Raw genomic sequence first — 68,270 nt, 5'->3', positions numbered from 1 at the left:
ACGAGTTTAATTGTACTTCACCTTCGCGACACCCTTCACCATCAACCTAACAGTGGAGCCTTACTCGATACATGAGAGCCATGTTCATCGCCCTATCACCGAAAGCCTCGCTTGATACATATAAACGAATGATTTACATATATCCATGGGATTAATTGAGTCCCTAGAATATCTCGGGCGATACAATAATTGCTATTTATCCAAGGAAATGATGGTTTTGGTTCTTGTATTAATATTCGAAGTGTCCCACAGGGAGAAAATTTTTTCTTGCAAATGAAACTATAATGGTTGGTAAAATCTAGGCGTGCCTCCTCCAACTAGCCAAGGTCTTTTGATACTAGTGACGGATGATTCGATGATACTACTATCTAAAAGCTACTCAATTTCCTCGTTGAAACAAAGAGATCTTGACATGGGGTCGACCCTCTAAAAAAAATAAATCAAGATTTGAATAGGCACAGCATGACCGTGTTGTCGGGAAAAGTGTCAAAAAAAGTCCTAAACCTTTTGCATTTGTGCCAATTTAGCTCTAAACATTTTTTTATGCCAATTTAGTCCTAAACCTTTTGTATTGATGCCAATTTAGTTCTAAATCTTTTTTTGGTGCCAATTCAGTCTTAAACCTTTTGCATTTGTGCCAATTCAGTCCTGAACCTTTTGCATCAGTCCCAATTTAGTCCTAAACATTTTTTTGGTGTCAATTTAGTCTTAAACCTTTTTTTTGTGCCAATTCAGTCCTAAACTGTTTGCATTGGTGCCAATTCAGTCCTTCGACGCGTGAATAGCTATTAGTCAAAAGGACTGAATTGGCATCAATGCAAATGGTTTAGGATTGAATTGGCACCAAAAAAAGGTTTAGGATTGAATTGGCACCAATGCAAAAGGTTTAGGACTGAATTGGCACAAATACAAAATGTTTAGGACTGAAATGGCACCAAAAAAGGGTTTAGGACTGAATTGGCACCAATGCAAAAGGTTTAGGACTGAATTGGCACAAAAAAAAAGGTTTAGGACTAAATTGGCACCACTGCAAAAGGTTTATGACTTTTTTGACACTTTTCTCCCGTGTTGTCCCGTCCCACCCAAAGATTATTGTAACGTCGTCGCGATCAAAGAGGTCCGTCGTAATTTCTCGGTTATCCAAAATTGAGAGGCAAGAAAAGCGACGCGCGAAACCGCGATTAAAAACTAACCCGTCGTTTGTTGTCCTTCTTTAGCTCTCTTTTTTCCACTTGTGCGTGCGAACGGGCTCTTTAAACCTATTTTCGTGCATCGCGCTGGAGCATGCATAGCGATGTTTAACTTAGGAGATTTGCGAAGGAGACCCTAATCTAGATCGAAATTCCACACTTTCTTAATCGAATCCCAATTAACACCAAATGTGGCCTTAATTTCAAACCCGCCTCCTCCTAAACACAGGACGGTCTTTAGCGTCGATTCTTAGGCAACGTTGCAGCCGGAAATGAAAGGGATGGGCCACAAATCATCGAGAGAGAGAGAGAGGGGAAAATTTTGGTCCAACGAAAAACATTCATAATGGTGGGCCGGAGATCATTATCAATATTTAGTGTAAATAAAATAATTTTCCTTTGACCAGAAAATATATAATTTTTTTTTAATTTCTCTTCTTGCTCCTGTTTTATTAGGATGCTAACAAGGGCATCTTGTTTGGCCGAGGGAGAAAGCAGTCCTTCACGTATGGACCCAACGGCTATATAATATGACCAAGATAGATCCTCACATTCTAGTCCAAATTTCACATAGAATCGAAGTAGGACCTTATTTAATCAATCGGAGTAATAGCTCGACTTGTTCACGCCGCCTAAAGTAGAGTTTATATGATTGACTAACTTGCGATCACAAAATGTTAATGCGAGCTCGTTATTACGTATTTACGTGGCTCACGTGATAGAATGATCGGGCCAGTGATACGGTATGTATTTTTCGAGTACATTCTAGCCTTCAGTTGTTCTCTTACATTGAGTGGTGGAATGAGTAGTCCCATGACATTCATCTCTAATCAAAAATTGATGATCGTACAATAACTGTGAAAAGGTATATTCGCATACTCGATTATATCCAACGACTTGCCGAAACGAGGCAGCACGCGTGATTGTAGCGCTAATCGAAAAGCATTACCGAAACGTAGAATAATAACTAAAATTTTCCTTTGACCGCAATCCTGAACGCAAGTGAAACATAGCACCAAATTCGCATTAGAAAAAGGGTTAGAAAGATCCCAGAAACTTTTCATTTTTGTGTTATAGATGTATCTGCGGCGATTGGGATGGAGTTGACAATCGCTGCAAGGTTGCTGACGAGAGGGGGCTCGAGCACTTTCTCTTTGAATCGTGTTTAGGTGGAGCCCCTGATCTTACCTTCCCAATAATTAAATCACAAGCATGAAGTATAATTCCATGGAATCTGATTGGCGATTCCAGACTTTTGTTTTCTTCTGCTTTTCGCATTGTTGAGGGAGAGAGACGGCATCTCTCTCGCGTTTCTCCTCTCTCTCCCCTTTCTTTAATGGCCCATTCGAGGGATTGTTGCTTGAAACACATGATTGACCTGTTCTTCATGCATTCCTAAGAGTCTTTAGTCCTCTACTTCACTGGCATTGAACATGTACCGAACCAGAAGATGAATGGAAATGTAATTAGCTTGTCCCTTGCTACTGTATCTGACCTTCGATAACTAAGTTGAAATGGAAGTGTTGATGACCATTCATGCCGGGTATAGGCAAATTCGGACGATGTTACGTCAATGCAAGAGAAACCAACGATTGACGCCGGGTATGCATGAGTAAAGATAGGCTATCCGTGGGCTAACTTGTTTTGTGTCCCTCACCCAACACTGTCGCCGCCACCACAACCACTGGCTCACCACCGTGCTGCCACCCACACCACTTCCTCGCTCCACAGTGCTTGCCAATGCCGATAATTGTCACCACCTCTCCTCTTCAATGTCTTCTCCATTTACGTGGGATCTGTGTCTTCTATTGACAAAAGGAAAAATGGAAGTACAACCACAGATTCTGCCAGCATAGTTGGTCCTCTACTCCTGTTGTCCGAAGAACAGAACCGACGACGACATTCGTGACAAAGCTAATGTTACTGACACTGACAAAGAAAATCATAATTCATGACATTGCTCATCTTTGCTTAGTCAGACCAACAACTGAGAAGCTGTAAAATTCAGACACTGAGCCAAACATGGTGCGTTAGATAGATGGAATGTCTTCAACTTTCGGAGAAAGATGAGATACACATCAACTCGATGATGCCACGCCACACCCTGCACTGAACTCGTCGGTTGCTGCATTTAAGCCTTAAACCATTGTATGAAGCTATCACAACCAGCACCCACATAACAAATGAAACAAGGATCAAAATTTGAAAAGAGTCAAACTTAATGAACCTCTATTTCTTTAATCAGTGAAACATTACATTAACATTAACATCCAAGAACGAGCCCTCCTAAGTTAGTGCAATTTTGTCAGTTACCAAATATACAAAGCCAACTGATCAAAACTCTGCACAATGGCCTCAAAAGTTCTCTTCATCATCTTGCGCATCATCTGCACTTGTAAGATGTTGAAGTGTGACCTTGGCCTTTTTAGGTTGAGAGGCTTCCCTGATTTCCTCGTCATCACACTTTCTCTTCGCATTTTCATCCTCCTCTTCAGAATTCCCAGAAATTTCAGGACTATTTTCTGGTTTCTCATGAGATGATAACTTTGTACTAGAGGCTTCGGCTTGTTTCCCAGGATTAGGATGTTCGCCTTTTTTAGATGATTCTTCAGATTCTACCAAAAAGGAGCGAATTTCTTCGCTGCTTGCAAGATCAAGAGGGGTTTTCCCAGCTTTAGTCTTGGTACTCAGGCTAGCACCTTTCTTTACCAAGTACTTCACGAGCTCCAAATGGGACCCTTGAACTGCATAGTGTAGTGGCGTGAAGCCCTTGCGATTAGAAGCTTTAAGGGAGACCCCAGATGAAAGAAGCGTGCGTACGACTTCCAAATGCCCCTTTTGGGCAGCAAAGTGAATTGCCCCCATATCATCCATGGCAGCAGCCCCGGCATCAGCCTTGTTCTGGCAGAGATAAGTGACCACTTGTGCCTGACCAGACCATGCTGCTAAATGGAGTCTAATAGAGTATGTCAGGTCAAGGAAAAAAATGGCAGTATAAACAACCCCCGAATTAGAAAGTAATCACAGTTTGAAAAAAGAAAGGGAACGCAATAGCAGGCAATATAAATAATATTACTATGCCAGAAAAAGTTGGCATTCAGATAACATTGTAGATTAGGTAAATATAGTATAATCTCCATTGAATGACCAAGTAAAGACACTGATATCTAAACTCAGTCATAGATGAAGCTTGTGAAAAAGTATTAACAAGGAAACTGTTAGCATGATTCAACATGGAAGAGGGAATGGATAGGATTTGCAAAAGATCGCCCTTCTCAAACAAGCAATTGTTAAACAATGATCGTTTACAGTAATCCATCGGACGCAGATGCTTATCAGTATAGTGGGAAAAGATTTACCGATGCCAAAAAATACCCTGGTTCAACACACTCCCTCATTACTAGTGGATAAGATTAACTTGCAAGCCTTAGTTTCAAAGGAACCACATCAGGGAAAAATTGTAATTAGGAACAAGACTGAAGTAACAAGAAAAGCGACAGCTGGAGATGACCTTGGGACCATTTAATCCTTATCATGGCTTGTTTTAGAGACACGATTCTACAGAAATTCTCCAAGTTGTTCAGAATCCATGAAGACCTTCTTCAACGTCGAGTGATTTGGAATCAGCGATCGTGTATTTCACAAGCACAGCAGCACCGACCTAACCAAGAACCGTCCAGACAGCAGCCGGTACCTAGTCTCACGCAGTTCATGTCTCTATCCTCACCACAAGTTCATCTTTTCAGTTCATTGACTGGATTTTATCACCTTAAATGAAAAAGATCGTGTCACCACTATATACCGAATAAGGACAAGGAGTTGTTTTTCTAAAGCAAGTCGCAGAGCACGCCAGTGGACACAAATGCACCAACTTCGTCTAACGACAGTCATATAAACTCCCACACACACACAGGCATACACCGCGGAGTACTGTTTAACTCTATCAACACTCCTCCTCATCATCAAGTACTTACTTTCACACAAACTCCAGCATCAGTGGCCTCTTTCCCAAACTATTGCATAACAGTCAAGAACTGGAAGATGCCGATTTACCAAGTCAATCGCGGGTTCGATCCCCACACATATCACGCCAATGCGGCGATGCCAATTCGAATCATCAATGGGTATCAAGCAATCGTGCAAAGTTTCACTAGTTTAACAAGAAAATGAACAGACATGAAAGAATTGATAACCAATCGCCAGTTTACTAGAATCAGAAGAGGGCGCGATTAATTAGGGGAGGATACGGAGTTCTGGAGTGCTTATCTCTGGAATTGACGGCCAAAGGGCTCGCCGCAAGCATCGACTGAACGGCTCTCAGGTCGCCGGACCTCGCCGCCGCGTGGAGCGCCTCGCCGGAACGCGAAGAAGCCGAGCTCTGATGATGCTTTCCCATTTTCCTCTTCTTCTTCAACTGCTCGTTAGGTTGTCTCGAATTCGACCAAGGCCTCGGATCTCCGTCTCCCTCCCCCTCTCCGAGGTTTTACAGCAGAAGAAGAAGAAGTGGAAGATGATGAAAATGCCTTCAGCATCGAGGCCCATTGAAAGTTTCCTTCAAAGCCCATGCTTGTTGGGCCTGTACCCTTTTAGATCCGACCCGAATTTTTCGGGTCGGGTTCCGCTTTCGCCTTCCTCGACGATTCACTTTCAGTTTCAGTCGAAGCAGAGCAGCTTTGGGGGTGAAAACAAGACCCTAGAGAGAAGAGCTAGAAATGAGTTCGCTCTCTTCCATGAATCGCCATGCTCGCTCCTTGATCTCCAAGATCTTCGATTCGAACCAGAGGCTCGCATCTCGTTCGTCTTCTCTTCTTCAACGTCGTCATGGTCTCACCACAAGATCGCATTCCTCAGGCAAGTGGCTTTTCTTTTTCCTTTTTCTTATTTTTGGGTTCGTCCCGGGTGCTTGATTTGCGAGAATCACTAAGGAAGCACCTCGAACTAGTGCTGGTTGATAAGGTGCCTCGGTTTGCCTTGTTCAAAATCGTTTCTTGACACTTCGAATTTGGATTTTTCGATTGCCATTTATTTAGCTGCTGCAATTCGAAACTGTAGTGGGACTTCGAGAATAATTGGATTCTTGGTTTATGTTGGATTTCATCGTGCTTCTTCATGCTTTCCGCGCATCTTTTGCTGAATTTGCCGTCAACTAGTCGTTACATATTCGAATGTTTAGGTGGGTATCTCCATTTCGTCGTTTTGCTCCGATCATATGGAGAAAAATTGCTGGATGTTGTTTGTGACTAGAGATATCGACAAATTTATGTTTGGAGGCCAGGGTTATTAGGCAAAGAATGATGGACCCTTTTCGTTTTTGCAGGATCTGCCCAGACAGGTGAAGTCATTTCTCCACGTATGAATGACGTTTCGATGATAAAGATGTATGGAAGTGCATGTCAACCTTCCAAAGTATATAAGGTCAATAATTTAAGGACCCGTATGGTTAATCCTTCCCATTTGAGCTTGACGAGATTCGTCCACACTTCAACTCAAAAGGATGTTGAGAACAGCGGTGGCCCCAGGTTCATGGATTATGTTAGGGGGATCATAGAGGAAGAAGGGAAAGCCCTTGGTGGTTTTCAATTTTCTCGCTACAACATGGAGCAAGATGTCGATTTCGTCCACATAAAGCTTATGCGCAACAATACGTTTGTTACCGTGACCGATTCCAAAGGGAACAGGAAGATTGGTGCATCGGCTGGGTGTTTGCCGGAAATGAAGGGAGGCCCGAAGCTATCTAGATATGCTGCTGAGGCGACTGCTGAACACGTGGGGCGACTGTCCAGGAGTTTGGGGTTGAAGTCTGTTGTGATGAAAGTGAAAGGGTTTACCTATTTCAAGAAGAAACGGCAAGCAATCATGAGCTGGAGAGAGGGCTTTACAAACGCTCGTGGGAACCAGAACCCGATCGTGTACATTGAGGACTCAACTCGTCGTCCCCATAATGGTTGCCGACTTCCGAAGAGGCGTCGCGTATAAGCGATACTCATAATGTTGTTAGAATGTTAGATCGTCTAATTGTCAAAGTGGAGCCATACACTTCTTGGTCTTGGGACGGGCAAAGTGATGTCCATTTTGGAAAATAATCTTGAGCTGTTCCTTTACGGATTTCAAAGTAATGGTTAATTACAGTGACATTAATTTTCTGTGCAATGTTATGATAATCATGAGGGTTTTATGGCTTAGTTCGCCAACGATTTGCATCTTGTGGACATACTGCATTCCTTTGTATTATCAGGTTATATTAGAATTATAAGTTGCTTTTGTCATCTGTCTGAATGAATATATTCTTTAGCTGTCGGCTGAGTCCTTCTGTTTCCAAATAGTATTGCAGAATGTACTCTTTAATGAAAAGTCATGGCGATTTGCTGGGGGTTCTCTGCTTGCTTGGTGTCTTTTCTCTTTTTTTGTGGGTGGTTGGTTTCCATGATCTTACTATATTTTCCTAATTGGCTGGAAGGAACTTATTTAGAGTTACTGAATGAGAGGGCCAGTCCTATGTCCTCACTGCCTGTACTTTTTTGCATCTTCTGAAGCTATATGATTTACTGCAATGTATAAGTTATGCTTTTGTGATTTCAATCTCTCCAACAACTTTTTTGGGCGATTTTTATTTTGATTCTGCATAACATTTCGAGAGAAATCTCATGAAAGTTGAGGTTTGCTTTTTCTTGGTCAGTAAAAAATCATAGTAAAGAGCTTTCCACTTTTTTCTTTTATTGTTTTGGAACTTTTTAGAGGCTGTGATCTAATATTACTTGCTGAGCAAATTCAACATGATGTCTTCGTCTATGTTGTTTCTACCGGTTTCGTAGGCCTCTGTGATTCTGTTGTTGCGGCCTGAGCTAGGTGCATTAAGAAAACAGTGTTGAGCTAGCAAGATGTCTACGAGATGGATCCACAGGTGAATATCGAAATGTTATTCGCGGACGATGTCATGATATTGGCACAATGTCAAAGTCCCATTGCCACGATGTCATGATATTGAAAACTATAAATAATGTGAGGAGGGGCATGAGCATTTGATCTTAGTTCTAATTCCGCGCTTATTCCCCCTTAATGGTGACAGTCATGGGATGGCAGGACAATTAAATTAAGTTAGAAAGCGCTCTATTTTCGTTCCTTAAATGTGTTCGTAGATGGCACTGCATGCATGTGAATGCTTTTGATGAATGGTATCTGGTAGCAACCCGCAGTAGAGAGAGAGAGAGAGAGAGAGAGAGAGAGAGAGAGAGAGAGAGTCGGAGAAGGAGAGGAGAATTGGGAGAGAGAGAGAGAGAGAAGAAGAGTCGGACAAGGAGAGGAGAATTGGGATTGAAAGGGAACAATAGATCATAATATTTTTTCTATTCACAACTGTGCATAACCGAAGCATTTAAATAAAGATGAACAAAACAACAACTTGTTAAATTCTAGGAAAGACTAACCCACTACTAAAACCTACGAAGCATTTGGGAAAGTGGGGCTGATTTCCCAAGATTTTCTCTAACTTCTCCCATACGTGGCTTGACTTGTTCAGCCACTATCCCCATTAACGCCACTTCATCTTTCTTCTTTCCATTTTCCGAAAATATGTCTTGAGAGGAAGAGGAGGTAGCATAGGTGGTAGCATCTTATCAGTACTCCCCCCCTGAAAACTCGCCTTGTCCTCAAGGCGAAAGTCTGGAAATTGACCTGCTAGAAGGTCATAATCTTCCCAAGAAGCTTCTTCGAAAGGGCGATTTTCCCATTGGACCAGAACTTCAAGAACTGGAGGATTGGATTGTGACACCCAACGATGGTCCAATACCTTTGCTGGTGTTAAGATGAGCTCCCAGTCATTTGAAAGAGGCAAAGGTGGTGGTGGATTGGATGGATCGTGACCACGGGGCGAACGCAACAAAGACACATGAAAGATGGGATGGATTTTGGAATCGAAGGCGGCTCCAGCTCATATGCTACCGGTCCAACTCGGCGAAGGACTGTGTAAGGGCCGAAATATCGTGGAGAAAGTTTTCATATTTTCTTTTTGATAAGGAACGTTGGCGGAATGGTGGATGCGGAGAAAACCGCTTCACCTTCTTGAAAAACCAGCTCTCGACGGTGGGAATGCACTGCGCCTTCATCCTAGATTGAGCTTTGAGAAGGTTGTCCCGTAGAAGTTCGAGCATTTCATCACGGTCCCGCAACTGCGATTCAAGTTCAGCAATGTGTGTTTCTCCGGAATAAAGGGTGAAGCTGTGGAGGATCTCTTCCGTAGAGCGCCTTGAAAGGAGTGGTTCCGGTTGAAGTATGGAACCCCGTGTTGAAGGAAAATTCTGCCCAGGAGATGTATTTGCTCCAAGTTGCTGGTCTTTCATGTGCGAAACATCGCAAGTAGCCTTCTAAACAACGATTTACCACTTCCGTTTGCCCGTCCGATTGGGGATGGTAAGAAGTGCCCATTCGAAGCCTAGTTTGACTGAGTCGGAATAGCTCTTGCCAAAAAGCACTCAGGAAAAGCGGGTCATGATCGGATAATATAGAACGGGGTATGCCATGCAATCTCACGATCTCTCGCAAAAAAGAGCAGCCACAGTTTTGGCGTAAAAGGAAGGGTCAGTGAAACAAAATGACTATATTTGGTGAGTCTGTCCACGACTACCAAGATGGTGTCGTATCCACCAGACTTTGGAAGCCCTGTGATAAAATCAAGTGAAATGTCTTCCCAAACTCTTTCTGGAATAGGTAGTGGCTGCAAAAGGCCTGCTGGTGCCAACGTTTGGTACTTTGTTTGTTGACAAACCATGCAATTCTGAACATAACGCTTCACATCTTGCTTCATTTGAGGCCGAAAAAACACGAGTTGAGGCGCTTAAGTGTCTTAGATAAGCGCCATGCCCTCCGACTAATGAATCATGGGACTCGGCCAATAATTTCGACCGTAGGGAGGAATCATCCGGAATGACCAACCTGTCTTTGTTGAAAAGCTTGTTGTCAGCAATGTGAAAATCAGGTTTGGAAGACGGATCCTGTTGGAGACCTTCAATGATACCCTTAGTGTGTGGATCGCGGTGTAAAGAATTGGGCAAGGTCAAGAAATCCATATTGACAGGCAGAGCTAAGGCCATGAAATCTGCATGTTGTGGTCGTCGTGACAATGCATCAGCCCCTTGGTTCGTCTTCCTAGATTTGTATAATATGGTGAAGTCGAAAGGGAGCAATTTCAAAAGAAGGCGCTGCTGTTCGTTAGTAGTGATGCGTTGATTCAACAGATACGTAAGGCTGCAATGGTCAGTTTTCACAAAAAAATGTCGCTCCAACAAATAGTGCTTCCATTTTTGCAAAGCCAAAACCAAAGCAAGTAACTCACGATCATAAGTAGATTTATAACGGTTAGAAAAGGAAAAACCGTTACTAAAGTATGCAATAGGGTGTTCGGATTGCAAGAGGACAGCACCCACTCCTTCTGAAGATGCATCACACTCTACTGTGAAGGGGCGGCCAAAATTGGGCAGCCCAAGAACAGGAACAGTGGTGAGTGTAGTTTTCAACTGATCGAACGCCAAATCCGCCTGCTTGGACCATTGAAATGCATTCTTCTTAGTCAAATCTGTAAGAGGTCGCGCAATCAATCCATAGTTCTTCACAAAGCGGCGGTAATACCCAGTGAGACCCAAGAATCCACGCAACTCCTTGACATTCTTAGGTATCGGCCAATTCAACACAGCTTGCACTTTGTCTTGATCAACGCCAACTCCTTGGCTGCTGACCTCGTGACCCAAAAATCGAAGTTGTGGTTGCCCAAAAAGACATTTCTTCGCGTTGACCAAGAATGAATGTGTTTGTAATGCTTCAAGGGCTAATTGTAGATGGGTGAGTGCTGGTCCAAGGTGGGGTTGTATATTAGGATGTCGTCGAAGAAGACTAAGACAAATTTTCGAAGGTAGGGACGGAAAAGGTCGTTCATGGCTGATTGAAAAGTTGAGGGGGCGTTTGTGAGGCCAAATGGCATAACCACAAACTCGTAATGGCCCGAATGGGTGCAGAAAGCAGTTTTGTGGATATCAGGGGGATGGACGCGAATTTGATGATAGCCCAAGCGGAGGTCAATTTTGGAAAAAATTGTGGCTCCGTGTAGTTCATCCAAGAGCTCATCTATGTTGGGAATGGGGTACTTGTCGGGTATGGTCATTTGGTTTAAAGCCCTATAGTCTACACATAATCTCCAGGTGTTATCTTTTTTCTGGACTAAGAGGACTGGGCTAGCAAAGGGGCTTGAAGTGGGGCGGATGAAACCAGCTTGGAGAAGCTCATCGATTTGCTTCTCAATCTCAGCTTTGTGGTGATATGGGTATCGGTAAGGTCTAATGTTGGGTGGCTTGGAATTGGGTAGTAATGAGATGGCATGAGAGTGAGATCGGAAGGGTGGAAGTGTTGTGGGTTCAGCGAAGACAGCCTCAAATTCATGTAATAAAGAATTTATTGCTGGTGGAGGAGGGTTACCTGGTGTCACCATGGATTTGGTGACGTTGAGCTTCAAAATGGCTTGAAAAGAGGCTTCGGCTTTAGATAGTGCTAGAACTCCCTGAAGCCGATAGCGCTTTCCATCTATATAAAAGATCATAAACATCTCATTCCAATTTGCTTGCACAATGTTGAGCGACGCAAGCCATTTGATCCCCAATACTAAGTCAGCCCCTCCAATGGTGAATGGATAGAAGTCCTGGGTAATCTGCAAACCCGGTAGCTGTATTGGTACCTTATGACAAACTTGATTACATCGTATGACTTCCCCATTACCAATCTGAACACCAAAAGGCACTATCTTCTTAATGGGAATATTCATCGATGCTACCAGCGATGAAGTGATAAAATTATGGGTCGATCCACTATCAACCAATATGAGGACATGCGAGCCCATTAAAGAACCCTTAAGCTTCATGGTTGTGCCACTGGCTTTTCCCAGAATCGCATGTAACGAGATTTCCGCAAAATCTGTCTCGAGTTCTTCTCCTTCGCCACGCTCCACCAGCTCCACTCATCTCCGGTGTCTTCCGCATCATTCGTCTCCATGAGAGAAAAAAACGACAGCTTGCAACGATGTCCTGGAGCAAACTTCTCGTTGCATCGGAAGCATAGGCCTTTCGAAATGCGGTTTTGGCGCTCCCCAACTGAAAGTCGCGCTGAAGTTGTTAGGTTGGAAGGTAGATTTGATGTCCCTGTGTTGCACAAATTAACATTCGCCGTAGTTGTGACATGCTGAACACCCGCAACTAGCGTGGGACGGAAAGGGAAGGAAGAGGCGGTAGGTGGAGGATGGTTTAAGTTGGACCAGTTAGATCCCCTTGTTCCACGCTCCGAGCCGAGCTTGGTTTCAAACTCTAAAGCTAGGCTCATAGCCTTGTAGACAGTCCGCGGTTTATGAATACGAACATCGCCCCGAGTTCCTCCTTGATCCATTGAGGAACACCCCCAACAAGCGGTGCTCCGGCCGCTTGGAAACCCGAGTGAACGTTTGGCAAATTCTTGCCGATACTCTGTACAGATCCAATTTGACGTATTCCGCACAAATGTTCGTCGGGATTTTGAAATTCCGCCGGTCCGTAATTCTCTTGTAGGGCTTTAACAAGTTCCTCCCAATAGACCAATGTTCGCTCTTTGTTAATCCAAGCGAACAAATCCAGCGCATCACCCTCAAGGTGCATTGCCGCGACGTCAACTTTCAATTCATCGGGCGTTTCATAATTGCGGAAATATTTCTCCGCCTTGAGTATCCATCCACGAGGGTCTCCTCCCTCGAATTTTGGAAATTCTATTTTTGTGTATGGCCGTCGGGTTTGATTGCGATGCCCCCATGGGTTGTCCGCCTCATCATCCTCCGTCTCGGACCAAACTGACTTCCTATGCTCCCTTGGTCCGAAGGAAATTTCCTTGGCTTTGGTCTTGTTGGAAGCGCTAGGTAAGGATTCGGTTGGTGGTACACCGCTGGATTGCTCCTTGAGCGCTGCCACGTCAGCCACCAGGGAATCAATCGTTGCAAGGCGAGCCGCAATGAAGGCAAATTGTTGGGCGAGGCGTCGGCATCCGGGTGGTGGGGCGAGAGGGATTCGGTAGGAAGGTTGGTAAGCGGAGAGGTGTGTGGAGGCGTAGGTAGCGAGGCTGGTTGTGTGTTGGGGGGTGGGTTTTGGGAGTCGAGGTTCGAAGAGCTGGAACGAGTATTCACCATGATGGTTCGACTGGCTCTGATACCAAAATGGTAGCAACCCGCAGTAGAGAGAGAGAGAGAGAGAGAGAGAGAGAGAGAGAGAGAGAGAGAGAGAGAGAGTCGGAGAAGGAGAGGAGAATTGGGATTGAAAGGGAACAATAGATCATAATATTTTTTCTATTCACAACTGTGCATAACCGAAGCATTTAAATAAAGATGAACAAAACAACTTGCTAAATTCTAGGAAAGACTAACCCACTACTAAAACCTACGAAGCATTCTGGGAAAGTGGGGCTGATTTCCCAAGATTTTCTCTAACTTCTCCCATACGTGGCTTGACTTGTTCAGCCACTATCCCCATTAACGCCACTTCATCTTTCTTCTTTCCATTTTTCCGAAAATATGTCTTGAGAGGAAGAGGAGGTAGCATAGGTGGTAGCATCTTATCAGTATCAGAGTTCAGTGCCTTAATATAACATTAGGTAGACAAAGTATTGCTATCTTTTGGTCCTTTAATTTGAATGTCTCGATCTGCCCTCGCATTCAAAGGGATTGAACAGATAATTACTTTTGTTTCCATCATTCTGTTCTGGCTGATCTGGGCTGGTTAGTTGCTGATCTGTCAGGGCTTACAAAGCTTATGCATGAGCAGCGGAATGCAGTGTCTATGGTTTCTCGGTGTTAATATTGATGATACCAAAATGAAGTTTCAGCAGTTCATGCCTAGAGCTCTTCAATTATTCTTACCCTTTCCCCTCGTTTAATTATCAATAAATGTTCGACCAAAAAAAATTTATCAATAACTGTTTGTCGATGAGCGGCTGCATCTAGAACTTTGTAGCTGCTTTGTCACTGCTTTGTCACCGTCTGCTTCGAAAGGACCATAGTCGGATCAAATTGCCAAATCCTCCATTGGACTTCTTGTCGATGGAGGAATGAAGGGATAAGAGACTTGTTCTCGCGATGATCATTCACGTAGTTCCGAAATGGCAAACCATTTAGATTATGGAGTCTCGAACGTTGGCGTTTGTGTGTCAAGTTAGACCAGATGATTCTTCCTAGGTTCTGGTTACTCTCCTTTTGCCTCTAGACGGGCAGCTCCTTCGGCTTGCGACATCCTCAGACTGAGAGCCGAGAGCATGCAAACTCTTGTTTTGGTTGTTGATTTAGATTTGGCTTGGGCAATCCTATCAGGGCTTCCCTTCGATGAGCATTTGCACTGGAAATCCAACACAAAGCGGCATAAGCTGAACTAATACTGCCATAATGATCTCCACAAGATATTCATAAAACTGCAACAATGATTCTTAAAAAAATTTCTGATACTGCATCGAGATGGGATGCTTAAGCTACAAGACTACAAATTCAAATTAAACGATTCTAGCCTATTCTTCTTTTTCCAACCAATTTTTTCCCATCTATCATCACTCTAAAACTCAAGCGATAAAATAGATTCTGCCACATCTGGCAGAGCTTTGCAATGCAAAGCCGGTTTCTGAGATAAAAGAGCTTTCGAGCATGTTTGCTCTCCTTCGATATTTTCTCGAAACGCAAGAACTCGCAAGAGGAGCAATTTGGTCACGGTGTCTTTGCATCAAACCGATGAAACAGCCTTGTTGGACTTCCGGATGTGATGACCAATGATCTAATCCACCAACGAAACATTGCTCTCCTGACTAATGTCATCATCGAGATCTCGGAGATTGGAACTGACTGAGAATTTCAGCCACCTCTTCCTCTTGACGTACTTAAGACCTGGTTGCATTATGAAACCGATTACCACAGCCACGAGGCTCACAATCGCGACCTTGAGGGTAGAAAGAGCAAGAACGACACCTATTAGTATAGTTGGAGGTATGCACATAGCGATTGCTCCAATTGTCCCGACCGGTATCTTGTAAGGCCTAGACGCATTAGGATGCTTGATCCTCAACTTCACAAATGCTAGGAACTCCAAGATCATTCCGAAACAGTACAAGAAGTTCTCTGCAGCAACAATCTCTTGGAAACTCAGCCATGAAAGCAGAATCACACCAGAAGCCGAGAACAGAATTCCAGTCAGAGGGGTTCCATATTTGGACCTCTTGGCAAAAAAATCGGGCAGCATGCCCCGCTCAGCCATGCCCAGGAGCTGGAAAGAGTCGCTGCTCATCTCAGCGACAAACATTCCCATATTCGACATAGCCGCAGCTGCTTGGACCCACCACCTCAACCAAACACCTCCGATGATTTTGGCAATATCGGAGAAGTAACCGTCCGTCCAAAGCTCACGGTCAAGTGGAACAGCACCAGTGCCAATTAAAAGTGGGAAAAAGTATCCGAGAACAACCAAGATCAGAGCATAGAAGAGAGCCCTTGGAAGAGTTTTCTTCGGGTTGTCCACCTCTCCAGCCAGGGTGCTTATCGAATCCCAGTAGTTTAGATTCCAAAACAGAGTGTTCAAGTACAAATTCCAGTCCACATTGTGCAGATTGACCACCAACCATCTAGACGGCTCCAACTTGGGTATCGACACAAACCCCATAACCACAAAGGGGAGAATCGAGAAAACCCCTAGTGCAACCGCAGCCCATCCGACAATGGTCAGACCCCTATAATTTATGTACGTAAGAAGCAACGTCAAAGCCAATACCGCAACTACCCGAGGCCACCCGCCATCCAAAGCAGGGATCCCTGATTTTAAATAGTCAAGGAAGAGCACTGGGTACAAGGCGTTATCTATGACCCCACTGAGCCACTTCATCCAGCCCTGCTGAAATCCCCAGAAGGGACCGAGCGCAGACGAAACCCATACCACGTAACCGCCATTCTCAGGGAACATGGTGCCCATTTCAGCGGTGATCAATGCCTCGGGGACACTCCATATGAAGGGAAAGACCAAGAATCCCAGAAGGGCTAAGAGAGGACCAGCAGCCCCGACGCTATCCTCGACCCCGAACGGGCCACCGGACACCTCATAAAAGATGAGGAAAACAAGAGGAAGCACCGATACTTTTCCAAAGTTATCAGCCCTAGGGGAAGAAGGCACTTCATGGATGGTCACATAAGCCGCACCATTGAGCTCCCCCATCGGAACAGAATCTTGCCTATCAGCTGAATTCCTCAATTTCTGCATTCGAAATAAAACACCCAGAAAAAAAATTTGAATTTTTCGTCACGGCCAAAACTTTCCCCGATCGAAGACAACAAATCCAAGGACATGCAGGAAATCTCCTCCTATGAGCAGAGCAAAACATCGAGAATCGACACACCCCAAATTGCAACTACCCATTGAAAAGCACATCGACTTCAAACTAGTGAACAGATTACAGGAGGCCACATCTTGCTCACCCCAGAGACAGAGAGAGAGAGAGAGAATCCAAAGGCAAACAGCTTAAATTGAGAGCAAAGCTAGAGCCAAGAGGCCGATGATTACAAAACAACAGTGCCACGGAGAGATCTCAAACATCCGGCGACGGCGAAATCGGGCCCAATCTCTCTCGAACCCAGAACAGGAGCAACAGCAATTATCCAAAAACGAAAGTCCAGCGAGCGATAGGCAAAACCAGCAAAACAAAAAGGGAAGAAGAAGAAGAAGAAGAAGAGAGTATGCAACCGAACCATGAGAGGAAGGAGCATCGAAGTGGCGGGATCGAGGACGAACCGATGAGTTCCGCCATCGCACACCTGCAACGATGAAGCTCACACGCCCCGAACTTCGTCCCCCCCCTTCTCCCTCTCTCTTGGAACTTTTCTCGCTGCGCGATGCTCGAGTCCTTCTTTCTTTTTCCTTTCACCCTTTCGGTTTTGGTGGAAGCTTTTTCTTTTCTTTTTTTCTTTTTTTGGCCGAAGCTTTTTCGATGACGGATTTTTTCTTTCCTTTTTTTTTTTGCGATTTCCGTTAGATGCTGATTGATTTCTGGTTAGAGCAAGAATAATATCGTTTCTTCCTATTTGTATCCACTTTAATTGGATTCTCTTTTGACCTTTTCCTTTTCCTTTTTTGTTAAATTTAAATAGTACGGCTCGCGCATTTTGATTTTTTTTCCTTAAATTTTCAGTTTTCTGAAACTTTGACGAGACTCGAAGTGACAAATAATTCCACGTTATTTTGATAACTTTTCGATAACTTTCTAAATGCTTGCGAAAAAATTGACAAAATTGCTTTTACCTTCTTTTTAGATGCAAATAACTATGGCCGGAAAGAAGCCGGTCCACTCCAGTGGCGTATAATTTCGCAACTTGTATTAAAGAGTAAGATTATAGGGACAGATAAATCGCTTCATCAAATTGATTGATAAAATAATCAGAGAAGCACCAAGATGGTATCAGATCGCCATTAGAGCGAGGATTTTGAACAAACTCGCGTAGCACGCCACGGGGCAATCCGGGCATGTGGAGATGAGATCTGCTACACTTGTGTACCTTAACGGACAACCTCAAAAGCGCACTTTCCTCATATAGAAGAGATTAGTCTTGAAATGCTCCCAAGACTTGAACCCTTGCATAGATGGATCTAGACATCTGATGGCCAAGGGGCCAAGATTTGTTACTAAGGTCCATAATGTTAATTCATTGTTTCCTTAAATGAATGTATTCTGTAGTGACCTAGATAGAATCATTAAGGTGGTATTAAACTATAATTGTAACTTATTTCACTAAGACTAGAAATCTAAGTTAGCCAGGTTACACGTCGTGTGAATCCACACAGAATCCATTTTGCCAACGTAATCTAAGTTAGTTTACTTCACTAAAACAAACTCATGCATAGCGTGCCACATGCATTTTTTATATATAAATACAAGTTAATCTCGATTATAAATTTTTGTGGTGATCTTGTTGAAAAGGTCAAAAGCTTGCTACTAATTGGGCCTCTCTTGCGGTAAAGTTGCAAACCCCACTCGACCTCCGGATCCATCCTTAAACTCAAAATCACAAGAAGAGAAGCAAATTTCATCGCCATCTAAATTAACACCCCAATTAGTAGCAGGCTCTTTTTATCACTCGTCGTATTACCATACGATGCTTATTTCTTGTCGAGTACATACAATTGTAAAAAAGTCATTCAAAATATCCTATACAATTAATTTAAAGGTCAGAATGTTGCATGGTAGCATCAATTATTTTCGTGGGTATTTAAATACACAAGTCATATTCAAGCACTCGAGAAATCCCTATTTGTGTACTTTATAAATTTTACATTATCAATTTTCGTTTTTATAATAGCAAGTGCGTACAAATCCACCTTATCAAAGGGAATATTTGGATCCTATTCCTAAGTCAGAGGCTCAAGAAGCATGAATTTCATGTTTTATGTTTTCTATAATTTGGCAAATGAATTATTCATATAATAATAGTTTTTCTTGTCTCGACCCACTTTTTTTTTTTTTTTTTGTCGAATTGTTTCGACCCACATGGTACATATAAGAAAGGCTTAGCTAGGCTGGCGAGGCGTCATCTAAAAAGATAAGGCGTGGAACTAACGCCAGAAAATCATAAGCTTAGCTCGATTCTGCTTATAATCATCGCCATCCCTCCAAATTCCAACTCCCCAAAGCAGTATCAAATCAATCGTCAAATGGTCCTGTCCTTTCAATGATCTTCACACCTTCATCGCGTGGTCCAATAAACTAACTCGAATGTCAGGCCAGAAGGGCCAAAAAGCAAAAAAAAAAATCAAACTTGTAAATTGAAAGTTTGAATGGACTTTTCTTTTTGGTAGGTGAGTATCGAATTGCTGACGCTTCTAAAGTTGACTATTCTGGCATTTAGATTCCGTAATCTACATCAAGCTGGAGAGCAGGAGAGGGCACTGAATGTGACCTAATAATTAAACAAATTAGATACTATTTTTTGAGTGAAAATGATGTACAGTTTGAAAACTTTATTGCATGAACTCTTTTATATAGTTCTAGGCATCTGATCTGTGTAAAACTTTAGGGGTTTTGTTTGGTTGATCTTCAATCCAGACCAAGAACCACAGCCAAAGTGCCGGTTCTAAATGGAATCTCCCATCAAATAAAATCAAGGAAATTTAGATTTCAAATAACTTCAAGGAAAACTTATGGTCATGTTATCTCCATATCTTTGGATGATAGCGTGATTTTGTGATCTGAAACTTGGTCTATGCAGTATGTTCAGAATCTACCCTTCTTGGGATTCAAGATAATGCAATATTTTGGACATTCATGATTGTTTTTTTTTTTTTTTAAATCTCTTGGAAATCAAAAGTTTTGACTCCATGTTACAGTACGCACGAGCAATATTTTCGTCAAGGCATGTGCAAGATGCAAGCAGCCAAATTTACCCAAAAAGTCTTCCCAATGAATCTGCATCTTTCAACCAAAGCCCGCCCCTCCCCAATCCCTTTCAATATAACAGTACAAAATTGGAAATGATGAACACACATCTTGGGGATGCAAATTAAAACTCATCACCATCCCTTACTGTGTTCTTGCACTTTGCCTATGCTTGATATATGGATATATGGAGATTTGACTGTTATGTTTCGACTCATGTGAAGCTATAAAAGAGATCAAGAGAGGCTCCGTGATGTCCTTACCTCGATGTCTTGATCGGTGTTGTTGTTCGGGGCGGCTTCGGCTGGATGAGGTGGCGAACGCCGAACAACGGCCATGGTGGCGGTGGCGGTGGCGGTATCGGTGCTCTGTCGCAAGTCGGCTGCTTCTCGCAGACCCGAACCCGAACCTCCTGCATCTGCCTTCATATCTCCTGTGTTTTACTCCCAAGACTCAGTGATGGGTCGTCTTTTTCTTCGCCTATCAACTCCTTCTCGCCATTAGGAAGGGGGAGAAAGCCAGATGAAGCAAACCAACAATGGCCATCTACACCGCACAAGCATACAGAGAGAGAGAGAGAGAGAGAGATTATTTTAGGAAGACAAGGAGAGTGACAGAGAGAGAGGGAGAGAAGAGTTTATTTTATGCACATGTCTATGATGCATATTTGCATCTATTCATTGTAGAACAAAATCAAGAAAATTAGTTTTGACCTCTAATAATTAATAATTAAAATTCCCGAAAGCTCGCGCACGATCTCAATGAGAATCATTATTATATATATATGTCATATTAGGAATAAAGTGGCCATTCAAAAGTAATCAAGATATCGACCCAAACAAAAAAAAAGTAATCAAGATGACAATAGTGCAATTCTGGTCAACCTCTATCGTTTATATAGATTTAGATTGTTATGTCTGCATCGCATGGTTTCTAAACAAATCACATTTTCGAATATTCATTTTTTGTTGACACCATCGTTTTTATTCGCCTCTATTTTCCATACGTGATGCGGTATTTTTTTTTTTGCCCTCGTGTATACAGAGGGGACCTACGTTGAAATTTCGGATGTGCGATGGAAGAGAAAGAAAACGATAGTGCGAGTGAGTTATCATTTTCGTATGGCATGTGCAAACCCACCCCGGCGATCCCTAAGGCCACCTACGCATGTCAAAAAGCATGTTGTTAACCGATTAATATGGCTTGCGGGGTACTTCGTAGACTCTTAAGTAGCCGGATCTCTTTGTCCGTAAAAATTTATAGCAAAAAAGTACACATCGAATGGAATGGTGTGTCTGATGTTCATGTTCAAAGAAGAATACCGAAAAGACCATCACCGCTTTTCGCTCCAATACCTTTCCAACGTTCTCTGCTTTTGAAAACCCCGAGTTGCATCTTATCACTTAAATGGAAGTTCCAAACCAACCGATTTGATGATTATAATACCATTATTTTGTCCCCCGTTTACTCACGAAGGAATTAAATTATAATCGCGCCGATTAATATCGGACTGCGTATGCATCCGCGGCATATTGAATCCATAGTAAATTTAGGACTGAATCGGCACAAATGCAATAGATTTATGATTATTTTGATACTTTTCCCTTGAATATATTGACATGAGTGGAAAAAAATACCGTCCGACGAAAATGACAGGCGAGTTTCCCCGAGAGCATTTTTTGTGTTGCAGCGTAATTTTTTGAGTCTTCCACCAATTTTTGAAATTTCATATTCTCTTGTTCTTCTTATTTCTCTTGTTTCAATCTCGACCTCTTAGCTTAATATTCCGCGTCCGTCAATGCTACGATCGCGCTACTCTTAGCAACAATTTTCTTCGCGGGACGGTTCGGTTCGTGTGAATCGAGTTGGAAACGGGACTTTCTCTCTCTCTCTCTTTTGATCCCATTTTTTTCGGGAATAGTTGCTTTTCGGTTGAGAATTGTAGTCGACACCACACCAGTTTTGCACTTGAAGTTGGCGGTTTCCTTGATCGGGTTTCCATCTCCTTTCGGTCTCCTGTGTTTTTCTTTCTTCTGTCGGATTCCTACATTTACAAAAGGAAGTCCATCATGCGAATTAAAAGGGCAGGAGAGCACGACAAACCTCAAATTTCAAAGGAACAGTTGATAGTAGCTTCTCGCCAACCCTTGATCTTCGCCTGGCGGGACTTGATATGGGTCGCCATTATTGAAAAGGCTCCAGAGCAGCTTTGGCATTATCATCGAGTGTTTTGACTTTGGACAGGTGGTGTGGTTCGATACGGATCGAATGTTTCCAAGCTCCATCGCTTTACACAGCAGACTGGCAACGTTTCTTTCATCTTTCTAGATGTCGTTGCGAGATGCTTCAGCTATAGACGGTCTGTACGTGATCATCGCTATGGGATTACTATATATCGGACACCCCCGTCTAGTCTCATCCTTGCGTTGACAACCAATAAAACTTGTCCGAATAAACTATTCCTGAACGTATAAGTTCTTTCTTAGACTGGCGTTGGACCGAACGATGCTCCAGCTTTTCGTTCTCTTTCTGCAAGTTGCGTTTATCTTGCATATCTCAAGAGATTTTTGGTATTTACGAGGAGACCATAGTTTTCACCACTTCTCAACCTCAAGGGGTTTTGGTATTGGTAGGTCGAATTGATCAGACTTCGTTGAATGATTGGGAGATTCCAACAAATGAAGCTCGAGACAGCCATAGTTCAGCTTCTCCCTCACCCAAAAGTGAACCTTGTTGTGTATGGCCATAGAAGTCAATTTGTCATGATGAAAAGTCAACATATATCTCTCTTGTCAGCCTCTGGATCTGCGTATTGTAATTGTCAGCCACTCGACAGATGCCTGTGGTCAGCCGTCTGATCAAATGCTCGTCAGCACATCAGCCGTTGGATTGAGTATGACAAAATTGTTGTCCTCGAGGTGGTCTAGACCTTAGAAGAGTCCGGGAAGAAAGAGGGATTTACTGGGGATGCCAGAAATTGACACGTCTTGCTACGTAGATCACAAGTTAAAATAATCTTGCTCGATTTGCAATCAAGCCCTGAACTTTTACGTAATATGATAAATTTCTAACAATTATAAAGAATAATACATAGTTCAATTAAGTTTTATCCGTTTAATTAATGGAAAATCCAATGTTATTTTTAAAATAATTTCTCTCTTGTATTTTATACTTTTGAGAACACTCATCTCTCTTCTAGCCTCAGTTAAGGTTGATCTTTCACTTAAGTAACAACATTAAGTGAAAATTTATTTTTTTATCTCTAAGTGAAATTAAGCAAAGAGGAGAGGACTTGATGAAATTAAGGGATACTCATAATGAAATGGTTGATTCTGTAATTATAATCCTATTTTCGATCCGGTGGTCCAAGTATACTAAAGTCAATGGACCATATTATTGTACCACGTCTTAAAATCAACGGGTCAATAGTATAGTAAGCGCTCGCATGTTACAAATTGTGGGGTTTGACATGAAGCCCACGAGTGAAATCTTTGGGCCCAAGACCTCTTGCCAGTAATTCAACAAATTATAAAGAGGAGAAGTATTGTTTGTTCATCATAAGTGATGGAAACACGTAACAATTGCTCGATCAAAATGCACTATTGATGATGTTGATTCACGTGTGGAGTTTGTCTCATCTTTCCTTATATCCTTCTAAGTCTAACCTGTGTTTTTTCCTCCTTGGGATTTTCTCGAGTCTAAAATGAGCTGCTTAATTTCAACACCAACTTAATGGATGACTTAGACTTTATATTACTAACAAACAGTTTTGTCACTTTGCATCGAAGTCCTCTCTACCTTTGAATTCATTACATAAAGTTTTGAAGAATTCGTGACTGAGAGTGCTTTTCTTACCACGTTAGCCGAAGCCATGAAAAAGGATACGAGTTTATGTAACCTTTCGCTTCCCATCGGACTGAAAGGGAAATTACAAGGACTTCGACCCAATCTTGCAGCCTTTTTGGAAAGCTTTTAAAACTAGAAATATTTACCATCTTGTTTTTTTTTTTTGGAGTAATTATAACACACAAAGAACTCTTAATAAGCGATCTTATCAATCCTTTATTTGAAGATTATGATTTTTCATTCTCTCAATAATTTCCACCAAAAAAGTTCTAAACATATTGTATGATGCCAATTTAGTCCTAAACATTTTAATTTGGCCAATTTAGTTCAAACCCTTTTGGCGATTTTTCAAAATAATCTTTCTGATCAATTTTGCCCTACAATTACTAACGTGGATGTCGACTATCTTACATGGCACGATCGGCGTTGACATGTACAAATTTTTTTTTTTAATTTTTTTGATTTGTTTATAAATTTTTTGAAATTTTTCTTTTTTGAATTTTGTTTTTTTCTTCCTCCGCCGGTCGCTAGGCCTTGGACGAGGCTTGCCCTGGCCAATGGTTGGGGAAGATTGAGCTTGCCAGATGAGGCGAAGCTTGACCTCGCCTGCGGTCGGTCATTGGCCATTGCCAAGGCCCGGAGATTGACCTAGGAAGAAAGAAAAAAAAATTGATAAAATAATTTAGAAAAATAAAAAAAAAATGCAACAAATTGTTCACGGCAGCATCGATCGTGCCACGTAGGATGGTCGACGTCCACATCAATGGTCTCTGATCAAAATTGGTAGGAAGACTACATTAGTAAATTGTCAAAAGGTTTAGAATTAAAAAGTTTAAAACTGAATTGACATCCGTGTAATAGATTTAATACTTTTTTGGTAATTACTCCTTTCAGAAGATATATTAATTACGAGTAAAATTTTAAAGTTCAGGTTACCATATCATATAACCTGTTATAATTTATTACCCACTTGATTTACAATTAAAGTAAAATGAAATATATTTGCTGTTAAGTGAATTATTCATTCACATTAATATAGATAAGTAGAGTTAAACTCGTGAGACAGTGATTATTTTATTAATTACAGACTGTGCAAGTGTGCATAAGTTTTGAGTAGAATAATTCATTATTGTTATCGAAAGATTAATAACTATATATTTTTATAATATATAATTTTAAAAAAATAATGAATTTTTTTTTCACATATGGTTCGTGATGCCCCTTGCGGCACACCGTCCTTCGTTAGGACATGCCTGGCGGGCCGGCCCCATTCCACACGGGGCAGTGCCGGGTGGAATGTGATTGTTGTCCCCGCCCTGCCCCTTGCACATTCCGATTTTGCAACAAATCAATTGAAAATGTCAAGGCAAGATGCAACGGCTCTCTTTACCGCGTGGGGACTAGAGTTGTGCTCATTTTCATCGGATATTGTCTATAGACCTTCTCACTCTCGAGAAAGTCTTTTATTTAACGAAATCATAGTATGACGGTAATAATGTGGTGTCACCGATCTATAGCCAACGAATATCATTTTAATCGATGCCATACGTGTGTGTATTTCACTTTTGATTGGTCGATTACATCACGTGTTACTGTCACGTGATGTATACGTCACACTATTGAAAATATATTTTCCTTCTCTATCATCACTATCCAATCGCGTGGTATCAATGTATCATGCACATCGATTGGATACAAAATTAAACAGAACCATTGCCTAAAGCTATATTTTTCCAACCTTAATGTTTGGATTATGGGAGCTCAAGCGATCATTGTTGAAACTTACCGGTGAAGTCCGATTCCGAAAAGAAAATCGACAAAATGGGCTTACCGAAAGATCTGGGCCAACCCGAATTTGTCGGGTACAGTGGATGCCCGATTTCGGAGAGTTGACCCGGCCCATATTACGTACCGGGGACATTTCCGTAATTTGGCACACTCTTGAGGCCTAGGGTTTCGGTACATAATGGCGTGCTCCTGCGCGGAGGCGGCCGAGTCCAGACATAGAGCCAGCTCTTCCTTCCGACCTTCGCCTCCCTCTCCTCTCCCAGGTGAGCTTTCTGGTCTTCTCCGCCGCCGTCAGACTCTTGTTCTTGCGTTTCGCCGATCAGTGGTTTGTCGTCTTCTTTGAATGCTAACCATGCCAAGCATGCACTTGTCTTTTTAGTTCTTTTCGAATTTTATGTTGTGGAGCATCGGTAGGACGAGGTTTGTTTTTTTTTTTTAGGGGGGGCGTTTGGACGCGCGTTATCGGATTCTGGGTGTGAATGTACATGGGTTCTTGTTGATATGGATTAAGCTCGTGGGTTCGTTCATTTGTACTTGGAATTACGGTGGCTCGCTTTTGTTTTCTTTTCTCTGAGTCGCGGTGTTGAATCTGGCGGTTTGAAACTGCGTAAGTTATCAGAAAATTTGTTCAACTCGGACTGTTATTCACGTGTTGATGCTGCTTGTGTTTTGGTAATTTGTGTTTTGTTCAACTCGGACTGTAATTGGCCTGTTATGTATCTCAGTCTCATCTACTTGATATGTAGAAGGTTCGATCTTTTGAGTATGAGAGGTGTGTGTCCCGTCGTCCTCATTGGGTCGTTTTGCTTGAGGTGCGAGCTGTTCATAGGCCATTAGTTGATGGGTCAACATAACTCTGCACGAAATACTTGGAAGAACGCTCGGTTTGGTCATTTGGGTTTTTCTTTTTTTCATCAGGAGGCATATTGGACGCGATCTGGGGTTGCACCGATGTTTTCTTTTCTTTGGAGAAAGTGTTGTATTGACATTTAAGCTTGCCGACTATTGATCCCCCGTGAAATACTCATTCCTCTTGAGAATTACATATTACTTGTAGATATCTGAGCTTCTCTTACCCTATTATATATTTCTTGCTGGATACCAATTTCATGTGATTTGTTGTTTTGCAGGTAAGCCATGGTTAAGCATAACAATGTTGTGCCAAGTGGGCACTTCAGGAAGCACTGGCAGAACTATGTCAAGACCTGGTTCAACCAGCCTGCAAGGAAATCGAGGAGACGCCAGGGTAAATTAGTTGCTGATATGTTGATTAGAAACCTGGCTTTAGTTCTTGCCATTGAATTTCTCTGGTGCATCTTTTTCCGCCTTTATTATTTACATATTCTGTTATTATCTCCAGCAAGACAAAAGAAGGCCGTGAAGATTTTTCCCAGGCCTACAGCTGGACCTCTTAGACCTATCGTTCATGGTCAAACTCTGAAGTACAACATGAAAGTTAGGGCTGGAAAAGGGTTTTCCTTGGAAGAACTGAAGGTCAAGTTAATTGTCTTGTTATGGATTCCATCTGTTTGTTAAGTTTTTATGTGTTTATCCATTTTAACTTGTGCTAATTAGTTGTGGAGGAAGCTTTTCTTATCTACCACTCATTTTACACTGCAAAGTAGGTAGTTACGTAGCGATACAATTGAAAGTTATGTATTGTAGCGGTGAAAGTGGGAAAAGAAACAATCTTGTTGATTTGTTTTCTTGTCTGATCTTTTTCGGTCTTGGATCATCATTTGCCGATTGTCATTTTTTTTTTACTCTGGGCTCTGCATGTGCCTTTTTTGGGTAATTGAATGCTCATTACTGTAAATATTTGAGCTGGTTTAACTGAGGCTCTATCTATTTATTTGCGTGTGTGGAAGAAATCCGAATGGCTTTTCTTCTCCTACTTACACAGGTTCTTTGGTATTTCAGGCAGCAGGTATCCCCAAGAAATTAGCTCCAACCATCGGAATTGCTTTGGATCACCGAAGGAAGAACCGATCCTTAGAAGGCCTTCAAGCTAATGTCCAGAGGTTGAAGACCTACAAGGCTAAGTTGGTCGTCTTCCCAAGACGAGCTCGCAAATTCAAGGTAAACCCACCTGGTCTATCAACGACTTTCATCAAATCATTATCGTACTTTGTCGAGTCCAACCTCTATGGTTGCTGAATACTTGCCTTTCATTTCTACAGGCTGGTGACTCCACTCCAGAAGAGTTGGCATCTGCAACTCAAGTCCAAGGTAGCTACATGCCGATTGTGAGGGAGAAGCCAGCAGTTGAGCTTGTCAAGGTCACCGAGGAGATGAAATCCTTCAGCGCTTATGCTAAGCTCCGTGTGGAGCGGATGAACAAACGCCACGTCGGTGCAAGGATGAAGAAGGCGGCTGAAGCTGAGAAGGAAGAGAAGAAGTAGAGCGTTTTGTCAGTATACCAGCTCGCGGATAGAAAGGTGGTTAGGATATCCTTCTTTTGAGAATTTGTGTTTTGCTATTGCTTTCCGAGACATCTTCTGCTTCGTTACATTGGAAAGACCTGATTGAATCTGGAATTTTGAGCGTATCTATTTTAGACTCTGAATGGAATGCTGCATATGCCTACATTTTTTATTAGCTCAAACCTGACCGGTGAGTGGTGACTTACGTTTTCGATATATGCATCCCTTCCCTTATTCAACACTCTGGCTATGGCCTAGCTGCTGTAGTTGCCGAAATTTCATGTAATTTTTGTGGGACTCTAACGTGCTGGATGAAAATAGTATTTAGAGAGATGCTATGATCTTAAGAAAGCTGCTATATCTGTTAGAACCACCGTTCCTCCATGTTTGCCTGTAACTCAGGAAATACTGATATTATCCGAGCTTCGTTATAATGTGGGTCAATATAGTATGCACCCGGTATCTGCGCTTTGCTTGTAACTCAGTGTGTTGAATTTTTATGAACTTCAGGCTTCAAGATAGCAGATTGACCTGATGCAACTTGTGTTTCGGAATCTCTGTTTGTGCTTAAACGGGTTGTAACAGAGAAGACTCGTAAACCGTAATGTGATTTTAATGTCGTGTAGTGGGTTTTGTAAAACTAACCAAGATGGGCCTCTGTACGCAAACTTGTTTCTCTTCGTATGGCACTGTTAAGAGTATATATTAAAGACAATCAAGATGTTCTTGATTTCAAGCAAAAGACCGGAAACATAAGAAAGCGGAGATGACGAAGCTCTTGTGGTTGAGAGCTTTCATGCCAGCGAACTGCGAACTCGACGGAGGTGGTAGTCCATCGACGTTATCATAGCTCCCTCCATACTCTTTCGCTAATCATCCTTCATCCCAACCATTGACATACTGGCTTGATGGCAGAGGGTAGAGGTCCGAGGATGTTCGGTCAAGCAAGCATTCGCGACTATCCTTGCTGTCAACATCTTCGTGCAGCCGTGGATGCTTTGAAAGTTTCCTCAAGCCCTCCAATTCCGTATCAACTTCCTTCATCGTCGGCCTCTCCTCGCCTCTCGAGTCGAGGCACTTCTTTATTATCTCGGCAACCCCCTTTATCTGATCCGAAGTTCCTTTCTCTACCAATTGAGGGTCAAGGACATCGCTCAGCCGGTCTTCCTCCATGCTAGGAACGAAGTACGTGGCCAAGCTGCTTGCTTCTTGCGGTCTTTGCCGATCCACGACCTTCTTGCTCATCAAGACCTCCGCGAGGACCACCGTGAAGCTGTAGACATCGCTCTTCTCCGTGAGGTGACTGCTTTGAAAGTACTCCGGATTGAGGTAGCCGAATGTCCCTTGCACCGCCGTCGTTACTTTGGTTTGATCCAAGGGGGACCAACCTCGAAATCCTGAAATTGGATATCTTGGCGACGTAATTGTCATCCAAGAGTATGTTGGCGGATATGATGTCTCTGTAGATTATGGGCGTCGAAGTCGCGGAGTGTAAGTAGGCAACAGCTCCGGCGGTCTCCGTGGCGATTCTCAGGCGGTGCCCAAAGGAGAGCCAGAACTTTCCGGCTCTATAGTGGATAGGGTCAAATAGGGTACCGTTCGAGATGTACTCATAAACTAGCTGGGGAACTTCCGTCTCTAAACAGCACCCCAGTCGTCAAACGACGTTCCGGTGGTTGATCCGTGTGAGGATGACCACTTCGTTGATGAACTGCTCTATGTCCGACCTATCGACGTTGGCCATTTTGGATTTCTTTATGGCGACGATGCGGTTGTCGGGTAAGATTCCCTTGTCCACGGTACCGAAACCGCCTCGGCCGAGAATCCTCTCTTCGCCGTGGTTGTTGGTCGCCGATATGAGCTCTTCAGCGGTGAAAATTCTGGTTGAATCCACGTCGCCTTCGGTCGTTTTTAGGATGTTTCGCTTCTTTATGCAGAGATACAGCCATGGAGTACCCATTATTTTATCAAGGACAAGAAGCCAAAGCCCGTCCCTGAAAAGCAACTTGCTAAGTTTAGTTAATGGAGCGAGAGAAACCCAATTCCAACTAAATGCAGACATCAACGATGTCTTTTCTTGCTTCATTGTCGTTTTCAAGAGACAAAACATTGAAAGGGATTTAGTAATTAATGTTGCTCCATGGTCATTTTTTTCCTTGAAAATGAAAGGATTGTAATAAGGCTCCGTTCGTTTGGCGGAAAATATTCTCCTTTTGGAAAATATTCTCCGGAAGTCATTTTCCGGAAAATGTTTTTCCGAACATAATTTTCCGTGTTCGGCGACCAATATGAAAAAGTTTCGGAAAATATTTTTCGCCGCGGTGGCGCGGCGACCGGCGGCCGGCGGCGGCGATCGACGGCCAACGTCCCGCGGCGGCCGGCGGTGGCGGCGGCACGGCGACCGGTGGAGGCCGCGGCCGGCGACCGGCGACCTTAGTAAAGAAAAGAAGAAGAAGCTCGGAAAATGATTTCCGCTTTTGAAGAAGCGGAAGATCATTTTCCGTAGATTTAGGCTATTTTGTGAGGGGGAAGGAAAATATTTTCCCACGGAAAACGTTTTCCGCCCCGAACGAAAACCCGGAAAATATTTTCCGGGAGAATATTTTCCGCCAAACGAACGGAGCTTAAGTATGCAATTCTTTTTGCGGTTTTGCTGTCGTCGTGTTTTCGTTAGGAAAATTATCCAAAAAATTCTAAATCTATTATGTAGAGGCTAACTTAGTCTTAAACTTTTCAATTTGGCCAATTTAGCCTGAACTTTTTTGACAATTTTCCAATGTAATCCGTTCCACTAATTCAGGCCGTAAATTGTTGACTTGGACGCTAGCCATTCTATGTGGCACAACTGAGGCTGAAGTGGACGATTTGTGTAATTTTGTTAAAAAAATTATGTTTTTCTTAGTTATTTTTTCCTTTTCTTTTTCTTTAATTTCTCTCTTTTTTCTTTTCCTATACTGTTCATCTTCTTTCTTCGCCGGCCACCGGGGCTTAGTAATGGTCGACAAAGGTCGCTAACCACAAGCGATAATTGCCCTTGTCTGATCTAGCAAGTGCCACGACGCCCTTGCCAGACTTAGGCGAGGGGTGATCGGGGAGAGTGGCCCTTGCCTATGGCTAGTGAAGTCGCCGGCCATCGTAGAGCTTCAGCGGAGTAAGAAGATGAACAGTAAAATAGAAAAAAAGAAAAAGAAAAAAGAAGAAAAGCTCCAGAAAATTTAAACAATTGCAAAAATCACGGTCAACGCTGACTGGACCACAACGTCAGTGATTTCCAGTCTAAATTGGTCAGATGGACTACATTGGATTAAATTGATCAAATTAAAAAGTTTAGGACTGAATTGGCTAAATAAAATAGGTTTAAGATTTTTTGAATAATCCTTCCTGTTTTTGTCACATACTTTCTGGTATAATTGGATCAGTGAAAACTTTCTGCCAAATAGCAAATCTTAATGGAAAACTTGTCAGATTTCTCTAGTGCATTATTTTCATAGACATTAGATAGATTGGACGGGTGAATGGATGAACGAATCATCTCCTCCATTATAGTATTAATCAGCCGGAGTTTTTTCAAATTAATATATAAATATATAGATAATCAAAAGAGTTTGCTCACCTAAAGCGCCTTTGATGACAGGAAATTCAGAATTTTTAGCAATGCATCCCCGGCCATCTTTCCTCCCATCGCCATAAAATCCTTCAAGGTACGAGCAATTTGTAACTTCCAATTGTGTTTGTGCATACTCCCTGATCACAAGGATTGCTGTTGGGGTCTGCACATTCGTTGACATCTGAAACACAAACTTCACAACATAATTATCCTGCTCAGCATGTCATAGCATAAGCAAAATCCCAAAAATCCTGAAAATCCAAAGTTTCGGCTCAATTAACGCGTGAATCGGGTAAGGCCTCACTCATATATATGGTTGCGGGCGTGATCCCTAAGACTAATTTGAGCGGAAGGCGCGGTCATTCGAGCACCGCATCTGATGCACCCCCAACGAAATGCTCGACTACTCTCGGCTAACCTGATCATTGGACGGGCGATTGGATAGGCCCTCCTAGGTCTGCCTAATAATCAAATCTACACTTGATCAATGCCTTAGGAATTTTACTCAATAACTTTACACATGCACATACACGCAGGCATGCATACAAACATACAAACGATGGTTATATATGCTTTTGAATGTTTGGAAACAGACCTTGGCAGCCAGGACTGAGGTAGGGATTTCCCTTGAAACCTTGATTGCACTGGCATCTGTATCCGGGACCGTTGTCTGAATCATAACAATTACTACTCTCCTTGCACTCATATGTACTCAAATCTTTTCGAGCCTCATCGCAAGTCCGATTTCCGACGACCCAATCGAGCACGATGGGCACGGAATAGGCGGTCCTGTTGATGAACGTCGGGTCCGAGAAATCGGATGCCCCGCGGAAATGAAATTGCTCTTGTGCACCCAAGAAGGCATAGCTACATGGATTGATGGACCAGATATTCGTGTGATTGTTCAGGTTTGTGAGGCTTGCGTAAAGTACTTCAGACCTTTAGGACTAGGCGTTTGACAAAAACCGACTCCCGAACAATCGCCACCTGTCACGCTCTCTTTTCTCGAACATAGAGCCGCACATCCACTCGTAAAATTAAGGTCGTTCGAGCCTTGAAATAGCGCGAAATCGTCGCATCCAATGACGGTGAACTTATTGGCGACGTTAGAGAAGGTGTAAGGAGAATCGGCTAATTGATACCACGTCGGTTTTCGCCCAATTACAGAACCGGTATCGGAATAGCAGCTGAATGCGGTGAAGTTCTTAATACGCACCTGGGTATCGGATATTTCGACCACCTCCAAATTACTTGTGCTCATGAATGCTTTTGGAGGGTCATATAAAGTGGTGCAGTTAATTTCGTAATAAGAGTCTAACGAGCAGCCGGTTCCGATGTCGATGCCGAAAGGGTATGAAACTGTTAGGTCTCCACATTGGCTCCGACAGCCGGGCTTTGTGGTTGCCGTGGCCGTGGCCGTCGTCATTACAACTGAAGGAATCAAAAGCCATGAAATAAAGGAGAGAGCAAAGTGCAAGGGAGAGATTGTATGCCTAAAAGCCATGATAGCAATGAGTTTAGAGTGAGATGTCACAAAATGTGGTAGGATATGATGCGCTTTGTGTTGATCACATGTCCTACCAAGTCAACTTGTTAACAAATGTCCTTCTCTCGTTGTGTACGATTGTACGACAGTTGCCTCGCTATCTGTCGGTCACATCACTCGTGTCCAAAGAATCTTAAAATTCCTTTATCCTCTTTTTTTTCTTTTTTTTATATTGATAAAATGTCAACGACTCGTTGAGCACTTGACAAATCTGTATAAGGTGTGGCAATCTCTCCCTCCCAAACACACTGAATAATTACTGGAGATGCATAAGTCCGCACTCTTTCAAAAGAACGCGGCAAGTGTGGTAATTTGAAGTCGGATGTTGAGTGAGGCAGACAAACACGCTTATCACTTAGCAATTTTTTTTGGAGTTAAAATTCCTTATCTTATAATTAAGTTGGTTGGTTACAATTCGTTCCTAAGTTGGCGAATTGCATAACAAGCAAGCCAAAGTTCAAGTAGATGACTCAACCAAAAATTACATTTAGATGGCCAGGAGAGTCAAACATGTAGTGTGTGTCTAATTCACATGGTTACTTGCAGATTGATCAATGTCCTCATCTGTCACCCAAAAGCCAGCAATAACAGGACAGCTTTCCCTAGTTCTGACCTTTGCCTTTGGCAAATGGTTGATATACGAGAATAAAACAGGTATTGTTTTTTTTTTTGGTAAGGTGAGAATAAAACAGGTATTGTTGATATTTAAGTTTTCATAATAAAGGGTAAAAATAAATAAACTAAAAAAATAACAAATTGTTATGAAATACATGAATGAGTATTCATTATATTCAATGCACCTATTATGGCACATTCGTAACCTACATACATGAATGAATATTCAATGTACCTATTATGGCACATTCGTAACCTACATTCTACGTATGAATGCCCATCTCCCTATTCAATGTATATATTCAATACATTGACATTAATGATTTGTGCATCCTTGTTTTCTTATAAATAAGAGCTTAGTTTTGGTCATTGTGTAAGAAATTAGAACAGAATGAAAAGAGAAAATATATATCTTCGGTGTTTATTTGCTTTCTCTACTTAATCTTTATTTTCTCTATTATATACTTGCAACGCAATATTTTACAACACGTTATCAGCACGAAGATCTACCAATTGAGTAAATAATTTTTGCAAGGTAAGTGTTCTCTTTGTTTTCATTAATCAACTTATACTTCATCTTCTCCTATCAATTCGTCATTTTTCTTTTTCTTGGCTTGAAGCCAATTTCCAATCTAAAAGTATCCTTCCGCTCCTGAAGTGGCGGCGGATATTTGGAAATCCTTCTAATTAATTTAAGGATTCATTTGTTTTGCAAGAATTATGGCAAATATTGAAAAGCTCAAATTCCACATCCTCGAAGTGAGTGGAAATAATTATATATCCTGGTGCCTTGACATGTAAATGCACCTCCAAGGGCAAGATCTTGCTAACGCAATTACAGAAGACGGAACCTCAAATGCAAAAGATAAAGCAAATGCACTGATTTTTATTCGTCGTCATTTGCATGAGAGCCTGCAGACTCAATATTTATCCGTTCGAGACCCTCAGACCTTGTGGAAGAGGTTGAAGGATAGGTATGATCATACCAAAACTGTTATCCTTCCTCAAGCACAATATGACTGGCAAAATCTCAGACTACAAGATTTTAAATCAGTGTCTGACTATAACTCCGCTTTATTTGATATTGTTTCTCAGCTTGAGTTATGCGGTATCAAACTCACTGATGCGGAACTGTTAGAGAAAACTTTCTCCACCTTCCATGCTTTGAATATTGTATTGCAACAGCAATACCGGCAGCGTCAATTTGCCACATACTCTGAATTAATTTCTGTGCTCCTCACTGCTGAGCAAACTAATGAATTGCTGCTAAAAAATCATGATCTTAGACCTGCTGGCTCAAAAACATTGCCTGAAGCACATGCTAACTCTGAGAAAAATACTGGCCATTTTAAATGCTATAAGCGCAGGCAAGAACATAATCCTCGAAGGGGTGGCAAGAAATTTAACCGCCCTAGGAAATCTAACTTTGACCCGAATCATGACAAAGAAAAGAAGCAAAAGAAGGTGACTAATGAAAGTATTTGCCATCGCTGTGGCATGACTGGGCACTAGTCACGTACTTGTCGTACGCCAAAGCACTTTGTTGATCTATACCAGGCACCTTTAAAAAATAGGGGCAATGGTGGTGAATCTCACGCCATTGAAATTAATCCTACTGCCATAACCACTGTTGAGGCCAACAATATCTCTGTTGGTGGGACTCCTCTTGCTCCTGAAGTAGCAAATGCATCCCTGGATGTCTCTGATTTCTTTGAGGACCTCTGATTACTTTGATGAAGCATTAGACTGGTGGATGACATCTTAGACTTCGAATTTTATGATTCTAATAATTTCTTTTCTAGTTGCTTTTCTTTAAATGTATTACCTTTTATTGTTCTTTAATATGGTTATGCAATGAAATGCTTATGAACCTGATATAATATTTATTATTTTGAAATTTTATTTGACCCTATAACTAATATGAAAATTTTATGATACTTAACACCTGAAGTTGTCAACATAAATGCAAATGGAAAACACCGAGAAAAAGGAAGATGTTTGTTTGCTTGATAATGCATCAACACATACCATATTTCGTAGTAGACACTTTTTCTCGAGTATGACATTGCGTAAGACACATGTCCATGCAATATCTAGTCCTATTCCGATTATTGATGGTTTCGGGAATGCCACAATTGTTTTGCCAAAAGGCACCATTCTGCATATTGAGAATGCATTTCTAAGTAGTAGATCAAAAATGAATCTGCTTAGCTTCAAAGATGTACGCCGTAATGGGTACCATGTTGAGACTATTTATGAGCAAAATAAAGAATATATTGGCATTACCTCTTATAAGATGGGCCTGAAGACCATCCATGAGAAGCTAGAAGCTTCTTCTATGGGTTTGTATTGTGTCATGATTAAGGCCGTTGAAACCTACTCCACCATATCCTGGAGATTGGTAAACCCTAATCAGTTTGGATTATGGCATGATCGCCTTGGTCACCCTGGAGCTTCAATGATGCGTAGAATAATCCAGAATACAAAAGGGCACCCTTTAAAGGATACAAAGGTATTGTTGTCCAAAGATTATAATTGTGAAGCTTGTTCACAAGGAAAACTCATTATCAAACATTCTATAACAAAGGTTGATCTTGAATCCCCTTTATTCCTGCAAAGAATTCAGGGTGATATTTGTGGACCAATACAACCACCAAGTGGACCATTTCGATATTTTATGGTACTAGTGGACGCATCCTGTAGATGGTCCCATGTTTGTCTATTATCTACGCGCAATGTCACCTTTGCACGTTTACTTGCGCAGATTATAAAGCTCCGGGCACAATTCCCTGATTATCCAATTAAAAGCATAAGGATGGATAATGCTGGTGAATTTATATCAAAGAGTTTTGATACGTATTGTGCTTCACTCGGAATCGAGATTGAGCACCCGGTCGCATATGTTCATACTCAAAATAGATTGGTAGAATCCTTGATTAAACATATCCAAATCATTGCCCGCACTCTATTATTGAGAACGAATCTCAACGATACAGCATGGGGTCATGCAGTTTTGCATGCGGCAGCCCTAATAAGATTGCGCCCCACTGCTAGTCTCTTACAATCTCCCCTTCAAATGGTTCTTGGTTATGAACCTGATATTTCACATTTACGCACCTTTGGTTGTGCAGTACAGGTGCCTGTAGCACCACAAAAAAGAACGAAAATGGGTTCCCAACGCCGTTTGGGCATTTATGTTGGGTTTAATTCACCGTCCATCATTAGGTTCTTGGAACCGACTATTGGTGATCTTTTTACTGCCAGATTCGCAGATTGTCATTTCAATGAGACTATGTTTCCATCGATTGGGACACCTAAAACTGACATGGCTGCGAAGCAAAAACCAGTTAAGGTTTTCTCCTGGAATGAGAAAAATTTATCTCAATTAGACCCAAGAACTCCTGAGTGTGAAAACGAGGTGCAGCGCATAATCCATTTACAGGCTATGGCCAATAGACTTCCTGACGCATTTAATAATGCTACTAAGGTAACGAAGTCTCATGTTCCAGCTGTAAATGCTCCAGCTAGGATAGTTGTTCCCGAAGGACAAGCTAAAATTGATCAAAATCCCCCACACTTGAAACGCGGTAGACTGATAGGATCAAAAGACACTGTTCCTCGAAAACGAAGGGGAAAGAATCAGGAATCTGCTCCAGAAGAGCCTGGTGTTGTGCTTGCTCCCAAAGAGCTTATTGCCCCTGAAGAGGCACAAACCCATGAAAAGATCACCAACCCTGGGAATACTGAGAATCCCATTACATATTGTAATGAGATTTGGGATCGGAATGAAATAATCATTGATGATGCTTTTGCATTCTCAGTTGCTCATAAAATTATGAATGATGATTGTGAGCCGCAATCTATTATCGAATGTCGTCAAAGGCATGATTGGTCTAAATGGGAGGAAGCAATTAAGGCTGAATTAGCTTCCTAGCCAAACGAGAGGTTTTTGGACCCATAACTCGCATCCCAGATAATGGAAAGCCCGTTGGATATAAATGGGTATTTGTCCGGAAACGAAATGAGAAAAACGAGGTTGTCAAGTATAAAGCCCGACTCGTTGCCCAAGGATTCTCCCAGAGACCTGGGATTGATTATGATGAGACATATTCACCTGTGATGGATATGATTACATTTCGTTTTCTCATTAGCCTAGTACTCTCTGAAAGATTGGAAATGCATCTTATGGACGTTGTGACGGCATATCTATATGGCTCATTAGACTCACATATTTATATGAAAATTCCTGAGGGATTCAAAATGCCTGATGCATGCACTCCCCGCAACTTATTCTCAATAAAATTGCAAAGATCTTTGTACGGGTTAAAGCAATCCGGTCGCATGTGGTATCAACGCCTAAGTGAGTACCTAATTAAGGAAAGGTACAAGAATGATCCTATCTGCCCATGCGTGTTTATTAAGAAATTAGAAACCGGATTTGCTATTGTAGCAGTTTATGTTGACGATATAAATTCAATTGGAACTCCAGAAGAGTTAGCTAAAACTGTTGAGTATTTGAAAAAGGAATTTGAAGTTAAAGATTTGGGTAAAACCAAACTTTGTCTTGGTCTAGAGCTTGAGCATAAAGCAAATGGAATAATCGTCCATCAATCAGCATACATTGAAAGATTACTTAAATGCTTCAACATGGACAAGGCTCACCCATTGAGCACCCCTATGGTTGTATGGTCTCTAGATCCCCAAAATGATCAGTTTCGTCCTAGAGAATCTGATGAAGAGATACTTGGTCCTGAAGTACCATATCTCAATGCAATTGGGGCTTTGATGTACTTGGCACAATGTACGAGACCAGATATCGCTTTTGCGGTAAATTTATTTGCACGTTTTAGTTCTGAGCCAACTCGGAGACACTGGAATGGAGTTAAACATATTTTTCGTTATCTCCGAGGAACCATAGATTTGGGATTATATTATTTCAAGGATTCCACTACCTCTGGTTAAGTTGGATATGCTGATGCTGGATATAGATCTGATCCACATAAAGCTCGCTCTCAAACCGGTTATTAATTTTGTTATAACGGCACCGCCATTTCTTGGCGTTCTACGAAGCAATCGCTAGTAGCTACATCTTCCAACCACTCTGAGATTATTGCTTTATATGAAGCTGGAAGAGAGTGTGTTTGGTTAAGATCCGTTATAACACATATTCACAATTCTTGTTGTTTAACACCGGTTACAAATTCTCCCACTATAATTTATGAAGATAATGCTGCTTGTGTTGCACAAGTTAGGGGAGGATATATCAAAGGTGATAGGACCAAGCATATCTCGCCGAAATTTTTCTATACTCACGAGCTCCAAGAAAGTCGACAAATTGATGTTAAGCAGATTCAATCCATAAATAATCTTGCAGATCTTTTTACCAAATCATTGCCAACGTCAACTTTTGAGAAATTAGTATATGGCATTGATATGCGGCGAGTTCATAAGATGCAAGATTGACTAGCCCCAGCAGTGGCTATATAGCTCAAATTGAGGGGGAGATATTATGAACTATGCATTGCACTCTTTTTCTTTCTGTCCAGTTTTTTCCCACAGGGTTTTTCCGGTTTAAAGTTTTAACGAGGCAATTTACGCATCTATAAAAGGGAGAGATCTTAAAATTTGTGCTGTGTACTCTTTTTCCCTTTTGTCCGGTTTTTGTCCCATTGGGTTTTTCCGGCTTAAGGTTTTTAATGAGGCAGCATCATTCAATGCACATTCATGAATACAATGAATATTCAAGGGGGAGTGTTATGAAATACATGAATGAATATTCATTATATTCAATGCACCTATTATGGCACATTCGTAACCTACATACATGAATGAATATTCAATGTACCTATTATGGCACATTCGTAACCTACATTCTACGTATGAATGCCCATCTCCATATTCAATGTATATATTCAATACATTGACATTAATGATATGTGCATCCTTGTTTTCTTATAAATAGGAGCTTAGTTTTGGTCATTGTGTAAGAAGTTAGAACAGAATGAAAAGATAAAATATATATCTTCGTTGTTTATTTGCTTTCTCTACTTAATCTTTATTTTCTCTATTATATACTTGCAACGCAATATTTTACAACACAAATAATCATTATGAAATAAGAAATTATAATTATGTAACACGTCTAGACGTTAGTAGCAACCCACTTATAACCTTTGACAATCAAGTTGACTTGAGCTTTCCCCATTTGGCTGTTTGACTTCAGCCATGATAATCAGCTGAAGCCAATTCGACCGAACAACATACAAATAACTTTGAACCGATCCGGACTTCAGCTCTTCCTACCAAACTCTTCATTAACCTTAAAGCAATTATCAGTATCAAATTTGGCCACTGTATTTGTAGGTGATAAGGATAAGAAGCAAGCACATCGAAAGAGTTTATCATTGACAAATTATCAAAAGACTTCTTTTTAGTGGGGTACTTCAGTCGTCCGGAATTTCGCCACCTAAGGTGGTGGTCTGATCTGGAGTACCCGAAAAAAAAAATTATATGTTCTTTTCTTATCTTTAAAAATGGGATAGTGTATCGTAAGTCCTAAAATTATTGCGAAAATGCAATTGAGTCCTAATGCTTTAAAAAATAAAATAAAATTCCAAAACTTGTTGAATAGGTGCAATAAAGTTCCATTGATTTCATCCAATTTTGCTGACAATGATGATGATGTGGCCTTTTTTTTTTTTTTTAATGGCTGGGGCTAAAGACACTCAAGTTTATTCGTTCGACATTCATAAGTTGGACGAAGTCTTCAATTTACTCCTAAAAGATAGCTTGATAAAATTAACAGAAGGCCAAGTTCTCCCGATTAAAGAAGATTTAGTAAACAAAATTTTTTTCAAGTGGTATCATCCGTGGATTCATAACATAATTAATTGTATTGTTTTAAAAAAACAATTCAAGAAAAAATTCGGCTGGGAAAAATCAAATTTGCCGATGACAAGGGGCCATACGATGACCCTTGATTATCTAATTTAAAAGAATTGAATGATCAATGCATCATTCAATTTTTTTTACTAAAGGGAGCATATGCTTATACAAAAAAAATGATCAATTTTTGGTTATTATCGACAAATGACAAATTGAGTCGATAAACAGTTTGGATAGAACAATCGACAACTTGAAAGGAATTAATAACCCTCCAATAAAGTCAACGCCGGCCGCGCCAGGTAAAACGACCGGCGTCCACGTCAATAATTTCCGGCCAAAATTGGCTAGAAGAATTCAATTGGCAAATTGTTTGAGACTAACATAATGTAATAGTACAGGTTGAGATTTCGGATTCTAACGTGGATTCAATTTTCTCAAGTCGAATGGGATCGGTTTAATTTGTTTCGTCGCCAAATCTAGATTAAAATGTGCTCACCCCGGCCTAACAGAGATAGGGTCTAAAAAGCGACGGAAAGAGGCAATTCCTACTGAGGTTGTCATTCACATGCTGATGCTGCTGTGCATGGAAAGAACAGTGTAATGTGGTATTTTATCAGGGGTGTTCTGGATTCAATTAGAATGATGAGAAACCTAGAAGCTTTGGTTATTTGTGCATCTGAGCTTAGAGCCCGTTTTTCGAATTCAAGGGGTCGTAAATCGTGTGTTTCGACTTGGTAAACCCACCTGACAGAAGGAACGGAAAACCGAAGTTCGATCTTTTTCAACAGATGCGCTGTGGAAATAGATCGACTGGTTAAAGGCCTGAGATTGTTGATGACATAAAAAGGAGATTAGCGCTAATCTTTAGCAAAAGGAACAACTAAAGATACATAAAAAGGAACAAAAAAGAAGACAGAAAACAGAAACAAAAGCTCTAATCTTTTATACCGACCAGGAGCTGAATGACTGATAAATGCTCAATGCTCAGGATATCCCAGAGCCTTCACTTTCTATTTAAGATAATTTAATCTCTGGGCTCTCCAATGGATCTTCATCATGACATATCATGCTCATGTCGGGTTGCTTTCGACATAGCCGAGACTTAGATTAAAAACTCTCTGTTTTCATTGTCCAATCCTTATGGTCACTACGATTTTAATTACGCAAGTCAGTTAACTCCGATGCCACCAAAAAACATCATGTACAGCTTCCATTTCAGTGCCATGCAGCTTATAATCGCCACTTTCAAAGTTTCAGATCAGATTACCAAATAATCACAACCGTTTCTAGAGATTAGAGCTTCATACAGCATTAGAGATTCTACTGCACAAAAGGATATCTAGCAACATAATATTCTCTCACGCGAGATGCTCCGTCTCTGGCAAGAATCCCCTTCAAGTCCCCGATTATTCGAGCCAACCATATCTCCAGGTTTCTTTGGATTTCCTTGAAGTTGTTCCTTATCGAGTCCATGGACCGTCTTGTGGTTAATTTGGTATGGCCCCCGAGCTCCTCCTCGTAATAGCTCTTCCCAACTTCAGCGTGTAGTGCTGTCAGTTTTTGTCCTGTCTCAGTTGCACGCTGTTGGAGCCTGAACGCTTCTAGTAAGAATTCGGTCTGCCTTTGAGTCCTAAACTCCGAGCTCAAAGTCGGTTCACAAGGATCGCCAGCTTGCTGTGGCATATGGACAAAAGGGTATCAACTTCAGCTACCTACTTCCACATTATACAGTGTTGTTTTTTTTAATTAAGAGAACAGAGAAAATAACTATTGAACTTCAGTGACTATTAGTCATGGTAAATTATACACCCTATTGAAGTCGGTAACTCACTAAAGGAAGAAGTCAGGTTTGGTGTCACAAACAAACCATGTTAGTGTTCATGAAACTGTTCCTTTTTAGGGGCCTAAATGTAGATTTTGAAATTACCGATGCCTCCCAGGAATAATGACACCCAGATGGTTGTCACGTGATCAACCTAAAAACTAGCAGAGGAATGTCAGGCCACAAATATAAAATAGACTTGAAATGCTTAAGATGACCTTTTGTTATGTCTACTAGAGCTACTACTCTGTTAACATTTATGACCATGTTACGGAAGGTAAGTATATCAGATTCGATCTGATAAGGTACCCAACATCAGCTCGAGTAGGATTGATACGTCACCCTAGTGGAATAAGATCCAATATAAAGTTTTGAATTAAGCACAATCTAGATCTAGCATTTGGTTAATATCTGCGTATTAGGTTCATTGTTATTTCCCCATATCTAAGTCATCAACTGCACATGCGTTGTTGCTTCACTCATGCTGACAAGAAACTCTAATCAGCTTATCGGTGCCTCATGCGCAACAAAACTAGAATGTATTATGCATCTCCCAATAGCAAGCAGCTCAAAAAGACTTGTAAGCAACAATATTAACTTAAATAGCCAATACCATCTTTCTGCACAGATCGTCAATCTTTCCTGCTAGAGCTTGATATCTTTTAGCCTGCTTCCTCATTAGCGAAGGAACCTTCGAAGGATCACCATCCCCAGCCTTTTCCAAATTCAACAATTCTTGTTCAAGTAACTTCAATTTAGAAGAGACGCCAACCCCTTCACCATTCAGTTTCCAAGGAGACTCCCTTCTGAGCAGGAAACAAATTGCCTCCAATGAGTTGCAGGAAAATAGCATTATGAAAAGGGTCAAAGGAAACATATAAACCATCTGCACATACCTTGTCACATAATGCTTTGAATGATGTGATGACTCGAGGGATTCATACTGTACATCCTGCCCATTAAATAAGACAGGTAAGATATTAGTATCGTCACCTTAGGAATTCCAGTGTGTATAATGCCATCTGAGAAACGAGCACAACAAATTCGTTGATGAAACATTCGTATAACACTAAGTTGTCTCAATCTAATCGCTACATGTTTTCACTCTTCTGCCCCCTGTAAAAGTATCATTTATCTGCCGTTAGTGCACCTAACGAACATTTCGATCTTCTGTGCAAAATCATAATCTGAGCAAAGCTAAATGAGCCTCCGAGTAGGGTTTGTTTAAGAAACCATCAAAATGACAGCTATAGTCTGCTGAACCATGAATTCCAAGCTATATTAAAGTACTTAGCAATTGCATCCTTCATATCTTTTAACAAATTTCAACAAAAGTGAATTTTTGAGTGGAAATTAGAGTCAACAAGTGAGATTGTTGAATACAAGTTTTCTAATCTCACTTTCTCCTATCTTTGGAGAAGAAAGTTTTCACTAGAAATACCAGATCATCCATTTCCAACACGTAAATAAGTAATGTCCTACCCAGTTTTCACCAGAAATACCAGGTCACCCCATTTCCGACACGTAAATAAGCAATCTCCTACCCAACAGTTATCTCAGAAGCTTCATTCTACAGTAGAAGTTTCATTCCACAGTCGAAGTATAATAAGCTTCACATTTACCAAACGTTTAATAAGCTCAGGAAGCACATTATTAGAGCTATACATTACATCAAGTTTGATCTTATTCCAGACATGGGTTAGTCATCCAACGACTCAAATCAAGTATCTATACAAACAATTGATTTTACGATATCGAACTTTCAAGATCTGATGAACCATCAAAAGTTGTCCCTGTAGATTCTATTTTACACAAGTGGCTGGAAGAACCGATATGTTTGCTCTGCTTTCATGGCAACTTGGTCGCTCACACTAGGGACACCATATTAGCATCTCCTTGTACAATTACAACCTTTTGACCCTTTTCTTTTTATCATTAGCATTTGTGGCTCTAAACTGGTATCAGCCAACAGTAATTGCTGAAGGAGCTCACGTTCCTTCAGAAACATGTTTGGCATTACCATTACATACATACTGTGGATGTAGATAGATGATCTTCTCATACATCCTTATCGATGGGATAAGGATGGTCCCCAGCAAAATAACGAGAATGCCACTGGGAATGGAGAACAAGGAAATGGGCCAAACTGTCCAGGCAAATCAACCAAACCAACATAAACCAGAATATAAAATGTCTCTTTTGATGACTAAAACCACAATGTCGCATAGTGAAAGGAAAAAGAATTTACCAAACCGGAAAAGGTGGATAAACTCCACGAGAAAGATATTTATCCACCAAACTTAATAAGAACTGCGTCATTTGATTTTTACACCTGAACTCATGCTAGTCAAACTTTTCACTGGTACTACAGATTAAAGGCATTATCTAATAGATATAGACATGAAACCAGAAGAATCTTGAGAACTCATTTCTTAACTTTTCCCTGTTTGTATTGATTATGAAGATTCCTAGATAAAGGTAAAGACATATGGCTAGACAGTGTAAATCCGTACACAATGCAGAGATTCTTGCAACACAAAGAGACTTCACATTGTTTTACCAGGAAAAAAGATGAAGACTCCAGTACAACACACCGAGTTCCCGGAGCAAAGTGAGAGAGAATGGTGAACTGGCACTCAAACAAGTTATAGTCATGAGAAAGTAGTTCACTTTCATCTTGAAACTCAAGAAAATATTAATCGTGAAAATAAAAATAGCAAAACGGAGAATATCAAGAAAAGTTATAACGAGAAATAAAGCCCAGAAACCGCCCCCGAACTTTCCCCGAACTTTCCCCATTATCATAATTACTCAAAAACTCATGAAAAACCAGAATCTTTTCATTCCCAAGATCGAAATCAGCACACGTGTTCTCAATATAAGATTGTGCAAAAATTTGTAGGCATTAGTGAAACAGCATTGCAAAAACAAACCCAAAAAGCAGAAGGAAAAAGCAAAAACCATACCTGCCAAACATTGGTTTTCTCAGCCCATAACTTGGAAGCAGACCCCAAATACTCAGAACCAAACCCATTCCCAGTTTGCTCTTCTTGTTGCCGATTCAAGTACTGGTAGTGATGATGGTGATGATGTTGTTGCTGCTGACCATAATCATACTCACTCGCTTCCTCCACATCACCATGACCACCATTCCGGTCACTCTCTTCTCCAAATTCAACCCTCCTTGACATGAACCCAATCATTTCATCCCTCTCCCCAACCTCCCTCTCCAACTCCTCAACCCTAGCCTTGTACTCTGCTTCGAACCTCTCGTTCTCCTCCATCCTCGCCCTCAAGTGGGCCATTTCCTCGTTGGCCTCGTCCAGCTGCTGCATCAGCCTCCTCTCCTCCTCCTGCCACGCGTTCCTGTGGCTGGCGAAGATCTCCACCACCCTCGCGTTGGCCTTCGAGTCCTCCTTCCTCCTCGATCTCATCTGCCTCAGCTGGTCCTCGGCTTGGAGGAGCATAAAGGAGAGGTCTTTGACCTTGGTCCGAAGGTTAGGTAAAAGGGTCAGCGAGTTCTTGGGCAGGTGCGCCAAGAACAAAGAGAAGCTGAGGCCCAAGTAGGTGGAGACAGAGAGGCTCTCGTTCTTGTTCTCGTTCCTGTTGTCTGGTTCTTGCTCTGGCGGGTGTTCTTGGTACTCTGGTTCTTGTTCTTGTTCATGTGTTGCCATTACTGGGACATGAAAGTGGGGGCGAGTGTGAGTCTGTGAGTGGGTGCGAGCGCTTTGAGTGGGGGAAGAGCGAGGATACTGGTTCTTTTCTTGTTGGGTTTTTCTTCTGAACTGATTTGGTTTTGATGGATCAATAATGCAGCGGCACAGTTTTTTATTTTTACAAAAAGATTGGGTCTTGTGCATTGGGGATTTACTTGGATGTGAATGACGGAACGAACCAACGGTCCTTTTCAGACATTATGGATCCGGACAGAGAGCTGGTGGAGATCTTAAAATTAAGTAGATAACTATTGTATTTCTGGCCTGTAATTTCAGGATTTTAATTATTTTTGTCGGCCCGTTGACTTCATTGTTATCAACTGCGCTTTGCAAATTTCTTCCTGCACAATGGCACAAGGATTCTTTTCTTTTAATACTAGGGAATTAATCAGGATTTTGCCCTTTGTGATTTTATGGGGGTAAATACCAAGAATAAAATGCATGGTCTTTTATCTTTTAAAAAGCGTTTGACATGATCTTTCAAAGGTATCAAAAAAATGCACAACCTTTTACTAGTATGAAAAACTTAACGCAATCTTTCAAGCTTATAAAAAAATCTACATAACATTTGGCTGCATTTTTAGCAATTTACTTATAACTAAAAAGTCTGAACCTTTAACCCAAAAGGTCCTAAGAAGATGCTTGTCTAGAAAACAATGACGTGATTCCAGTGTTGAGTAGAGACCGTGAAATCGAATTAAGATTAAATTATTGGGGATTGAGGATGTGTCGATACTAGCCATTAGAAGCATCAACCCAAAGAAAGTTTGGTGGGTTGACACGTTTTAAAAGTACTAAAACTTTTAAATGAGTAAATTGTAGACCACAGTTTGGGCCATAAGTTGAATCCATTTCCAGATCATTGTAGACCCACCTGTCTTAAAATAAAGTTAAAAAAACCAAGTGAGTTTTGCTGGTCCTAGGCTTTCATACGGAAAGCCAGTCAAAACAATTTCTGCATCTCCATGTTCAGCTCTCATCAAATCATATAATAGAAAAAAAAAAGAGAGCAACTGACACAGTGACAGTGCTCATTTAGCAGCAGTAGTTCTAGAATGACTAAAGTCATGGAAAGGAGATGGCATTTCTGTGAACATCTAGACTGAAATCATTGCAAATGCCCATTTCAAACTTTGCATCTTTCTGGCAACTCCTTTCACAGAACTTTTTTCCCTTTTCAGGCCCCGGTGAAACCTTGAAAGGGTCGTCTTTTTTGCTCGGATGATGACAGGGGAAAGTTAAAAATTATGGCACGAAAAAGAGAAGAGAAAAGAACAATTTGAAAACTGCACAGATGCTGCCATGCATAAAAACAGGTTGGGAAACGCAAGGACCATCTCAAATCCCAAGAGGGTTTGAATAGGTAGAGAGGTCTTTTCTTACCTTCACATGAACTATATGGACCACCATGGTTGAAAGATAAGAAATAGACAGCACTTGCCACCATGGCAGGCCGCCGGTGGCTGCGAGAGAGTGAGGGCCATGTACTTGTTTCGAGCCGCTTCACATGGGCCAATTTAATCACAATTACCTGTTATTCATGTCGTGACCGTACTCGATTTTTGAATCCAAGTCTAGACAAAAAAAACATTAGAAAAGGAAACCGAGGATTTATCAGAGGCAATGCAAGAATTTCTCGAAGGGATGATGTTAAGGATTTCTTGAAGGCAATAAACGACAGGCTAGACTTCCAAACTTACATGGTGATACATTATATGATCGTCAAGCTCAACAAGAATTCATCGGCCCGAAAACATCGGCAGTCTGCCTCGGGCATATGAGCCCGCTTACTCAATCACTTTGAATACAATATTATACAAGTATCCGCAAGACAAAGGAAACATAGAAAACTCAAGCAGTGTAGCCTATCTGTCATTGGAAAGTTGCGATTTTAATGATGTGGTATATGTTCTCTGTTCTTTTAGAGAAGAGCGATTTACCATTGAGCTTATTACAGAGTAACCACGACTAAATTCCTCCGGTTGTAATTTCCCCCAAATTTTACCAAGATAGATTAGCGTGACGCCTTTTAAACTTTAACAAAGCTACAACGAGACCCTTACGTGTTTTCACAATTCAGGACTGGCAATTTTCCTAGGCATATTGTAATCATGTTTTTACTTTACATCAACCCATATCACAGTTCAGAACCGCATGACTTTTCGTCAACGAGCTAAAAGCTTGCTTATGACATACGAGTTAAGCGTGTGCCACTATCTTGCTTTCCGTTTTTGTAGCATTTGGTCGATATTATTAGGCACTACTAAGGGCATATGTGTCCTTTACATTTATATCCAGTTTCAACCAAACAACGAATATACTATCTGACTTTAAACCGTAGTTTACCAAACAGTAGATAGGATATGACAAAATTGTTAAATTTCTTATTCCATCCTATCCAATTCTATCTTGACTCATGTTCCGGCCAACATCGCTGGCCATTCCATGCGGACGGGATTGGAGAGAGATCCGATGGACGGACTGGGCTTGGGCCAAGAGGCTTCGAATTGGGCTAAATGTGGCCTTGAAACGTCCGTGTCCAAGTCCACTTCAAACGAGCAGCAAGATCGTTGGAACTGTGAAAAGTGTGTTTGTGGCTTTCATGGCGTTCTCTGCCCCCTGGGCCGTCCATAAATGAACCCGTCAATCTCGCCCAGTCGAAGAATCAGGTGCTGTTTCTTCTTCTCCTTCTTCTTCTCCTTCTCCTTCGTCTTCTTCCCCAAATTCAAAGTTTCAAAATGTCAGAGGAGTGAAGTTCAGAGCCTCCCCCAGTCGCTGCAGAGCTTGTGTCTTCACTGGTTCGTCTCCGAATTGGGAACTTCCTCTCACTTCAGGTGCGTCCCGAGCCGATCGATGAATCCCAGAATTCTGGGTTGCCTCCAAATTCGCAACTTGAATTCGTATGGTGCTTTCTTGTTCGAGCATTTCTGGCAATGCGCGTTGTCGCCGTTCTAAGTGGGGGCGTTCGGCGTTGTGGTGGGGGTTTCCTGGGTTGGGGAGTTTGGAATTCTGAGCTCGCGCTTTGCATTTTTTGATTGCCCAGTGTTTGTCTGCAGCGAATGAATTTCGATCATTGTTATATTTTTGGGTGGGTCCATCATTGATATCTGAACGCCGATGAGAGCCTAGTTTGATCTTGATTAAAGGAGTTCTTCTTTTCGTTGTGTGTGAAATGGTAGGTGGGTTTCCGAATGTGATAGAATTGGCTGACGGAAATGTCCCTCCTCAGTAGATTCTTCTACAAAAGACCCCCAGATGGGTTGCTCGAATTTGTCGACCGGGTTTACGGTAACATCCCTCATTTGCCTAACTTCAGTTCTCAACTGCCGCTTCCCCTTCTTTTTGATGCGCGCATCTATTTGAATTACTAAGTGTTTACGCAGTTTTCGATTCCTGCTTCTCAACGGAGGTATTGCCGGACGAAATGTACCAAGTCTACCTGCATGAGATCTTGGCTGAGTTACATGAAGAGTTTCCGGACTCGGCATTTCTTGCTTTCAATTTCCGTGAAGGTGAGAAACGCAGCCAATTCGCCAAAACTCTGTGCGACTATGACGTCACTATCATGGATTATCCGCGCCAGTATGAGGGTTGTCCCCTCTTACCTTTGTCATTAATTCAACATTTTCTTCGCGTCTGCGAGAGCTGGCTATTGGTTGCGAATCAGCAGAACATCATTCTACTGCACTGCGAGAGAGGAGGTTGGCCACTCTTGGCATTCCTGCTGGCAGCTTTCTTGATTTTCAGAAAATTGTACGGTGGAGAACGGAGAACGCTCGAAATTGTTCACCGAGAGGCTCCTAAAGGATTTTTGCAGCTCCTCTCACCGTTGAATCCGTTGCCTTCCCAGCTTCGGTACCTTCAGTATATTGCAAGGAGGAATATGTCTCCTGAGTGGCCACCTCCAGAACGAGCACTTTCTTTGGATTGTATAATCTTGAGAGCCATTCCTAGCTTTGATTCGCAGAACGGTTGCAGGCCACTTATCCGTATATTCGGTCGGAATCTCCTTAGTAGAGGGGGCCTTTCGACGCAGATGCTTTTCTCCATGTCCAAGACGAAAAAGGCCCTTCGACATTATCGACAGGCAAGATTTCTTCTGTCCACATTTTTCAACTTCCTGTTCGATTGTCATTTGGAAGTAAAACACTTCCCATCAATCATTTTCTTGTGTACCAACCTATATAATATCATCCTATGGAAATTTTCTTTGCATGTGTTTCCTGAAATGAAACAGGGAAAGCTCTTAACATAAATGTCTTCCAAAACCCGCTTGTTTTTAGAGACAGATATAGAAGATTTATCTGAAGAATAGCTAGTTTAGCAAGCTAAGTCCACTTTTATCTTTCCTGCCCATGTCATTAAAATAGGAAAAATGTCCTTACAGTGTCTGCAAGAGATTTTTGACAAGGAGATTGGGTGCTAATATATGACCTATTGCAGGGGGACTGTGATGTCATTAAAATCGACATCCAATGTCTCGTGCAAGGAGATGTGGTCCTGGAGTGCGTCCACTTGGACTTGGACTCAGAAAGGGAAGTTATGATGTTCCGGATATTGTTCAATACTGCATTCATCCGATCAAACATACTGATGCTGAACTCTGAGAACTTGGACATTCTTTGGGATTCAAAGGAGCGGTATCCAAAAGGATTTCGTGCAGAGGTGAATATTTCTATAAGCAACCCCTTGCTAGAATAGTAAAAGTAAAGTGTAAGTGTTAGAGAAGGCCAAAGAATGAGATTTTTTTTATGACCAGACAAATTGCTGTTATCCCTTTTGCAGATTGATTTGTTATAGAATTGTGCCTGTGTTCTTTTGATGGTTTCTCAAACCTTTGAATTGACTTTTCACATCAGGTATTGTTTGGGGATGTTGAGAGTGTCTCTCCACCGAGAGCCCCGATCACTGTTTTGAATGGAGAGGAAAAAGGCGGATTGCCCTTAGAAGCTTTCTCCAGGGTTCAGGAACTTTTCAGTGGTGTTGAATGGGTCGACAGCAATGATGATGCTGCACTTTGGTTGCTTAAACAACTTTCAGTCTTGACTGATGTGAAAGAACTGTCTAGGCTACAAAACAAAGCAAGTTTGTACACTTCACCCGCTGATTCCGAGGATGAAAATAATACCTCCAGTGCAGCAGATAGTTCGGATGAAGCATTCGAATTTTTCCCAAAGCAGTCAACAGATCCGAGAAATTCTGTGATGCAAACAAGTTTTGATAGCGATGATGTGCTGGATGCAAAATTTACTTCAGAACTTGTGGATCAAGAATCAGATACAGTTGATACTCCACCTATTGATCAGCAACCATGCCTTGCCGACGGAACAGCTCAAACTCACTTGCTTGAATCAACCTCGTCTATGGCATCTCCTGTCTCCGATTGTCTACCCCAACCACCAGTGTCACTAGTAGAGCCACCACCACCGCCACCCCCTCCTCCTCTTGTACGATCTTCCCATCAACCACCAGCTCCCCCTTCACTTCCCTCTAGTAATGCTTCTAAGGCGCCACCTCCACCGCCACCACCTCCTCCACCTCTTTTGCCAACTTTTCATCCACCACCACCGCCACCTCCCCCTTTACCTCTTTCCAGTAACATAGCTAAAGGGCCACATAGCCCACGGCCACCCCCACGGCCACCCCCACCTCCACCTCAACCTCCACATGTCAATCACCAAAAAAATTCATCAATGCTAACTTCTACTGTTGATGGAGCTGCATTGCCATCAAAAGGTCTGCCTCATGCCCCTTCTTTTCCTTCTAATTCTATGCCATCCCCTAATATCCCACCACCACCTCCCCCACCTCCAACATCTAAACTCCCTCCACTAGGTCCTACACCTCCCCCACCACCTCCACCATTTTCATCTAGATCAAGGCAATTATCTGCAATGGCGCCGCCTCCACCTCCGCCGCTGCCTCCACCGTCCCAATTTGTTTCATCTAAAGGATCTACCTTTCCTTCTCCTCCTACTCCTCCTCCTCCTCCTCCTCCTCTTCCGCCTCCCTACTTCACATCCTTCCCAAGTCAATCATCCCTGCCTAATCCAATGCAATCACCACCATTGCCACCGCCGCCTCCTCCACCTCCTACCTTTAGTTCTAAAGGTCCTCCTCTCCCTCCACCAACTTCCTCACTTTCCTCTGTGCATAGCCAAACATCTTTAGGGCTGTCACCTTCATTTTCAGACTCTGGAACTTTTAAGTTGCGGGGACCACCGCCGCCGCCACCTCCTCCACCTCCCCCAGCATTATCGCATTTAAAGTCTGCCACAAGAGGTGCTGTTCCCGGAGAATCTCCTTCACCTTCCACAGCAAATATCAATTCCACAGTAAACCTTCCCAAGCCACCTCCACCGCCGCCACCACCTCCTTCAGGCCCTGGACAGCCAGGTTTATCTCCATCACCAACAGTTCCAAAGCCTCCCGGTGCACCTCCTCCACCGCCGCCGCCACCTCCTTCAGGTCCTGGACGGCCAGGTCTATCCCCATCACCACCAGCTCGAAATCCTCCCTCTGCACCACCTCCACCGCCAGCTCCAAAGCCTCCCGGTGCACCACCTCCACCACCTGCTCCAAAGCCTCCTGGTCCACCTCCATTTCCGGGAGCTAAGGGGACAAATGTAGCGCCGCCACCTCTGCCATCTAGTGGAAGGGGAAGAACTCTAGGGTCAATGAATCAAGGGAGGGGTCGATCTGCTGGTGCGACTTCTATCCCACCTAAAAAAAACTCTCTTAAACCTCTGCACTGGGTAAAAGTAACACGTGCAATGCAAGGAAGTTTATGGGCTGATTCTCAGAAGCTGGAAAATCAATCAAGGTTCGTTGATACGCAATATAGGAGATATAGCTATATTCTCACCATTGAATCTTCTTTTAGATGCTGCCTATACTTTCTGCACTTCATATTATTTGAGAAGTATTAAAGTTTATCCAATAGTAGGCTTCCTGTCACCATTAATACTTGACAGGGCCCCTGAAATAGACATATCAGAACTTGAGAGTCTCTTCTCGGCAGCTACTTTGGATGGAAGTGGGAGTAACAAAGCTGGTGGTCGGCGTTCTAACATCAATAAACCTGAGAAAGTGCAATTGGTGAGATATACACTTTCTTTCCTACTTGTGTTTTACTTTTTTTAACCATAGTCCTTGGAACAGAAACAGTAATTGATTTGCGAATGTAGTAGAAGCCAGTAGGATGTTAGTGCATGCTACAAGCATGTTATCTGGGTAAAGTATTAGTTTGGGAGTCACATGAAGTATTCTTAACCAAATAAGTCAATTTTGAAGAACCTCCAGAAGCGGTAAAACCGTTTCATTTGCAATAGCCTGGAGAGATTGGCTTCTGGATTACCTTTCTCATCAGGCTTAAAGAAAGCCACTTATTGTTATAAGTCTTTTTTAATTGTTTTTCTAATTTGGTAAGACAATCATGGGTGCCTTCCTTATATTATCGGTGGTAATATATTTTTCGAGGATCAGATGGCAATTTCTGTTATTCAAATTTTTATGTCAAGAATAATATGTTTTACTTTCAAATGGCAGGTTGACTTGCGTAGAGCATATAATTGTGAAATAATGCTCTCAAAGATAAAAATTCCTCTGCCGGATATGATGGTAAGTTGTCTTTATTCCAGTTGCATATTTATGGAGTTTTTCCTGTTTTAATTTGTCATGCAAATAAGTTGTTATTGCTTGTCGAATACTTAGAAGAATCTGGATATCCCATTGGGTTTGACTTTCTGCAGCCACCCAACTTACATGCTTCTTTTAAAATTTTTTTCATTTACTCTCTCTTTGTCATGTGGTTCAATTCTGTAGCCTTTGTTCAATTTTAAAAGAGGATGGGGTACAATTCTTCCCCCCAACCCCAGTGTGATGAGGGTGTGGCTTGGTTTTGGATTGTTTAATTCAAGTAGACTATGGAAATGACTGGGCATGAATCCACGTTATCAGACAATTGCAAAGAAAGTTATTATGGCTATCAAGTTAGGTTATAAGTCTACTTATATAAGAAAATGCACATTGATTCTACCTTTTTGTACTATATTAGCTACGTAGATCAACTAGGTTCTAGCCGGGGAGTTGGGATCTTGTTATCTTTTGCAATTTTGCCAAAGCATGGGTGATCTTGGAAAAATTTACCTCTTTTCATGTGAAAGTGAGATAAGAAGGTTTCAAGAGCAATTTACTAATTTCCTATCTCCTGGAGGCTTCCAGTACTGTATGTTGTTACTGAACTAAACTCCTTTACTCTATACTATTTGATTATATTGTATATTTTGATTACAGTTAAATTTGTTATCATTATAAAGTTCAAGAAACACGTTAGGTTTTTCTCCACCCCTTAGTTTGACTTGACTGTTAATATTCACTGGAAATCTACATATCTTGATTCCCAAGAATTGATGTGATTTATGGTTATTAGTTGTTGCATGACCATCTCTACCAAAAAAATTAGCTATTAGGCAATTGATCTGCGATATATATTGGACATATTATTTAGCATTAGTTAAGTGGATGGGTATAGGTGTCGTATCATGGCCCTGAGCTCTCTTTATTCAGTGCTATGCATTGTATTAGCTTTCTTATGAGGCTATTTGAAAAGTTTGTGGGAAAAAATGTGTTTTCCCTAGAGACCACAAAAACTTCTTGCTGATCCCTGCATTAATCTGGGATTTTTCATTACATTGCTGAGGATGATATAAATCTATATATTTGCACCAAAGCTGGCAAAAAAGCAACTTTACTGATGGTGGACTGAAATATATCATCTGCTTTCTTGCCTTTTCTTTTTTAGGATGGTAGAACAATTATGTAGGTCGATTAAAGGAGTTCTGGAGTTTAAAATTTTAGGGGTTTGTCGATGTAAACCTACTAAATGCAATTTATTGGACAAATTATATATTTTGCTAAGCATTTGATAGATTAAGTGTGACAAATGATCACTTTTATGCAGTATAATATAGAGATGAAGGAAAATTTCTGTTATCACGTAACATCTATTCATGATTAGTTTTAAGCCTGCATGAGATGCAAACAAGCATGTTTAACCTTCTGCATCATGCACTGTCCTATAAAGACAAAAAATATGTGTGGACAGCTAGAGCTGGTATTATTTTCACTGTTTTTATGGCTCATGATTCGTATTATCCTATTATCTATCTTCTTCTTTTTCAAAAGCGATTGTCTTTGAAAAGTTTACTCATGTGAGTTGGTCACACTAAGTAGTACCATTTTTTCCCAGAATGCAGTACTGGCTTTGGATTCTTCAGCTTTGGACATTGATCAGGTTGAAAATCTCATCAAGTTCTGTCCTACCAAGGAAGAAATGGAGACTTTGAAGGTATTTACTCTCTCTCTCTCTCTCTCTCTCTCTCTCTCTCTCTCTCTCTCTCATGCACACGCACGCACGCACACACAGCCTTACATGCATGCACATACGTGCCTGTGCACATATGCACTTGCTCACACCAATCACAAATCAATTCGTGCTCATGCATTCTCCTTGCTAGGCATGCTCTTTCTGCATATCTCCTTTCTTGTGGAGTGTGCTTCCCTACTTGGAATGTCCTTGATGGTATAGGCAATTGTCTGAATTTTTACTGGCTGTACCTTCCTGGTAGTACATATTTTCTTCTATCCTTTTCTTCTGTTGATAATGATTCTTCAATAACAAGATGTAATTGGTCCCTGGATTGATAGCCTGGAAGCCTTTCTTGAGAACATCTATGCAGTAACATGTCCCTTTTTTTGTTTCTTTGGACTAGTAAAGTGAAAAGCATCTATAGGTAAATTCTTTTAGCTTGTGCACAAGAGTGGTGTCGTCAACAGGGGAGAGTTGTGTATTATGTGCTGATGCCTGCAAGTGCGAATTTTACCTGAATGACAGTCATATGGAAGATTCCTTTAGAAATGGAATGGAATAGCTTTTGGCTATGTTAGATATGAGAGGGGATAGTAGGCTACTGTACTTGCGAAACCTTTTCTGCCAAATTCTATTATTCTGATCTCAACTGTGCTCAGAAGCAATTAAAACAGAGCACTCTCTTTCTTTAGGAACCTATCTAGAAAGTCAAGTTTCCTTGAAGGTTTCTTTTTTCGCTTCAGAAGCAGCTTGGGAACATATTATTGCTTTGGATAATCTTTAGAACAGAAAAAAAAAAAACTGGTTGACTAATCTATTTTTTTTGTGCAATATTGAAGAGGAGTATGGGAATCACCTACTTTTATGCTGGAATAGAAAGATTTGGACTACAGTTTTGCAAATTAGGAGTAAACTGGGTGACTTCAGGCATGGTGTAAAACGAATTTTGGGCTTGGGGAGGGATTATCTGCTCGTTTGTTGGAAAGAAGCAAATTGCTATGATGATTCCTCTCCTCGTTTTTTGGCTCATTTGGAGAGAGAGGAACAAGGGGGCATTTCAAGGAGTTGAATCCTCTGGGGATTCTCTCAGGGATAATTGGTTTTACAGTCTTCACTTTTGGTATAGCAGGAGAGTTCAATCTCATACATCTTGTTTGTTGGAAATGCTAGAAATAATCTTTTGTGCATAATTGTGTATATGGGTAGCTTACATCTGAAGCTGTATAGGGGCAGTACCTTCTTGGAACCTTCTTAGTTGAAATTAAAAAAAAAATTAGCACCATTGATCTAAAGGTGTCTTGCATCTTCTGAGTGTCCTTAACCAATTATCCTTGGACTGATCAGACAAGATTATTTTCAGAGCTTTCCTTTGAAAACATCTGCCTAAGGTACTGGCTTCTGCCGATTAGATTTGAAATATTGACTCTTCTAGAGAACGAAAGAATTGAGATGTTTCTTGTGTTGACATGATAAAGTGATGTTCCTACTTGGTGCTGGTGAGTGGTAACCTGGTGGCATCTGTACAAAATCCTTAACGCATTTGGTGCAATGTACAGTAGCTTGGGGTAGTCCATACTGATCACACCAGTATATCTTAGTGTGTGTTTGGTAGTAAACTTCTATTTCATGTTAAAAGTGATAGTTCTTGAAATTGTGTTTTCTAGTCAGCTGTTCTATGTTTAATCAATATTTGTTGGATGCCTTTCTTTTACTAAAGTACTCTGCGATTGCTCCTCCTTTTCCAGAATTATGCTGGTGACAAGGGATCGCTAGGGAGGTGTGAACAGGTTTCTTTCTAACCACATGTCGGAAAGCTATATTCTCTTCAGTAGTTCATTTTTTATTGATGAAATTGGCTGTTGATGTTTCAGTTTTTCTTGGAACTGATGAAGGTTCCCCGCATTGAATCCAAGTTACGAGTGTTTGCTTTCAGGATCACCTTTTCAAGTCAGGTGTGTATCCCATGCTTTAGTTGCCATGTAAATTTCTAGTTCCATCTCCCATTATTACGAAATATATCAGTGGTCACATGCTTTTTCTGCTTCTAGGTTAATGACCTAAGGTCTAACCTCAGTACCATTAATGATGCAGCTGAAGAGGTACCGTCTATATCAAGCATTATTCATTGCAATGAAAAACTCAATACACTTAGCATCCATTCTTATATGTCAACGTAGGTGAAAGAGTCAGTCAAACTACGTCAGATAATGCAAACCATTCTCACTCTGGGCAATGCATTGAACCAAGGAACTGCACGAGGTGACATTCCATCCTTTTTGACAGATTTAATTACCGCGAGTCATAGTTGACATATATTGGTTCTCATATTACAGGTTCCGCTATTGGCTTCAAGCTGGACAGCCTCCTTAAATTGTCTGATACTCGTGCAAGAAACAACAAGATGACTTTGATGCATTACCTATGCAAGGTAAAATATTGTGAACTTTTGCCAAGATTTCATGATATTAATGGACTAGATGGCTGTTACACATTCCAACCCCTGGAAGGTGGGAAATTGGACATGATTAAGAGTGATATGAAAATAGGTACTCTTAGTAAGTCGAGCTCTAGTGTTGGAGGAGCATTGTTGAGACCCTTTTGCTATTGTATACATGTAAAACTTCATGAGTGATGGAAGAAATGCGCAAGGCGAGAAGTAAAAGACTGCCTCTTAAAACAGTATAAGGACAAAGAAAATTACATCAAAGTAAATCTTGGTAATCTCCTGATAGAAAAATAATTCAATCAGAAAGTAAATCTCCGCTCTCTCCCTCTCTCTTATAGGTCAATCATTGTCTCTTGGAAGTGGTACAATAGGTATGGAGATTGATTTGCTAATGTATTATTCGATGATTGCATTCAAATATGCAAACTTATCATACCTCATAGCACATTGCAATGAATTTCATGATTATATCTTTGTGCAATGGCTTGAATTGCAAATTGTTGTCCAAATACTTTAGACTCAGTTAGTAAATAATAGTTTTGGGGGGATTCCCTTATCACCACTAACAAGCAGTCTGCTATAAGGAATGGGCTGTCATTGTTAAGGAAAGATGAACGTGAATTTCACCTGCAAGAGATAAGTTGTCTTAATCTTATTGAAGACTGCATGCCAATTGAAATCATTATTGGCGTCCTCATGCACACGAGTAGAGGGAACAAACTGTTGTGGATACTTCCATTTTTCAATTAGCCTATTTTTCAACTTTATATTGTGCAACTGGATGTTCTTCATTTATTAGATCTTAACAACAGCTTTGCATGAAATGGTTCATTACTATTTTTTTTAATTTAATTGCACTTTACGTATTTATTTTTTATGATACATTGTGTATACAGTCTTATGTTATTACTTGTTTAATACTTACATCACCTATCTTCTGAACATCTCTGCAATGCTATTGAATGAAAGTTTCTTTGGTTAAGATCATCTGGAGTATACTCATTGACGGAACTATTCTCATAGTTTAAGAATCAATAAATTATCCTTGAAAGTTTCCAGCTCTTTGTCATTGGTTAATTTTGATTTTCCAGCTCTTTGCTTATCCTTTAGTTGGTTCTTTTCTTGAACATGTATTCATATGGCAGTCTGATGTGAATGTGAATTTTATGAACTTCCTCTTGTCTTCTCCAGCTTCTTGCTGAAAAAATGCCAGAATTGCTGGATTTTGGCAAGGATCTTGTTCATTTAGAAGCTGCTTCTAAGGTATAAAGATACTACTTTGGATTTGCTCCTGCATATTATCCCTTGTTACTAGCCCTACTTCATGTACTGACGTTGTTGCCTTTTCAATCTGCTTCTTAACTGTATGGCTAGATCCAATTGAAATCTTTGGCTGAGGAAATGCAAGCTGTGAGCAAAGGTCTTGAAAAGGTCGAGCAAGAACTTGCTGGTTCTGAAAATGATGGTGCCATATCTGCTGGCTTCCAGAAAGTGAGTAACGCTTTGTAAATCTTCTTAACTTGTAAATGGATCCACGTCAATACCTCCTTTCCCCTTTGCTGATGATTTGACTATCTCAAATTGTTATTTGCCTTTTAACCTCTTCCTTTGTTTTTCCTCATCACGAGATTTTTGTCCATGTCCTACTTTTAACACAACTCTGTAACTACTCAAGAAACTGTTGAGATACGCGTGTGAGTTGTGTTAGAGAAATCCCACATTGCAGAATTGATGTGATTTAGAGGAGTTAATATATCCAAGTTGGCCCATAACTCATTGGCTTAAGCTTTTGAGTGAAGGTGGGTCCAACTGGATATGTTATTTGTTTTTTTTTTTTGGGTCAGAGTCCAACTGGATATGTTAACGAGGTCAGACTTGGGTTCTCCCTTGGTGATCTCCTTGAGTGAAGGTATCGGGCTTCTACCATGAGCTTCCAACAGAGACAAATACTGAACAAATAGTAATGAAAAATTGTGAATTGTGGAGAGCTGCTAACTGATGGTTTAGCTTTCTGAATAAGTAGGGAATGTCTACTTTGGTTGACCGAGTACAGTGACTGACATCACTGTTGGGGCTCATGCTGGTCTTGACGGAACTATTGCAGGCTGTATTACAATTTCTCCAATTCTTAGCTTCAGTGAAATCAAATTTTTTGGTTCAATTATTACAGGGAAGGATGGTAATATTGTCGCCAGTGAGTTTGTTTTTCTTCAAGCATTTTTTGCTCGAGTTCTGGAATTTCAAGAGGTCCTCTTTTGTTCTGTCATTTTGTCTCTGTCTGCTTGTATGCCAATCTTAAATAGCTCCACCGGTTTAGTTACTCTAATCACTTTTTAATTAATTGCATTGCATGTACAAGTCAGACAGAATGAACCAATCCCTGGCCTTTTTTCCTCCTTACACGCCTATGGGATGTTTCTTGTTTCAGGTGTTGAAGAGCTTTCTTGACACTGCTGAAGCTGAAGTGAGGTCACTCATTTCATTGTACTCTGAAGTGGTGAGTCCTCTTTGGGTTCGACTCAACTTCAACATACGATATCTCTGTTTTTACATGAATCCACTATCTTGCAGGGCCGCAATGCCGATTCTCTATGTCAATATTTTGGAGAGGATCCAGCTCGCTGTCCCTTTGAACAAGGTACAATTTATCTTTACTATATACTTATCGACATATTCAATTCATTATGGCCTAGTCAAATTACTTCTTTGACCATTTACTTGCTTGTATACATCACCTGACATCCTGGTGAGACTACATGCATCACTTGCCATGAGTAATTTCTTTTTTCACCAACAGGCTTCATGTTGGTCTGTTTATGTTTCTTTGCAGTCATATTAGCACCATCACTTGAAGATTCATCATTCATAAAATTCCATTTGAAAGAAGTTAAATTGTCTGTTGGTCAAATAAATAGTGTTCTCTATCTGGGTTGTTTTGTGCCGACTGACTCTTTCCTCCATTCTGTGTATGATAGTAGTGAGTATTTTCGTTGCTTGTGTTTGCAGTGACTCAAATCTTGGCCGTCTTCGTGAAGATGTTCAATAAGTCACGTGAAGAGAATGAAAGGCAGGCTGATGCGGAGAAAAAGAAACAAGAGAAAGAAGCTATGAAAGAAAAGACTGCTGCTAATTCGACTGCGAGAAGATAAAGGGCTTGTCTAAACCAAAAGAAGCGATATTGCAAATGTCTCTAAACAACCTCCTGATTTGACATGGCATACGAAACTACCTAGCACACGCAAAAGGTGGATTTGGAGCACAGCTCAGTTATCGTGTGCCCAAAATGCTCGGGGTTTATTGAACAGTCAATTTTGATTGACTGGTACGTCCCTTGGGCTTCCACTGCTGCATCAAAGCGAACTTCGGCACGTCGAAATCACCTCGAGACAGAAAACTTTTGCAAAAATTTACTTTGCTAAGGCGGGATGCAGCATATTAACACCGCTGTCATGTCCGCTTTTCATCTTTAGTATGATGCTAACTGGGTGTCATGCTGAAAGTCCTGTATAGCTCGTAGAAGTTCAATTTTGTAGGCAATGAATTTGAGTGGCACTACGCAATGTTAATGCTACGCCAGAGGCAGAAGTAAGAAATTCATTTTGAATTTCAAAAACAAAAGCAAATAATTGCGGTTATTCGGATATTCTGAGTTTCTTGTTTGCATTCTATCAGTATATGCATACGAGCGTTTGCCCAAAGGAGGGAATTACATCAATGGTCTCTGAGAGCTTTGCCCACTTACATAATTTTGTCTTACTGAAGGTTGAAGGTCATCCTTCAGTCTTAGGAAATGTTTGTGGTTTATGCTAGTTGACCCTTATATTTAACAGGCCAATCATGGTAATCTTCTAATTGCGATGCATTAGAGGACGGTCGGCAGTAGATTTGCCAATTACGTTCTTAAAATCTTTGTTGCGATTTTCCCCTTTCAAAAGCTGCGATTTGAGTTAATCACGTATGGCTCCCCTCACTTGTCCTTTCGATAAAATGGGAAAAACAGAGTTCTTCACCAATTGAACAAGCATTACCAGCTCTTGTTGTGGTCCATATTCCATCATCTAGAGCAAAATTTTTCCAGAGAATTTTCTCTTCCTAAAGATTGTCCGCACCGCAAGCAGTTGGATTTGATTGTAGTCTACCTTTTCGGCGAAACAAATAGAACAGCCGAAAGAAAAAGGACTGATCGAAACAGATCGAGGAAACAATAAACAAAGGCCTTTTATATGTACTGTTTCATGTGTTTCATACACCCATTTCCATATGTGTAGAGCACGTTTTTCGAGACTTACAAATGCGTAGGGCAATGAAGAAGGTAGTCCTTTTGTCCAAGCTTAAAGAATATATTGTGAATATGGCCGTATATTTTCTCGTGACCCCCGTGGTTTGCAATATTTTTTAAACTCCCTTTGTGATTAAATAAAACTCTTACTAAAAAAATCACCATTCTCTTTTTCGAGCATTCGCATGTTAATGTAATAAATCCGTTTCCTTCTCTGAGGCAAAATGAACCAAAGACTTACAGAAATCACCTCGACTGTCCTCATGTAACCAACTCCTTTTATTGAAATTACGACAAATTGTTCATTGTGATGAAAACTCGCGACATGAGAAGCAGTTCATCAGGGAAAAAACTGCCATTTTCTTCTATGGAAGGAATGGACAAGACAAGTAAATTACTCATTCATTCCCAGTAGTCCACACCAAACATAACAAGGCAATTAAAGCTGCGCTGGGAACCGCCTTCTGTTCCAGCCCCGACTCCTTATGGAATGAGGACAAAGTCGAGGCTTTATTACAAGATATCACCCCTATAATGGTTCTCATGCACATAAGATATTCATCGTCTTCAAACACACCAGAGTACCGTGTTTAACTGCAAACATCAGAATAAATACAACAAGATGAAGACACGGCTGTGCGAGAGTGGTATAATGGCATGTTTCACTGGTAATGAAATCCTCATCCTATGGTGAATATGTCACAGCTCATTAGAGAGGCTTCTGAGTCCCGAGTGCGTAGGAAGACTCGTCATAAGCTTTCCGAGCTATAGGAGGAGCCCTCGCCAGCAGATAAGCTCTCCTGCTGAAGACGCTTCATCTCCTCATAAGCCCATTCGAGGCCAGGGCAGTAATGCAGTGGTGGGTTGAATCTGCAATCATTTATGTCATCGGGCAAGAAGGCTCCATTTTCTATCAGATATTTGACTGCTTCCCGTTTTCTTTCTTTGGCCGCACTATGGAGAGGTGTCCCTGGGTCAACATTGAATCAAACATCAGTGAACCACGTAGGATACAAGTGCAATTAAATGCAAAGTTATGAATCCCTCCGTTTCCCGAGAAGTATTTAGTTCAATAAAGATAAGTATTTTAACCAACACCCATCAGTAAGAAAGGCTTTTTTTGTTGTGGTTATAAAGAGAAATATTTTGTCGAGGGTTATGTAAACAAGTGCCTTACAAGCGTACTTGACAAACAGAGTTTCCAATTCCAAAGCACTAATAAAACACATCACAAGAAAGTCAACCTAGAAAGCTGTAATCTTCCCTTGTTTGGTTACTTTCAAAAGTTCCCTGTGTTCAGGCGAGAAAGAAAGTGCCTTACGGACACACTCATTGACCAAATTCTTTTGCTAAAAAAACAAACATCAAGGAACATTGGGATTAATTCTGCCTCCTCTTAAGAAGATCAGACATTAAGTAGGTTTGAGGTGAGCGTGGGAACATATAAGAAGGCACTCACAGCCACAGGCTCCTTTTGTTCTAGCATCAATATTTGCACCTCGCTCGAGCAGGACATCCATGACTTCCACGTGGCCACCCTCAGCAGCAAGGTGGAGTGGTGTTACCCCTTTTGATTTGGGGCCCCAAGCAGCCACATTCACATCTATTCCTTCATCAAGAAGGCGCTTCACCTGTTCCCAAAAAAACCTTAATCAAACTTCTTTCATGAAAAAAAAAAGGATTCGATTAGATAAGAAGAATGCCCAAAAACTGTAAGACAGGAAATTGCATTTCGAAAAGACAAGCAATACACAATTCAAATTCATCTACAAATTTCTCGAAAACAGGACTAAGTGGAAATCAAAGGAAAAGTATGAAAGTAAAATATATGATATATGTGAAAAATGAAATCATGAACTGCAAAAGACAAGCAGTTCCAGCATTACATAAATTGTCGTCACTAAGATGCTCAAACATGAAACAACACAATAACTAGAATCTCCCTGCATTTGAGAATCGAGCACCATAATCTTTGAAAATAATTACTACTAAGTTCAATCTACTTATTTGTAATAGCCACGTATTTTACTCCAAATTATTGCAATGCAACTCATCTTCAGATATTGTAATGACCCCCCATCTTCAAGGGATAGCTCCATACTTGTGAAGAAAACAGTTTCTATTAAGTTGATATTGAATATCATATGACCAGATTCTCCAGGACCATGCAGATAAAAATTAAGAAAAATCAGATTAGCTCCCTAATCACTCAAACTTACTCCACCAACCTTGGTAATCCCAACGGCCCTACATAAGCAGACATTCAATCAACTTCTTTTTTATCCACTTTACTCGTATGGAGCATCGTTACTCAAAATTATGAACATCACCAGAAAGAAAGGGGAATAAGCCCACTAATCAAACAAGTTCAGGAGGGACTAAGCCCGCTGACCAATGTTCAGACAGAGCAAGACAAGCCAGGGGATATTTGCAGCATTTCGGCAGAAGGGGTCATCCACAGCAAGAGCCTCATTGAAAATCGCTAGTCAAGGTCTCAGAATCTTCATTGTTCACATAAGAAATAGGCTGGCAAAACACAAGTCTTCGAGTAGGTTCTGCAAGAACCAACTATATGCATGTACTTTCAAATACCCCAGCAGTACCTCACCGAGTTCAACACTTCATAAGGGGTAGAGCTAACTTTATCTATATTCTGTCAAAACCTTGTCAATAGAATGCATTTATTATAATCATTTTTTTAAACTACCACGACAAGAGCAACAAATTCCCAATATTTTTTAATTTGAGTTGTAGTGACATCAGCTAAAACCCTTTAATAGCCGAAGCTTTATTCTTTCCTTTAGCTAATTGCTTCCCCAGGAGAGTAGAAAAACTTACGTCATAGATGACAACAATTCAACTAAGACCAATTATAGATAAAAAATCCATCTCCCAACATACTGTTTTCCTCTTTTCCCACACTAGTATAATACACAGAAGGTATATCGTAGCATGATCTTCTATCGTGAACAAAAACAAAATGGCCAAACACGATTATAGGACAAACAACCAAAACAAACAGGAACAGCAATAAAAGAGTATCGGATCACCGGACCTGCCTGAGGTCGCCTTTCCGAGCACCGATATGGAGCAGAGTCCAACCCCTGTCGTCCCCATCAACCCGGCTCCTAAACGACCGCCTTCTCGTCAGCGACAGGTTCCTCCGGATCGTACCCACCTCCTCTTGAGGCATGATGATCAGATACAAAGCACCCGGGTAATATCAATCAACCACAGAACCCCAGCGCAAAAGACCAAATAAATCCCGCTCCGTCAAGCGCGAGCGGATTACACCGTAAAGCTCCCGGCAGAAAGGGAAAGGAAGAGAGAGAGAGGCCCAAGAACGATCAACGACGACCGGCGAATTTACATCATTCGAGGCAAAGCAGAGGAGAAGCAAAGACAGAGGAGAAGCAAAAACAAGAAGACAAGGGGGAGGCGATTTAGCGAGAGAGGGAGTGATGAGCGAGGCAGTACGGGGCGAACGGATTCAAGCCGGGGCCGAACGCGCGGAGATTCACATAGGCCGCGATGGGGAGGACGCGGGGAGACGGCGGCGGTATGTACATAATTCTGCCGGGCGCCGGAACCCTAGCGCTGTCGAGAAGAGATCAGAGTCGGACGAGGACGAAACCTGGTGCGATTTGGAGGAGAATCGGAGAAGATGACGAACAAGGTATCGCAGATGCTGCCGTGACCAAACCAAACCCTAGAGAGAGAGAGACGAGAGAGAGAGAGAGAGAGAGTCTTGTTGTATGTTCGCGCAGCGGGATTGCCAGGGCCAGAAAAAAATAAGACGCAAAAAAGGAGACGAAATTTCCTGTTATTTTACCAAACACCTTTTCTTCCATTTATTTTAAAAAATTAATAAATGTCTAATAAAATAAACTGAGATAAACAATTTGACCTCCCCCAAAAAATCATTGATTCATAAAATATTTTCCTTAAATATATAATCATTTATATCGCTTGAAATAATTAGTCGATAAAAAATAGGAAAAATTCCAATTAAGGACCCAAAGTCAGGCCTTTTTTTTAAAGAGGACCCCGAGTGGATTTAGTGTCGAAGGATGAGTGTTGAAAAAGTGCTTCAAATAAGGGCAATGCAGGTGGAGTCGGGCGGCCGAGCGAGAATGTTACTATTCAGCATCGAATGCACTTTTTAATTTTTTTCCTTTCTTTGTTTTTTTTTTCTTTTTTTTTTCTTCTTCTCCTCACGGCCATGACCTTGTAGGCCGCCCAGAGGTCGCTCTCGAGGGCGAGCGCCGCCTCGCCGGCGTCGGGCTGCGGCGGGCCGCCCTCGCCCAGGTTGCAGAAGCGAGGCTCATTTCCTCGCCTCGCCGCTGAACGGCGCGAGTCGAGCCTCGCCGGCATGCCGCGAGGTCGAGCCTACGCCCGGCGGCCGGCAGGAGCCCTCCCGAGGATCGGCGAGGCTCGACCTCGCCTAGCAAGCAGGTCGAGGCCGGCCAGCCGGTTGCGAGGGCTCGGGCGGCCGACTTCTTGGGTTGCGAGGCCCGAGGTCGAGCTCGCGCCGGTAGTAGCCCAGCGAGGTCGAGCCGCGGCGGCCGATCGGGGTCGAGGCCACTCGCGGGCGGCCCAGGCTCGACCTCGCTGTCTGCCGGCCGAGTCGAGCCTCGCCCGGCCGTGAGGCCCGGCCTCGCCCAGGATCTGAGCGAGCTCGACACTCGCCCGGCAAAGCGGCGAGGTCGAGCCTCGCCCGGCGAGCTCTCGCCGCGGGCGCGGCCGACCTTGCCCCAGCCCGGGGCGAGGTGGCCTCGCTGAGGCCGCGACCTCCGCCGGCCCCGGCTATGGCCTTGGAGGAAGAGAAGAAAAGGAAACGAAAAAGAAAAAAAAAAAAAGGAAAAAATTAAAATTTACTGTTGATTTTCCCTAAAAAATAGGGAAAATTCCAATTAAGGACTCCAAGTGGGGTCAAATTCTCAAATAAGGACTCAAAGTTCGGGCGAGCCGCCGCCGGCTCGGCGGGCGGCCGGCCTCGCCCGGTCAGCGAGGCTCGGCCCGCCGGCGTCGGGCGAGGTCGCCCTCGCCGGGTCGAGGCGGCCGCCTCGCCCGGTTGCGAGCGGTCGAGCCTCGCCGGCGTCAGCGGCCCGGCCTCGCCCGGCGTCCCGAGCGGCCGGCTCGCTAGTTGCGGGGCGAGGTCGAGCCTCGCCCGGTCCGGGGCGAGGCCTCGGCCAGCCGGCGTCGGGCGGCGAGGCCTCGCCAGTGCGGGCGGCGAGCCTCGCCCGTGATGCAGCGAGAGGCTCGGCCCGCCGGCGTGCCGGGCGAGTCGCCCTCGCCGGCGTGGGAGGCCGGCCTCGCCCGGCCCACGAGGCGAGCGGCCTCGCCTCGAGGCGGCGACCTCCGCCGGCCCATTATGGCGGCGGAGGAAGAAGAAGAAAAAAAAAGAAAGGAAAAAAGGAAAGGAAAAGAAAAAAACAGAAAAAAGTAATAAAAAAATGAAAAAGGTGCATTGCGATGCTGAACGATTTCTCAGCCGTACGGCGTATTTTATGGCCAGGGACCCAGTCCTTATTTGAGACTTTTGGGCACTCGGCCTTATTTGAGGCCGATTGTGCCTTAGTCGTTTGACACAATATTCGACTTTGGGTCCTTATTTGAGAATTTGACCCAGCTTGGGGTCCTTAATTGAAATTTTCCTAAAAATATTATCATTGTCCACAACAATTTAGTTCAAATATTTTCATAAGCGATGGAAATATATTTTGTCTATTAATTTTTGCAAACGACATAAATTATTATTTTAAGATTTGTCTTCTGCAAAATAAATGCATCTCGATTAATACATATTGTACCTGATGGTATTAGACATCTTGTCTTTATAAATATGGCTGATAAACTCCTCCTTTTCAGTTGGAAACGTAACCTAAGACATTGTACCTTGCTTTTCTTTGATAATGTGTTTATTTGGTTTAACGAAAGAGGAGTTATAAATGGCCCTAAATACGGTCGGTTCTTACAAATTTCTCACCCAAATTTTTTGATCGACCAAAACAAATAGGTTTCTCGCAAATTTCTCATGCAAAATAGTTATAAAATAAAGCAGCACATTTGGTTATTTGTCAAACTCCAAACGACTAGATAATATTCAAAACACAATTTTTTTTGGTTGGACAGGACACAGTTTGATCAATGCTAATGTTAATTACTGACACATAGTTACTTGATATATCTTCCCACGCTAAATTTGCAAAAAATGAAACGAAGAAATATGCATTGCCATAAGTTATGTGGATTTATTCTAGTCAAAATGATGTTGAACGGACATTCTTCCTGGG

The 68,270-nt window shown here is 41.7% G+C and overlaps 8 protein-coding genes and 1 pseudogene across 13 annotated transcripts; 4 read left to right on the top strand and 5 right to left on the bottom strand.

The window, feature by feature from the left end:
* Positions 1-3,369: 3,369 nt before the first annotated feature.
* Positions 3,370-5,684, bottom strand: LOC115675493 (uncharacterized). The gene is made up of 2 exons (XM_030598186.2): positions 5,438-5,684; positions 3,370-4,146 (listed from the first exon to the last, which is right to left on the bottom strand). Exons 1-2 carry the CDS (start codon positions 5,584-5,586, stop codon positions 3,546-3,548), a joined length of 750 nt encoding a protein of 249 aa, XP_030454046.2. The 5' UTR covers positions 5,587-5,684; the 3' UTR covers positions 3,370-3,545.
* Positions 5,685-6,011: 327 nt separating this feature from the next.
* LOC115675491 (probable ribosomal protein S11, mitochondrial) lies at positions 6,012-7,381 on the top strand. The gene is made up of 3 exons (XM_056318213.1): positions 6,012-6,041; positions 6,243-6,363; positions 6,508-7,381. Exons 1-3 carry the CDS (start codon positions 6,012-6,014, stop codon positions 7,164-7,166), a joined length of 810 nt encoding a protein of 269 aa, XP_056174188.1. The 3' UTR covers positions 7,167-7,381.
* Positions 7,382-14,596: 7,215 nt separating this feature from the next.
* LOC115675533 (probable polyamine transporter At1g31830) lies at positions 14,597-20,222 on the bottom strand. Of its 3 annotated transcripts, none has more exons than XM_030598245.2 (2): positions 19,895-20,222; positions 14,597-16,462 (listed from the first exon to the last, which is right to left on the bottom strand). In XM_030598245.2, exons 1-2 carry the CDS (start codon positions 20,057-20,059, stop codon positions 14,999-15,001), a joined length of 1,629 nt encoding a protein of 542 aa, XP_030454105.2. In that variant the 5' UTR covers positions 20,060-20,222; the 3' UTR covers positions 14,597-14,998. The 3 variants fall into 3 exon arrangements, with proteins under 3 accessions (XP_030454105.2, XP_056174344.1, XP_030454106.1); XM_056318369.1 differs by lacking the exon at positions 19,895-20,222 and adding an exon at positions 16,997-17,124; XM_030598246.2 differs by lacking the exon at positions 19,895-20,222 and adding an exon at positions 16,954-17,116.
* A 5,207-nt stretch (positions 20,223-25,429) lies between these two features.
* Positions 25,430-27,851, top strand: LOC115675557 (60S ribosomal protein L13-1). Of its 2 annotated transcripts, none has more exons than XM_030598280.2 (5): positions 25,430-25,528; positions 26,396-26,511; positions 26,626-26,759; positions 27,186-27,344; positions 27,446-27,851. In XM_030598280.2, exons 2-5 carry the CDS (start codon positions 26,403-26,405, stop codon positions 27,665-27,667), a joined length of 624 nt encoding a protein of 207 aa, XP_030454140.1. In that variant the 5' UTR covers positions 25,430-25,528; positions 26,396-26,402; the 3' UTR covers positions 27,668-27,851. The 2 variants fall into 2 exon arrangements, with proteins under 2 accessions (XP_030454140.1, XP_056174512.1); XM_056318537.1 differs by having other exon boundaries at positions 25,471-25,590.
* Positions 27,852-28,561: 710 nt separating this feature from the next.
* Positions 28,562-29,774, bottom strand: LOC115675555 (wall-associated receptor kinase-like 10; annotated as a pseudogene).
* A 4,483-nt stretch (positions 29,775-34,257) lies between these two features.
* Positions 34,258-35,181, top strand: LOC115675577 (uncharacterized). The gene is made up of 2 exons (XM_030598300.2): positions 34,258-34,920; positions 35,014-35,181. Exons 1-2 carry the CDS (start codon positions 34,258-34,260, stop codon positions 35,179-35,181), a joined length of 831 nt encoding a protein of 276 aa, XP_030454160.1.
* A 6,342-nt stretch (positions 35,182-41,523) lies between these two features.
* LOC115675561 (uncharacterized) lies at positions 41,524-46,053 on the bottom strand. 2 transcript variants are annotated; one of them, XM_030598286.2, is made up of 4 exons: positions 45,130-46,053; positions 43,060-43,115; positions 42,777-42,966; positions 41,524-42,015 (listed from the first exon to the last, which is right to left on the bottom strand). In XM_030598286.2, the coding sequence occupies exons 1-4, from the start codon at positions 46,021-46,023 to the stop codon at positions 41,662-41,664; spliced, it is 1,494 nt and encodes a 497-aa protein (XP_030454146.2). In that variant the 5' UTR covers positions 46,024-46,053; the 3' UTR covers positions 41,524-41,661. The 2 variants fall into 2 exon arrangements, with proteins under 2 accessions (XP_030454146.2, XP_030454145.2); XM_030598285.2 differs by having other exon boundaries at positions 42,777-42,969; positions 45,130-46,047.
* Positions 46,054-48,551: 2,498 nt separating this feature from the next.
* LOC115675480 (formin-like protein 14) lies at positions 48,552-61,393 on the top strand. Of its 2 annotated transcripts, XM_030598164.2 has the most exons (18): positions 48,552-48,713; positions 49,059-49,167; positions 49,263-49,966; positions 50,323-50,544; positions 50,739-52,702; positions 52,854-52,977; positions 53,428-53,499; positions 55,130-55,228; positions 56,995-57,036; positions 57,121-57,201; positions 57,298-57,348; positions 57,427-57,508; positions 57,583-57,677; positions 58,887-58,958; positions 59,070-59,186; positions 60,124-60,192; positions 60,267-60,333; positions 60,702-61,393. In XM_030598164.2, exons 2-18 carry the CDS (start codon positions 49,095-49,097, stop codon positions 60,842-60,844), a joined length of 4,077 nt encoding a protein of 1,358 aa, XP_030454024.2. In that variant the 5' UTR covers positions 48,552-48,713; positions 49,059-49,094; the 3' UTR covers positions 60,845-61,393. The 2 variants fall into 2 exon arrangements, with proteins under 2 accessions (XP_030454024.2, XP_056174434.1); XM_056318459.1 differs by lacking the exons at positions 56,995-57,036; positions 57,121-57,201; positions 57,298-57,348; positions 57,427-57,508; positions 57,583-57,677.
* Positions 61,394-62,465: 1,072 nt separating this feature from the next.
* LOC115675608 (phytochrome-interacting ankyrin-repeat protein 2-like) lies at positions 62,466-65,710 on the bottom strand. The gene is made up of 3 exons (XM_030598328.2): positions 65,030-65,710; positions 63,434-63,605; positions 62,466-62,944 (listed from the first exon to the last, which is right to left on the bottom strand). The coding sequence occupies exons 1-3, from the start codon at positions 65,165-65,167 to the stop codon at positions 62,724-62,726; spliced, it is 531 nt and encodes a 176-aa protein (XP_030454188.1). The 5' UTR covers positions 65,168-65,710; the 3' UTR covers positions 62,466-62,723.
* Positions 65,711-68,270: the final 2,560 nt, after the last annotated feature.

The sequence above is a fragment of the Syzygium oleosum genome, unplaced genomic scaffold, assembly GCF_021117445.2.
Source record: "Syzygium oleosum isolate NSW1041296 unplaced genomic scaffold, Sole_v2.1 Sole_v2.15, whole genome shotgun sequence".
Taxonomy (NCBI): domain Eukaryota; kingdom Viridiplantae; phylum Streptophyta; class Magnoliopsida; order Myrtales; family Myrtaceae; genus Syzygium; species Syzygium oleosum.
The sequence above is the reverse complement of the archived record's forward strand: the minus strand, read 5'-3'. Positions and strand labels throughout refer to the sequence as shown.

Bases quoted from the DNA above. Each gene is read 5' to 3' on its own strand.
- LOC115675561 (XM_030598285.2), bottom strand. From the start codon at position 46,023: ATGCACAAGACCCAATCTTTTTGTAAAAATAAAAAACTGTGCCGCTGC. The intron at 43,116-45,129 runs GTATGGTTTTTG...TTTAATGGGCAG, and splicing joins AGAAAACCAATGTTTGGCAG to GATGTACAGTATGAATCCCT. The intron at 42,016-42,776 runs GTATTGGCTATT...CATATGCCACAG, and splicing joins ACGATCTGTGCAGAAAGATG to CAAGCTGGCGATCCTTGTGA.
- LOC115675480 (XM_030598164.2), top strand. From the start codon at position 49,095: ATGTCCCTCCTCAGTAGATTCTTCTACAAAAGACCCCCAGATGGGTTG. The intron at 57,678-58,886 runs GTAAAATATTGT...TGTCTTCTCCAG, and splicing joins TGATGCATTACCTATGCAAG to CTTCTTGCTGAAAAAATGCC. The intron at 60,193-60,266 runs GTGAGTCCTCTT...ACTATCTTGCAG, and splicing joins TTTCATTGTACTCTGAAGTG to GGCCGCAATGCCGATTCTCT.
- LOC115675608 (XM_030598328.2), bottom strand. From the start codon at position 65,167: ATGCCTCAAGAGGAGGTGGGTACGATCCGGAGGAACCTGTCGCTGACG. The intron at 63,606-65,029 runs GTCCGGTGATCC...TTTTGGGAACAG, and splicing joins GGAAAGGCGACCTCAGGCAG to GTGAAGCGCCTTCTTGATGA. The intron at 62,945-63,433 runs GTGAGTGCCTTC...ATGTTGACCCAG, and splicing joins AACAAAAGGAGCCTGTGGCT to GGACACCTCTCCATAGTGCG.
- LOC115675491 (XM_056318213.1), top strand. From the start codon at position 6,012: ATGGTCTCACCACAAGATCGCATTCCTCAG. The intron at 6,042-6,242 runs GCAAGTGGCTTT...TCGAAACTGTAG, and splicing joins CACAAGATCGCATTCCTCAG to TGGGACTTCGAGAATAATTG. The intron at 6,364-6,507 runs GTGGGTATCTCC...TCGTTTTTGCAG, and splicing joins TTACATATTCGAATGTTTAG to GATCTGCCCAGACAGGTGAA.
- LOC115675557 (XM_030598280.2), top strand. From the start codon at position 26,403: ATGGTTAAGCATAACAATGTTGTGCCAAGTGGGCACTTCAGGAAGCAC. The intron at 26,512-26,625 runs GTAAATTAGTTG...TATTATCTCCAG, and splicing joins GAAATCGAGGAGACGCCAGG to CAAGACAAAAGAAGGCCGTG. The intron at 27,345-27,445 runs GTAAACCCACCT...TCATTTCTACAG, and splicing joins GACGAGCTCGCAAATTCAAG to GCTGGTGACTCCACTCCAGA.
- LOC115675533 (XM_030598245.2), bottom strand. From the start codon at position 20,059: ATGAAGGCAGATGCAGGAGGTTCGGGTTCGGGTCTGCGAGAAGCAGCC. The intron at 16,463-19,894 runs GTAAGGACATCA...TTTCGAATGCAG, and splicing joins ACACCGATCAAGACATCGAG to AAATTGAGGAATTCAGCTGA.
- LOC115675493 (XM_030598186.2), bottom strand. From the start codon at position 5,586: ATGGGAAAGCATCATCAGAGCTCGGCTTCTTCGCGTTCCGGCGAGGCG. The intron at 4,147-5,437 runs GTATCCTCCCCT...ATACTCTATTAG, and splicing joins GATAAGCACTCCAGAACTCC to ACTCCATTTAGCAGCATGGT.
- LOC115675577 (XM_030598300.2), top strand. From the start codon at position 34,258: ATGCACCTCCAAGGGCAAGATCTTGCTAACGCAATTACAGAAGACGGA. The intron at 34,921-35,013 runs GTGACTAATGAA...GATCTATACCAG, and splicing joins AAGAAAAGAAGCAAAAGAAG to GCACCTTTAAAAAATAGGGG.